At 37.1% G+C, this 63,508-nt stretch overlaps 1 protein-coding gene across 1 annotated transcript; it reads left to right on the top strand.

Moving 5' to 3' along the window:
- Positions 1-39,528: 39,528 nt before the first annotated feature.
- LOC105815008 (amine sulfotransferase-like) lies at positions 39,529-59,178 on the top strand. The gene is made up of 7 exons (XM_012650129.1): positions 39,529-39,541; positions 39,631-39,693; positions 44,303-44,511; positions 47,482-47,608; positions 48,495-48,589; positions 49,849-50,035; positions 59,051-59,178. The coding sequence occupies exons 1-7, from the start codon at positions 39,529-39,531 to the stop codon at positions 59,176-59,178; spliced, it is 822 nt and encodes a 273-aa protein (XP_012505583.1).
- Positions 59,179-63,508: the final 4,330 nt, after the last annotated feature.

Below are 63,508 nucleotides of genomic sequence, written 5' to 3'. Positions count from 1 at the left end.
CAAGTAGAGTTTGCTTTATGAATCTGGGTGCACCTAAGTTGGGTGCATACATATTTAGAATTGTTATGTCTTCTTGTTGAACTGTAACCTTCACCATTATACAGTGACCCTCTTTGTCTTTCATTACTTTTGTTGATTTAAAAACTTAGTTATGTGAGATCAAAACTGCCACACCAGCCTTCTTTTGGTTTCCATTTGCTTGAAATATTGATTTCCACCCCTTTACCTTGAGGCTAAATGCATCCTTGCAGGTTAGATATGTTTTCTGGAGACAGCAGAAGCTTCACTTGTTTTTTTTATCCATTCGGCATGTCTATGTTTCTTTAGAGGGGAGTTCAAACCATTCACATTTCTTGAGAGAATTGATAAGTGGGGTGAATTACTGTTCATTCTGTTGGGTTGCATTTTGTTTCTTTGTTTTCTCTCTTGAGCCATTGTAGAATCTAGCCTTTCATCTTTAACTTTTGAGTGGTTTTTACATTCATGGGTGTTTATTGTGCTGATCCTTGTGTAATTCTGTTTTGAGTACTTCTTAGAGAGCTGGTCTTGTCTTGGTAAATTCCCTCAGTCTTTGCTTATCTGAGAATGTCTTTATTTCTCCTTCATATATGAAACTTAGTTTTATAGGGTACAAGATTCTAGGCTGTTTCAGAAGAGTGAGAATGGGGCCCCAGTCTCTTCTTGCTTGTAGGGTTTCAATTGAAAAGTCTGGAGTTATTCTGATGTGCTTTCCTTCATATGTTACTTGTTTCTTTCACCTTACAGCTCATAGAAGGGTCTTTTTAGTGGATATTTTGGTCAATCTGATTACTGCATGATGTGGTTTCTTCCTGTTTGTATTTAATCTCCCTGGGGTCCATTGAGCTTCTTGTACCTGTATCTCTAGATTTTTAGCAATGCCTGGGAAATTCTCCTCTATTAATTCTTCAGATAGCTTATCCAGCCTTAGAGTGTTTTCTTCTTCACCTTCCAGAATTCCTATCACTCTCATGTTCAGTTTTCCACATAATCCCACATTTCTTGTAGGCTTATTTTTTTTCTCTTAATTTTCTGCTCAATCTCTGTGACTGACTTATTTAATTGGAAGGAGTTGTCTTCAATCTCTGAGATTCTTTCTTCTGTTTGATCTACACTATTCTTGAGGCTGTCCACTGTGTTTTGTAGTTCCCTGAATAAGTCCTTCATTTCCAGGAGATTGGTTTGATTTTTCTTTGCTATTGAAATTTCTTTAGTGAATTTTTCTTCCAAGTCCTGGATTTTTTTTGTGGTTTCTTTTGTTGGTAATAGGTTTTTTCTTGCACATCATTGAGTTTTCTTACAATACATGTTTGAAATTCTTCTTCTGTCATTTTAGTGTTCTGAGTTTGGTTAATGTCAATTGCTGGTGAGCTGTTGTTCCTCTCTGGGGGTGTGCTTTCCGTTTGATGTTTCATACTTCCAGAGTTCTTTCGCTGGTTCCTTCCCATCTGGATCAGTTGTACCTTCTGGTCTTTAGATTTCTGTTTGGATAATGACACGCCCTGTTTAGTCTATGAGCTAGTAGGTATTGTTTGTGGGTGAGATTCGACCACACCCTTCGTGATGAATCAATAGACGCAGTAAAAGGGTGTACAGAATGACCTTCCTGTCAGTAGGTTGCACTTGCTGGGAGGAGTGAGCTGAAGTGCTGTTTTTGGGTCCTGTAGCCAGCTCTTGTTCCTCTGGAGAGGCCCTCTTGTGCCTTGGGTGATGGGTGGGGCCTGGGGACTTCCAGGTGTGTCCTTATTCTGCACCTTGGTGGGGGCAGGTCCGGTAGTGTGTCTGGGTGGGGCTGGGTTGGGTAAGTCTGTCCTCAGGCTCCACAAATGCTGTTATCAGGGCTCCAAGGTCTGTTCTTTGCTTCTGTGCAAAGCTGCTGGGAGGACCTGAAATGACTCTACTGAGCTGAAAAGTCTGGGCTTGAGGGTGGGTTTGCCCGAGACCCACACTCTGAAGTAGGTGTCACTCCCCTCTACCCTCCCCCTCTCCATTGCCTCTCCCAGGCCTCTGCCAGCAAGCAGGACCTCAGGCCAATGGATCTCCCCTGGCTGTGACGTGGGCCGGGAGATTCCCTTCCCAGGATTGCAGCCTGAGCTGAGTGCACAGCCCTCTTTTGAGAAGAGGGATGCCATTCAGGCACGCTGATCTGCCCCTGAAGGCACACACTCCTCAGTAGGCTCTTTCAAAGATCTTCCTTCTGTTCCCCGGGACATTGCTATCGTGACCTGGGTGTACGGGGTCTGGTGTGCAGGCCTGTCCCCTGGGCCTTGGAGATCAATCCCTGACCCTGCCAGGGGGAGGGGTGCTGGTCTTGAATGACCTACAGGGTGCCCAAGCTGCATTGATTTCACTCCACCTCAGAAATTAATAGTAGAGCCCAAATCTAATCTCTAATACAGGACAATTAGGCTGTTTGCTTTAACACCTGGGGACAGCAAAAAGGATCTTTAAGTAACTCTGGTGACAGCACAAGTCTCTGTCTCTCTGCTGTCCTCCTTCACACCTCCCTCCCTGTTCCTTGCTTTGGCAAGAAACATGTTGATTGTGCCCACTAATCTTTAATTTTCATAAATCTCATTTTATAAGAGAAGCTATCAAAACTGAGATTTACAGTTATAGTGTTTCTTTCAAAAGATATTTTTAAAATTACTTATTTCCTTTTCTGTTGGAATGACTCTTGGCCCAAGCTACCTGGAATTGCATTCAAATTGTGCATTTCTTATGCTTTTTTTGATTTTAATCCTATGATTAGCAAATTGGAAAGAAAGAACTCCCACATTAAAAAAATCTCAGATATTTTAATATTAAAATAATAAAACAATGAAAGATAAAATATATACATAGATGATGACTCAGAAGATTTGGTTTAAAGTCTTCCCTCTACCACTTTTCATGTTGACCCACTATTTGAATGCTTTCTTTCATGTTCTTACTTCCTTCCAATGTTTATTTTCTCATCATGGTTCATTTACTTCATCTTCAATTTCCCAGGCTTCCTTGAATATATTCATATATGGTACTTCCTGGTTTTATTATCTCAATTGCTCTCAATAAGTTATAAGTTGAGAAATAAAATCACATTTTAGTAAAAATTGTCAGAAAATATAAGGAGATAACTCCAGAGAATATACAAAGAAAAGCTTTTATAAAATTGCTAAAACCTAAGCCCCATACTTCAGTTACAGACCAAAAAAAGAAAAAAGAAAAAAAAGAAGACCCAGCTGGCAAAGGATTCTTGGACTAGTCTAAAGACAAATGTATCTCACACCTGTTTAAATCCAATGCTTATATTTGTTTATAGAGGAGTATATACCACACATCTGAAAACATCATTTTTTGAAATTCTTTCAATAATTACTTTAACCTCTCTTCCCTGTAGCTACATGAGTGGAGCATATACACAGAAAACAATGACCCACACCTTGAACAGCAGGTTCCTGGGCATTGGAGAAAGTGACACACACACAGAATTGGTTTTTAGAGCTAGAATGTTATATGTGTTTTTGGGGAAAATAAAGAATTTTTTTTCTGAATATAATACCAGAAGACAATAATACTGATGGAAAGAAGGTACAAAATTCATCTAAATATCATTCAAAGAATGTTATCTTTTTCAGGTACTGAATTATGGAAGATTTAGAAACAAATTTATTGAAATTTAAAGGTTTTTATTTTCAGCATACAAAAAATGATACTGGCTTTTTAGAAAATTTAGATGATTTTGAAATTAGAGATGATGATGTCTTCATAGTCACATACCCCAAATCTGGTAATTTCAGTATTCCAATAGCTAATCTAAGATAGAAAATGATACTTCTCCAATATGAGAATTTAGTTTTTTCACTAGGATTACATATGGCTACATAGTGTTAATCCTTTGGACATATACAACTCACTGTTCGACATCCTGTGAAATATGGTTTTTTATAGTGCAGTTATAAGTTATTTCTGATTTGGCATTGGAATGGGCAAAATGTTAAAACCATTAAACTTAAAATAACATCAAACACTGAATGCTGAGGTGGGATGAGAAAGGAAGCAAGAATATTCAGCATTCAGTCAGGTATTGGGACATATATTTGAAGAGCATAAGAAGGAGAAAAGTTGACATACTAATTATCATATTACAGAATAATTCCTAAAGATTCTTAATTATCTCTAGGTCATAGATTGGCTTGTTTAATTAAAGCAATATGCGAAATAGGAATTCAGTTATGGAAAACCTAAAGGGTTCCCTCTCTCCTTGCCATTGCCTGCTGTATTTTTACTTCCTGCCTGAGGATCTGCCTCAGGGCCTGGTGCCTCCATTCTTTCCTTCAGCCTGATTTTCCTGCTGATGACCCAATATGACTACAGCCTGATTTCAATTCCATTTTCTAATCTCGTTAGCACCGCTCAGGTGGCCCAGTTTTACATCCTGTGTTGTACTCTGAAGACACATTATCTCTCAGTGACCCCTGCCGCTCAATGAGTCTGATAGCTCAGCACACTAGTCCATTTCCAATGCCATAGCTTCCTGGTCACTTTGAAAGAGGTGCTCAAATGGTGACTCTAACTTTTTAAAAATAAGGTATCTAAACCATAGAAACCTATCACCATATGCATTATCAGAGGTATTTCAAATAATCTTTGCATATGTAAGACATTAATTCTTATCAAAAAAGAGTTATGTGCTTTGAAAGCTTTTTAAGTGTCCAAATAAATGAACAGAACCTACTTCTATATTATAAGGTTTCACAGGAGCAGATACAAGGTATTAGTACTTAAAAATATTTTTGGTCCTTTAGATGACTTTGATCCAACACAGTTGCTCTAGGGGAGCTCTAAAAGCATGTTGCTGCCTCAGGCCCTTTCACTCCCTGTCTTCTCTTCCAGGAATGCTCTTCCCCTAGACATCTGCGTATACTATTTCCTCCTCTTCTTTGGTTCCTTATTTTAATATTACTGTATCAGTGAAGCCATTATAAATGGCCATAATTAAAATTGCAGCCTCATCAGAAAAAAATCCCTATCTCTTTTGCTGATTAATTTTCCCTTCAAAATATACTCTTTATGACCTTACAATATACGACATATTTTACACATTTAATTTGTACATTATTTACAAAGGCTGGAAAGCAGTATGGTATTTACAGACGAATATGTGCATCATATCATATATATTAATATATCATATATAGTAGGTATATATATCATGTATATTATATTCCATATATATTAAGGCTATATATATGGAAATTTGTTCACATGATTATGGAGACTGAGAAGTCCCACAGTATGCCCTTAGGAAGCTGGAGACCCAGGAAAATCGGTGTTGTAATTCAGCCCAAGTCTGATGGCCTGAGAACAAGGGAATCAATGGTGTAACTCCCAGTATGAAGACGAAGCCCTGGGAAATCAGGGAGTTTGCTGATGCAATTCCCAGGATTCAAAGGCCTAGGAACTAGGAGCTCCAATATCCAAGGGTCAGAGAAGTTAGATGTCCCAGCACAGGGAGAGTGAGAATTTGCCCTCCTTCCACCTTTCTGTTCTATTTGGATTCTCAATGGATTGGATGATTCCTGGCTGGATTGATGAGGGAGGGTATTCTTATTCTATTCATTCAAATCCTAAGCTCTTCCTCAAACACCTTCACTGACACACCCAGAAAGAATGTTTTACCAATAACCTAGGCTACCCTTAGCCCACTCAAGTTACACATAAAATTAACCATCGCATAGATTAAGAAGAATTAGTAAGGTGAATGGCAAAGGGAGACAAGAGGTGGATAGAGATCTACATGCATTAGCATGTTACCTATGGGAGAGGAGATTGAAGCATCCATTCTCTGAAGAGCAATCTGGCACTACCTGGACACATTAGGTACAGGCACACTCTCACAGAAACGTCTGAAGTTTCATAAACTGGGAGAGGAGAACTTCATTTGCTTATTTCTTATACAGAGTCATAAGCTCCAGGAAGGAGGCTCAGCCTCTGGCTGAAATCAGAAATCAAGCACTTCATGGAGAGAAAGATGGGACGGAAATTTATGCTCAACAGGTTGGCCAAGTATACCTGTTAAACATATTTTAGAGGCAGGTCTGGATATTCACCAGGGGCATGCACACTTGCACAATAAGCAAACATGCATGTCACATACATTCCTTGTTGAATTTGGGGGTGGGGACATTTAAATATATTAAAATTAGGCCCTGTATATCAAAAGGTGAAGTGACAACTCAAAGGCACTCAGTGATCAGCCTCTATAAATTGGCCAGAACTACTCCATGGGTGGTGGTCTCTTATAAGGAAAAAGTTACTGAAATCAGTCTCTAGTCCAATCTAAGGACTGCAGTTGCGACATGTGGAATAGGGGTTCAGTTATTCAGCAACTGGCAGCCAGTGAAATACAACTGTCTCAATATTGCTTATCGTGAGGCCGGCCCGTGTTTAGCTGCTAGAAAAAAGAAGCACCTTGTGGCACCTAGAAGTTCATACTTTAAATGTAGGGGTGCATGACTGAACCATTGCCTAGCATGGCCTTAGGTCCTGTTTATAATTTGATACTCTATCACCACAAATAGTACATTCCATCAGTCTTATTATCTCATTTCAAGACAAACAATTACTCTCCTAAAGAATTATCCTAAGGAAATTCTTATACAAGTCCATGCAAAGGAACAAAATGAGGATGCTCATTGCTATGCTACTTGGGCTGGGAAGTCCCTCAGTGAGAAAGTGGATAGGTAAAACCCATGGGTGCACACTATGAAGTAGTAGGTAGTAGCTCCTCAGAGCAACGGATCAGAGGTAGCACACAAATGAATCCAAAATCATAGCACTCAATTAAAAAAACATAAGACATAAGAAGATGCACTTAAATTGAAAATACAAGAACTAACAACAGTACACATTTCAAAGAATACACTCAAATAGATTCACTTTTTAAACTAATTGGTTGCAATGTTAGGGGTAGGAGTTGAGGCAGAAAATCAGTATAAAAGGAATATAAAAGTAGATAATGGAAGGACAGAAATGAATCAGTGATGTTCATATATCAGGAACTGCAGGGAAGTATGAAGATCACTTTACTCTAACATCTGACATCCCAAGAGGGAAAAAACAGAAAACACAGAGAAAGACGGAGGGAGAAGGGTAAGGCTAATAGAAACAGAAGAGGAAGGAGGAGCAGATGTGGGAGAAGAAATGCAGCCTCTTTTGCACAGGAAACACATTCTTCCAGTTTTCCTGTACTTGAATACCTCCAGACATTCGACCACCTCTGGTCACCATTGGCAACCCCTCTGCTAACAGAGCTGGTGGCCTTGAAGCTGTAATAATTCTTGCAAAAGCATTATCTGTTATTGGGAAAGAAGGAAGGATGTAAGAAATTCTGTAGTGTTGCATATCAATGAATTTGCAGTGGAGTATTTGGTCTAGCTATGACACCAAGTAGGCACATGTGGTCATTGTCTTCCCCTGGCAACACTGAAGACTACAGACCCCAATATTTAGGTAGTAAGAGGAACATATAAGGTGCATATCACCTGTTCCTGCCAAAAAGGGATGTATGCTCAACAATGAACTGACTCACCAGGCGCAGCTGCTCACCAGGGGTGATTGAATAGTCTTTGGAAACAAAGGCTAGGATGGGGATTGTTGAGGGGCAATAGGTTTTCTCCTAGCAGAAATCTGATAAATATCCCACTGGGACTTGTGACTTTTTGATGGGTTAAGTCATTTCAACAGATTTGGACTGAAAACAGCAGAAGCACTACCTTTACACAAGGTGTGTTTTTAATCTTAGCAGACCCAAATATTAAGCATACGTAAGAGATATAAGAAAACTATATGTCCACTCTAATTGGAATTAATCTAAATGCTTTTCTCAAATCCCACTTGAAAGCCAATGGTCAAAATCTGTTATTAACTTTTCATTTCTGTCTACACGTGGGCGTCAAAAGTCCTGTTGTAGGTACTTAAACAGCATTTCCTCTAGCAGCAATCTCGAGCAAAACATGTAGAAAGTGGAAAGGATTCAAAGTTACTGCTTCACAACAATTCCTTTTTTCTGTGATTATATTAGCTAATGCTCTAAGGATGAGGTTGAGGAAAAAATCTAGAGGTGAGCAAAGAAGATAATTTCAAAGGTAGCACATATGGAGTAGTAGAAAGCTCAAAGAAGGAATCAAAGAATAAACCTGTGTGAAAAAAGGGAAAATAAAAGCAATATACGTTCCGTTAGCCAGGTGTCAAATTCTATATATGAAATTATCATTACACTTATTGTAATAACAAACTTTATTTGACTAAAAATCTGGTATTTTTTTCTGAAATCCATGCATTAATAAAAGCAAAATTATTTCTTCCATAGGAACCATCTGGTATCAGCAGATATTAAGCTTGATTTATTTTGAAGAACATTGCAAAAGAACTGAAAATCTGGAAACAAGTTAACGTGTCCCTTCTTTGGAGTACTGCTTTGCACAAAAGGTTTTGGCGAAAGACCATCTCCTCGTCTCTTCGCTACCCAGCTCCCATACCACTTGGTTCCAAGAGGGCTGAAAGACAAAAAAGCCAAAGTAGGGCATAGAAATACTATTTCTGCTGACAAGAACTGCTGTCTTTCATTACCTCCTTGTACCTCCTTACACTGACACCACATTCATTCAGCTGGTAGCAAACAGCAAAGGATGAAATTGAACATATTTTACATGCTGTCATTTTCAGCACTCATCTGAGTTCTTTTGCTATAATATTTTTCATCTTGTCTCTTTCCTGATTGTATAAGTAATAGAGCTAATTTAAACATTAATAAACATGGATACATACACACATTAGCACACTGGTCCCTCCTACACCCCTAGTGCCTTCCCAGTTTCCTTTTGACATTCCCCAGCTAATTCCCAAGCTCCTTTCTCCCTAAAACCTAGTTGCTTTGAAGATCAAGAGAATTTCAGACCAAGTCATTCTTCTGTATAGTGATTCTTTCCCTTTCTCATGTTCCATCTGATATAATATATATTTAGGTATTCATTTATTTTCAATGTTTCTGGACAGAATGTAGCACCTTCACGGCAGAGGTATAGATGTGCTCACTGCTGTGTTTAGAGCGTGTAGAACAGTGCCTGGCAGGTGGTTTGGTTGAAAGAATGAATGAAGGAATCACCTGAACTTAAATTGTGACTTCAAGCCCCTGGTTATCTGGCTGATACCTGCTATTCTTTTTGTTGCTTTTAGGGTGCTCCGATTGTAACAAACTTCAGGCCAATGACACGGGAAAATGAGTTTACTAGGGGATCTTCTCAGGGAAGTCTCTTGACTCTTTAAAGAGGCCTTGGGGAAGGAAGAGCTTTGGGGGATCAGACATGGAGGAGAGTCAGCTTGTCAGAGACTGTAACTCCCTGATGACAACTCTGAGATGATGAGCTAACCAATTCTGTTACACTACAATCTTGGGCTTTCTTGTTTGTTAGAAAATACATACCTTTGCTATGCAGAAAACATTGCTTGGGCTTTTCTCTAACAGACAATAGCATACTGAGGCATTGCCCCTTTTTCCTCATTGGTTTCTGCTTTGTCCAACCTCCCAGTGCTGATGATTCCTAGATATTTGGCCTCTCCTTCTCCTATTTTCCCTGTGTAGTTAAGTGCTGGATAATATTATCCAATCTCATCAAGTTAAATACAATCTATAAGCAGTTGATTTCTTTCCTTAATTCTAGATGGATGCAAAGTATTTAATATCTTCTATTGTTTATCTGATAGACATCTCAAACTTAAAATATCCAAATAGAGCATTGTATTTTTTTCATCACATTCTCCTCCTCCCACTTTCCCTGTGTTAAGGACATGTGTCATTATATATTTAAGAGGGGCAGGACCAGGACATGTGGCACAAGTAACTCAGGGATACCACATTTACGTGTGCCATTTTTACCTAATCAAATGGATGAATGACAAGAATCCATTCTTAGACTCATAGAATCACAGTAAGAACTGAAAGGGAGTTCTTTTGTTCAGGCTGTGGAGGGCCATTTTTTCCTTTCTAGCAACATCAACCATCGTTGATATCCCATGGCTGAAGGACTCTCCTTCACTGCACTGGGAGATTTCTCATGGCCAAGGAGACCCTCAGATGCCCCCTGCATCCATCGCCTCATCTCACAGCATTAGGGCTGGCTCCTGGGAAGATGCAGGTGGATGAAAGCTTCTCTGTACCACCTTGGAAGTTTTCCCAGAGGGGTAACAAAAGTTACACATTTCATTTAAAAGAAGTCTGCATGGCCGGGCTTGGTGGCTCATATGTGTAATCCTAGCACTCTGAGATTGAGGCAGGAGGGTAGTTTGAGGTCAGGAGTTTGACACCAGCCTGAGCAACAGTGAGAATGCAACACTTCTAAAAATAGAAAAATTAGCCAGCTGCAATGGTGCATGCCTATAGTCCTACCTACTCGGGAGGTTGACACAGGGGAATCACTTGAGCTCAGAGTCTGAGGTTGCTGTGAGCTAGGCTGACACCATGGCAGTCTGGCCCTCCAGTATGGGAGACAGAGCGAGACTCTGTCTCAAAAAAGAAAAAAATTAAAGCAATAAAAATGAATAAAAAATAAAAACAAAGATGCAGGCCTACAATTTTATCTAGAGCCCTTGAATATTCTGTGCAGACATAGAATGAGTCAGTGAGTTGTGGTTTAGAGTAGCTATTGAGGTTTCCTGTATTCTGATACTATTGGATTGCTTAATTGTTATTCAGAATTAATTTATTCTGGTTGGTTCTGCTAGACAATTTTAAAAAACAAATCTTCTAGACTGGTCTGAGTGCAGTCGTGTTTACAAATAAATGATCATAAGTGGTAAAAGGTTCCTGTGTTCCTTGTCGACTCCCACTGTTTCACTTGACTAGTCTAAAAAACCCAAACAACAAAAAATAAACAAAAAACCCCACCAAATTCTCCATTTCTGGATAGTTTCAAAGCAAAAAATTCTTAGAAAGTAACTTCTATGTGTCAAGCACTTGTGCTTGACTCAATAAGGATATGCAAATAAAAATTAGGTAGACCTTACAATAAAAGAGGAGTGAAGCAAACAATAAATTTTACAATATGAGTTTAAACCATTTCAGTAAATTATTGCTATTCTCACATATTTTTATAGTTTATGAAGCATTTTCACATGCATTAGTGAGTCAGTTCATTAAGGGGCAAAAGAACAAAGTTGTTCTCTCTGCCTAGGCAAGAAAAGAAGAAGTAATTTCTGCGATGTGTCTTGAATACTGCTGCAGAGAAGGGGAAGAACTAAATATAAAGGAGAAGCTGTGAATGCTGAGGACACAGTCAGGGAATTATGAAAGCTAAAAATGGTGGGCTTAATCCAACTGAAATGTATTCTGAAGAAAATATGATAAATGAAAGCATCAGAAACAATAATTCCTTTCTTTCCTTGCAGATTATATACATATATAGAAACCCTAAGGATGTTATGTGCTCATATTTCCATTTTTTAAACATGTTTCCATTTTTTAAAGCTGCGGACAGCATTGAGGCATTTATGAAACAATTTATGAAAGGGAAAGGTAACTGATATTGTTACCCAAATAATACGTTTGCTGTGCTGTGGTGAGTTTTCAAGCTTTATGAATTTGGAGGGTGGAAAAGAGGATGGTCAAAATAGAGTATAATGATATAAGAATAACATCTATTGGATGTTGGGCAGGGGGAGGGGAGGGAGGAGGGGACGGGTATTTGTATACACAAAGACTGCGATGCGCACCACCCGAAGGATGGACATATTTGAAACTCGGACTTAGGCGGGGAGTGGGGGGCAAGGGCAACAGCAACATACGTAACCTAAACGTCTGTACCCCCATAATATGCTGAAATAAAAAAAAATAGAGTATAATGGAGGTCAGTGGTCAATTTATCAACCAGTTGGTAGGATTAACCAGGACGACAAAGTCCTGCCACTCATGCCAATTCCTCTAGTCTCACCCACTCTCCAGAGGTTGCCTAGATTAGAAAATTATTTACCATGAAAAGACTGAGGAGAGATTAGTGTTTCACTAACTCAAAGGTATCTGTTCTAGCTAAGCTGAGAAGGGAGCTCAGTTGAGATCACAACTGCTTTACTGCTTTGTCATTGCATCTTGCATGTGGCACCTCCCAGAAGTGTCTGACAGTTCCCTTCCCCTTTGGTTTTCCAAGGTTCCAAGGTAGCTAGGTGAGAAGGAGCAAGGCCTGCAGAGACACAGATGATAATATCACACAGGAGGCCTAAGCTTAGGTTCTGATCCACTGTGCAGAGCTGCAGTGACTCCTCCGGGACCCTATCGTGGCTCATGGAGAGGAGAAATGTCTCTGTGTGTGTCTTTGGGGACAAGAAGAGGAGCAGGAAGGAGAGGAATAGTTGATCCAGCTCCTCTCCATTTTTGGTCTTTCCTCATCCCACTTTAGGGTCTTTTTCTGTTCATACAAACTGCATTTTAAAAGACTAACTTTGATTTTGTGTAATTGTTCCCTTGTCAAAGCTAAATGCTTCCCCAATAACCACATGGCAAGCAAAATCTAGAAACTAGCAACAGACGTCTGTTTCCTTTTTGTTTACTAAAGATGCCCACACCTCATAACCTGTTCAACCCTCTCAACATATCAACCTATTATTTATCTCTTCTTCCCACAGTGGTAGGAAACCTTTGGTTTGACCACGTCAGAGGTTGGTATGAGCACAGAAACTACTTCAATATTCAGGTCATGATGTACGAGGAGATGAAGAAAGCGAGATTAGATCGCATTTGTTCTTTGATCTAAGCTCTCACCCAGTCTGGCGTAAGGAATTTATAGTTCATGCCCACAACACCCAAATAACAATACGGAATTTGAGATACAATATTTAAGTTTAACATGAGACTTTTTTTCCCAGTATCACTCATATTATCTGTGTTGTCTTCAGTTAAGCATTGCATAAAAAATTAAATGAAAACATCTTATGTAGGAGAGTGCAGCTGCCTCACTGGAATCCATGGAAAGTCATCCTTTATCAGAAGTGTCTGTTATTTAAAAAGAAAAGAAAAATTACATAAACAAGAAAATGTTTCCTTGGGGAGAATCTGGCTCTGAGGAATAGTCAAGTATAAGTATCTTAAGATAAAAGAACGTCTATTGTTTAGTAACTGAGATGCAGAGGTTGGGTATCCTGAGGCTGGATGTGGCAACTCAAGAATGTCATGAATGTCTCAAGCATTTTCAACCTTTCCATCTTACCATATTTGCTGTGTCAGTGATGTCTCTCCTCATAATTATAAGACAGTTTTCAGGGCTCCAAATTCATGTCCTCATCTGGAAGCACCCTATGAAGGAAGAGAGGGACTGTGTCCCTTGGTTTGTTCCCACCTTCTCTCCAGGATGATAATGAATCTCAGAAGCTTTTTACATTTGACTTCCTCTTTCTGTTTCAATGGCCAAAGTTGGGGCTGAGGTGAGGGTCCAACTGGATCCATGTGATTAATTTGCTGCCCTCCTTACTATATGGTCTTGCTCATCTCTCCAGGCATGTCTCCTCACTTTCTCATCCCAGGTGTGTTTCCACCAAGCTCTGAAGATACCAAGTTCCTAACTTTGCTGTGGCCTGATATCTCATACCTACCATACAACTATAGTACTGTGTATTTCTTTTCTTACGTTCACACTGCGTATCTCCAGTTCTTTGTCCCTAGAAAATTCCTGTTTTTCCTTCAAGACGCAGAAAAAATTACTCTTCTTTGTTGCAACTTTCTCTGACTTCTGTTCCACAATCACTCTGTTGCCATAGGTCCTTGGTCTCAACTCCCAGCACTGATTTCCTTCCTATCCCTGTGTTCACCTTCACATAACCCAGGACAGTGCCTGACACTAGAAACATTGTTGAGTGAATGTAGAGAAAGTGAAAAATGTGCAATTATCCTAATTGCACTCTCAAAGAGCAGACAAATGAAATATTTACCAATAGATAATAAGAAAGTCAACTTGCACTGTCCAACTCCAAATTTACAACCAGCCGAAGGATCTACATTTTTCACTTCCCCAATGACGTTGAGATCTGACACTTGCATATGTCTCTCTTCTTATAATGTGCATAACTTATCATACTGTGATTTATTTCAGGATCTCAGAAGTTCTGTATTAAAACTTCAAATTTCTTGGAAAAGACCTGAGTGAGGAGGCCGTGGATGCTGTGGTGAGACAGGCCTCATTTGAGAACATGAAGGATGACCCACTAGCAAATGGTGAAAATTCACTCTACAGGAACTTGGGGTCAAAACAAAGAGAATGCCATTTCCTTCACAAAGGTAAAGCTCAGTAGTGAAGTAGTGAACAGCTGTTTTCCACTGCAGTGCAGATGGAACAGAGTGTGGGCCAGGGTTTCCTGCCAGAGTTTGAAAGAGTGGAGCCCTCTTGGCCCTCTTCCCTTCTCTAGTCAGTTTCTATTACATGACATCTGCCTGGTGCTCTCCATGCAACTACATTATCTGGTTACTGAAGGGTATTTTATGGGGAACCCAAAATCACAAGGTCTTCTGTATGGCCTCTGAAAATCTACTAGCACATTGCCTACCTGCCATCAAATGGATATTCACTTGGAATTAGATGCTTTCCCCTCTTAAACAGGACCACAGCACCTGACAATGAAATATTGAGAAGCCTATTGCTCATCACTTGCTCTCTTGCATCTCCATGATTTATCCTGGAGCTCTGACTGTGGTGAATGAACAACATACATTGGCTCTTCTTTTGTTATTGGGATGGACTGTACCATGTCTTTTATTAAACTAGTATAACATTTTAAAAAACTTTATAGTTATATTTCATTTATCTGGCCTCTGGGGAATCAGTTTTTATAATACATGTATTCTTCATACATTTGCTAGAATGAAAAATATTTAAATATTTTAATTACTTTACTCTATCATCCCATGTTATATTTCATATTTGTTAACATGGTATTACACAGAATTATACACATAGGTTTAGCACTTGATAATTTCACAGTTATATACCGTACATGAGGAAGCAATAAATATTGGGTTTGTATTTCTCTAAGTTAGTGTTTCCTTCCCTTCCTGTCTTTGGTGTGTCCTTTCCCCTTGTATTGAAATACCTGAAGCACTGGTAGCACTGAGCTGACCTGAAGTGGGACACGCCCGTTGCCATTAGGCCAAACACACCTTACTGTCTTCCAGATGCTCAGGCAATTGCCCACCTTCCTTAGCACTGCACTTGCATTTTGTACTTGAAAGAGGACATTTTCTGCGTTTCTGTGTCCTTAGGAAACCCCGACAATGAGAGACTGATATGGCTATAAGAAATATAAGAGTGAGCAAAATATGTTTGTGGGAGTGAGCCATGTGTTTATTTTAAAGAGACTCAAACAGGTCTATCCTTGACTTTATCCATCTTATCATCGTTTGCTGTGGCCTTAGCAGTCCTGCACTAGGTGTTTGTGTTCTTAGTTCATTCAGTGCTTCAGTCGTCTTTATCAGTTTTCAGTGTCTTTTCAGCACAACCTGTTTTTCAAAGCAAAACAATGTTTGTCATTGTTTGTCTCTCTTTGTATCAGCTACTATTCCTCATGACACCTGTGTCTTTTGAAGTTTAGTTTAAGGCCAACACACAAGTAAATGGGGTAAAGATAGAATAATTTCATCTCAGCCATTATAGATTGTATGATCTTGGGCAGTTTTACAAAATCTCTCCGAGCATCCACATCTTTACCTGTAAGTATTATCTCAGTGATGATTTATCGTATAGAATTTTTAAGAGACTTCTGTAGAATATGGAAACCAATGTGATCTTAGAACAAAACTGTGATCGAGTTGCAGTAATTTTCAATTTCCCAGGTGCTGACACTGAGAATGTGGGTGATGATTGTATCTAATTATAGTAAAATTGCAACGATAAGTGTGTTTATCTGCTTGTGATAAAGTGAGAGAGTGAAGAGTCTTAGACATGTAGAGGAATGCTGGGAGCTTAATGGGCAGAAAATTAAAAGTGGGACAAATGTAACCCAGCACTGAGTTACAAGTTTGTTTCTCCCCTCACTACACCACAAAAATTCACTGAAGCAATTTCTCTGTTATTTTCTACCAGGTACCATTGGAGACTGGAAAAATCACATGACCGTCGAGCAGAATGAAAGATTTGACAAGATTTTCCAAAAGCAGAGGAAAGACTTTCCATTGCAGTTCATCTGGGATGTAAATAAAACACAGAATTAAGCTCAGCACACAGAATCCTAAGAAAGCATCTTCAGCAGGAAATACATTAAATAATACACTTCAATCTTTGACTCTCTGAACCATATTGTAAAATCTCACTGATTAACAAATATTAATAACTTTATATTTCTGCCATCAGGAGACCTTTCCATGTCCAGGGATTTATCCTTTTCTGATCCACTGAGGATTCCTCATATCGTTTTGGCATAGAATCATGGACAGCTGTACTCTTTACTTTTACAATTCCTTGCAAACTGCTTATAATCTGCCATATTCAAAATTTTCATTTTTATGTAATAACGTGTCAATCTTTCATTTCATGGCTTCTATTTTTTATATTTTACTTTGGGGGACTGTTATCTCAAATGTATTCACATATTCATGGATCATATCTTTCTTTTATTTGGTTATCATTTTTGTGCTAAAAGGATATTATTCAATTTTTTCTTCTTATAGTTAACAAGTTATTGCAGCATCAGTTATTGAATTGTCCACCATTACTTACTGCTTAAAATGGATGTTATGTTGCAAAAGAATTGTGTGTATATAAATTGACTCTGTATACATTGCTCTGCTTTTATTTCTTTTATCAAAACCGTGGCAAATAAATATCTGAAATAATGTTATGAACTCTCATGTAGAATCCTGTTGGATATTTACTCCCATTCTGTGTATTGTCTGTTTGCTCTCGGGATAGATTCCTTGGCTGTGCAGAAGCTTTTTATTTTGATCAGGTCCCATTCCTTTATTTTTGTTCTTTTGTTGTTGCTGTGATTGCCTTTGAATTCTTCCTCATAAATTCTTTGCCTAGGCCAATGTCTATAAGAGTTTTTCCAACATTTTCTTCTAGAAGTCTTACAGTTTCATGCCTTAGGTTTAAGGATGTTATCCGCTCTGAGTTGATGTTTCTGAGAGGTGAAAGGTTCAGATACTGTCTCTGTCTTCTTCATGTGACTATCCAGTTTTCCCAGCACCATTTATTGAATAAGGATTCTTTTCCTCAGTGTATGTTTTTGTCTGCTGTGTTAAAGATTAGATGGCTATATGAGCATGGTTTTATACCTGGGTTCTCACCAACATTGGGATTGTCAGGGTTTTTTTTTTTCCGTTTTAGACATTCTAGTAAGTGTTAAGTGTTTCCTTGTTATTTCCTTTACATTAAAAAAGATTGCAATTTTTGTACTCTCCTGAAATAAAATGCACAGATAATATGACCAATCTATACATGTGACTTGAAAAAAAATTGAACATAATGCTCTGAGTATAAAGGAGATATAAAAAGAAAGTAATAAAATTAAATAATATGCATTTATATATGAAATACTCAAGTATTACTAGACTACATGCCATAATAAAGTAGCCAAATTATTGCACTTTTAAGTGGAACCACGATAAATTTAAAAACTGTGACTGTATACAATAGATACATTGTCTTGGCAATTCTGTACAATATGAGGCATGTAATTGATAATGTTATTTTTTCAAATGTTGCAAAGTTCCTGATAAATTTCTAAACATAACAAAGTTTACTCTTCCTTCAACTTGCATGGCAATTTCATTCTTGGAGGATTCAGTGGTTATTCAGACTTTGAAAAACAAACTTTGCATTTTCATGCCAAAAGGAATCTGTTGCCACACTCAAGTAGCTAGATATAGGTTTTTCACAGCTCTGAATGTCCAGAGGATCATTTCAAATTTAGGGCAGTTTTAGTTCTGTAGGACTGTACTCACACCAGAAAATGTCTAGGACCTCTGGCTTCCACCCATCCCAATACATTGTGAGAACAAGAAATGCTCCTACACATTGCCAACACCCACACAGAAGCAATCTCCCTACCATGATTCAGTGTCTGTGGGCACTAGCCAAGGGTACTACTAGCTAAAGACCTGTCCTACCAAAGTCTTCCCTCAGCCAGTTCTGATCTACCATTGAGTCACTTGGTGTTTGAATTTAAAACATTTGATAAGATGCCTTAGGTTGGTTTCCCAAAGAAAACAGACTGGGATTTGCATGAAAGCAGGGAAATGCTCTCAGGAACAATCTCTGGGAGAATGAAAGCAGCATGACTGGGCAGAGGGAGAAGCTCAACTGCAATGCACTTGCAACAGAGGCCACATGACCAAAGAGGGAGCTAAGGAGCAGGGATGCTCTTTAGAGTTGTTCTAAATTGGGGTAGTTTTGCTGCTACACATGTCAGTGCAGGGCAACATTTGTGCAACTGCGGCTAAAGGAGGCAGAGCCTGTGCAGCTAAGTCACCTTTTTCCTATATTATGTTTTTTTTTAAATGAAATAATGGCAAAAAGAAGATAAGTGTTCATCTTCATTGTAATTTACTCGTGTAAGGCAGGTGGAGTACAGGGTGATGGGAAAGAGGAAAGATTTATAGGCAAAGCCCCGAGAAAAACTTCACTGGTAACTGACCAATTAGGAAGGTGTTGATCAATTTTTCATTTTTAAAAATAAGTTAAGCACATTAAGGAACTATTATTATCTCCAACTTACAGATAGAAAATTGAGGACCACAAGTTCAGTAGTTTTTGTTCAAGTTCCCACAGTTAGTGAAAGAGCCTATTATCCCAATTCTCACCCTATGTTCACAAGTTTGATCAACTGTATCATATATGTTCATACTAACAATGGGTCAAATTTCAGTAATGAACTAAAACATTAAGCATAAATTAAATATTACATCTTCACTATCTTTTTTCCCTGTGGTCAGACTCCCTGGAGCTGGCTCAATGTGTGCAGCTTATTGTTGATTATCAGTTGAGCCCCAAAGTTGTGAAGACGGAAACCCTAACTTTCCTATATAAGAAATACATGTGCACACAGACAGTTCCTACTTCACATAGATTTCATAAAATTGGTTGACAATAGCAAGGAAAGGAAGATAAGAGTAAATGCATACCTTTGAGGATTTGACTAAATCTTTAACTTTATTCTCATACAGGTCAATAATTACCTTTTCAAATGTCAATAATTACCTATAAAACACCTTTAGTAACAGATCCCAATCTCTTAAGGGACTTTACATAAATAGAGATTAATCCATCTGACATTTGATAAACAATGTTAAATATCAGAAAATATATCAGAATTACTGTGTTTAAAACTTGTGAGAGTAAAAGTTAAAGAAGTAAATGTTTAGAAAATATATCAAAATTAATATCAAGAATGATCCAGAAGGTTTTCAAAAAAAGTTATCCCAAAAGAATAGATGGAACATGTTCCAGATCCGTGTTTTCAAGAATGTCTGAGTTCCATGAGAATCAAACCATTAACACCACCGCCGTACTTGGAGTTAATGCACATAATTTTGTGGCTCTGTCACCTTTAAATATGTGTGGACCGGATATGATCACAGTCAAGAACATATTTTTTAATGTCTTGGGCATGAGGCAGTATCCTAACACCACTAATTTCTAGATCCTTAATTGCTTTAGTTAGCTGTCTGCTTGGGACTTCATTTTGATGTCCATAGAGCAACTCCATTTTGGCAAGGAAGCCTCCTTACCTGAAAGCCCCACGTGGTTCCATCTCCAGGCCTTTCTACATAATGATCTTTGAGATGGAGGCCAGGGAACCCTGAAAGCCTTCTTGGTCTGCCGAAGCCTAGGGTGAGGCTAGTGAAGCACTGTTGTTAGGTGTAATCTATAAGAAGGCACAAAAACTCAATATTCAAGAGAAATAATATTTTAAGGCAATATTTTTTAACATAAAAGTAAAAATGAAATCTGTATAGAACAAAACATTGAAATATTAACTAAATACTAATTTTTCCATTTTCCCCAGGCTCCAATATGGCTCTGCACTATGCTATTTAAAATTTTGATTAATAGCCCTTTCCCTCACCCCACTCCCCACCCTTTGTAATGTTCTTGACCTTCTCCAGCATTTTCCCATCTTTCACTACTGGAGGATATTAGGTGTTTTCCCAATCCAACTCACTTTCTTTCTTTCCCACTGCAGATGCAGTGCCTTAAATTCCACATTCTGACCCCACCCCTACGCTTGTACCCTGGAGAAGCCTATTGCTCCATAAATATAACTATATTGGAGACAGAAATGTCTCAGGAGTTTTGCAGAGGTTTGCCCTGAAGGAATATGTGAACATGTTAGTTTGCATATCGAAAGCTGTTTCATCTCAGGAGAGCGCCTCTGATAGATCTGTGGCGGCTGCATCCCAAGATGGCGATGCGATTCTCAGACCTGCAGTTTTAACTTGCTTTGAAAAGCAAAGCAGGTCTGCTAGGAGCCACAGGATGAGAGCTGATCAAAAAATGCCCGCCCGACAGACAGATACCTGTGGCTAAAAGCAATTAGCCCAAGGGACAGTTCCTACTTAAACTCCTGACTACCTGTCTCAATACACAATAATTGATAAAGAAAATATGGAGCCAATATATCTCTGTTTAACCCTTTTGTTAAGTGATAAATTTACCTTAGAACTTAGAAGTTAGTCTTTGAAAGATTTTGTAAGAATTTGTTCACGTAGATACACTTAGTTAAGGGATCTGAAGAAGCCTTTTGAAAAACTTTTAACCTAAGATGAACTACCTGTTATTATGTAAATCTGTTACCCCTGGCAAGATCACTGTACCTATAAATGCCCATGTAAAACTTCACTCTTGGCCTTTTGCGATTGACAGAGAGACCCAGGGACCCCTGAATATCCCACTTTGCCTATAATCTTTATAAATCTATAAAACTATACCTTCGCCTATGTGTATTATTTTATTTCCATTATTTTCCATTTTCTATTATTTTCTTATCCTTTGCAAAGACCCCTACCTAAGGGACCTGATTTTTTGCTGGGAGCGTAGCAAACTCCCCGCAGGGGCCTTAGGCCTACTGCCAAACCCTGTTTGTTTCAGTAAAGGAAGGTCATCTTCTCCTGAATAAAAGTGTGTTTAAAGTAAAAAAGACAGTTCTGTTCATGTTTAGGTGAATTAATTCAGGGTAATTTCACTCCAGGATAGTTAAGAAGTCTAGAAATTTTTATTCCTAAAGGCACATTTAGCACGAACATTCACAATGTGCCCAGTGCCCTCATGAGGCCTCCTGCACACACCATTCTTCTTTCCAATCTATGTGTAGGAAATCAATTTGTTTTAATTTTTGTACAGTTTTAAAAGCTAAGCCTAATGGCGTGAAAACCTAAGTGTTGTGGGTGCTTTTTGTTTTCTTTTTTTTCTTTCTTTCTTTTATTTTTAATATGTCACTTGGCAAGCACCTAATCAAAGTAAATGATTTCTAAGTCTTTGACTTCAGATTTCCATCTTTTAAATCTGGCACAAATCACAAGAATATAGTCGGGTGCACTGATGCGCACCTGTAGTCCCAATCATTCAGAAGGCTGAAGGTAAGAGGACCATTTGAGCCCAGGAGTTCGAGGTAAGCCTGAGCAACATAGTAGGACCCGCATTTAAAAAAAAAAAATCACAGGAATTTAAGATTAAGACTGTCTTTTTATTTTTTTTATTTTTTTTTTTTATTTCAGCAAATTATGGGTGTACGTACGTTTAGGTTACGTGTCTTTTTAAATTTTGAATTAATATCAACTAACATATCTAGGAGCTAATATGTCATTGGCATTTCGATTTCTAATATATAACCCATTCTCAATATTCTAACCTCATAACTTATGAATTTCATGAATGGTATTATTTTCACCCCATCTTAGCCATTTCCAACCTTAGAGAACACTCTGAAAATTGTCATTCTATAAAGGAGTTTCTCAGAAATCTTAAATTCTCTTCTTTTTCTCCCAACTTTCAACCTTCGTGATTCCAATTCGTTCTCTTTTCCTTATTTCCTAATAGGGATTTTCTCTGATATTTCAAGAAAGTCCTACTCCTCCATATTTCTCCCCATAAATCTTCTTTTAAAATTTTATTTTTTCCATGCAGATTAAATCCTAAAATACGTCATTTTAACGTGGTCCCCTGTATCTTCAACTTGATTTCATATATTCATCCAATAAAAGTTTTCAATATAGATTCTCTAGAAAGCTATAAATATAAAGCCAATTAAAACACAGGTCTTGCCCTCCAACTGGTCATCTCAGGCACTTCCTCTTTTGAGAAGGGGCCTTGGGCCATGGCAATCCAGGGTAAGTTAGGTATCCCACGTTTGTGGCTCAGGACCATCCTGTCAGTTTTCATCTAGTGGCATATTTATCTACCGCAAAACGTGGGAATTCCTCAAGAAGAGAGACTATATTTCCCATCTCTTACCATTCTACTGCCTAGCTTATGAGCATAAGGTTTGGCTGAAAACAATTTAGTTAATTCAATTTAACCAAATGCATAAGGCAAATTGGCTAACAGGTAAATTTTTGGTAGAGTATTTTTGAAGTAAATATTTTATATACTGGAATTATTATTATTTTAATCTGGTATGCTAGTGGTGTGGGGTGTGTGTGGCAATTTTCCAAAGCTTTGTGTATTGTCTATTTAATCTATTTCTCTAATGGGGGGGCACTACTTTGGTCACTTTATTTTTATTTATCTCAAGTTCTATCTGATTATTTATATATTTTAAAAATTACACTATGCTACAAAACAGAAGTAGAAAAAGATTCATTCCTTTACACACTCAGCAAGTATTTACAGAGAGCCTCCTCCCTGCTAGGCATTATTCTAGCACTAACGGTAAAGTGGGGGAGAAGAAAGAAAAGTTCCGTCATCAAGTGCACATTCCAGCGGATCCCACCTTTGGCAGAAATGACTAGAAAATAGTGTGAAACTTAAGCAATGAGCATAAATACGAATTTTTCTCATTTTGTGTTTTTGTATTCAGTTTTAAATTGTGAGTGCACCCATAAGTATTTATAATGCACTCTTTTGCCATTTCAGCAAGGTTTGTAAATTCATGCTTGTTATTTAACCCAGGGCATTATGAAAAATGTTTATATCACATATTCAGGTAGACTCCACTAGTAAGTAGCAAATCACCTTCTTACAGGTTAAGGAAATTGTAGATTGAAATAATTTATATAAAATATTTTAAATTCTAAATCTTGGGTTTAATCAAAAATTTTTCACATCAAATATTCATCATTTTTTGTGATTACACCTTAAAATTATATCTCATATTTCCTAAAGCCTAGTAATAGTCTAAAATAGTGGATACATTATGTACTCAGTATGCATTTAATTAATATATACTCATGAATAAGGAAGCACATCAGCAGATTGTGATGAGAATATGTAGTATAATATCAGAAGTTATAACACAATATATAATAGAAATAATGGTTTTCATTCAGAGTTTTTGGCTCATAACCTCCATACTCCTTGTTATTTCTCCCCAAGGCAAGCCTTAAACTAAAAATATACTGTAATCTTTCCCTGCATCTGCCTTTAACTGCATTTGGGATTAGCTGCTCACCCCTCAAAGAACAAACTTAAGAGACAAGAGTTGTTGAAAGGAAAAGAGCATAACATTTATTCAAGAGCCAGTAACTTGAGAATATGACAGGCTAATGTCCCAAAGGCCAAAGATCCTCAGACTGATGGAAAGATTTTTCAAGGGGAAGGAGGCTTGAGAGAAGCTAGCTACATGCAGGCCAGCCCATCGTGTTCTGATGGTTATCGTGAATAATGGGCCATCTGGCAACCTGGTTGGTGTCACCTAGGCCACAACAGAATTAAAGGTAAACTGCTCACCGTTTTGTTTTGGGGGGTATCTCATAATCGTGGTTCCATAGTTAATTGTTCAAGTCCAGTTACTGGCATTGTCAAGCAAGTACACAATTAAGCGTTGGACAAAATAGAGTCATTACTTAGCTTTATGATGAGGTGACTGTTACTGTCACATGGCCATAAAGAAATTCTCTGATGTACTTTGCCTGATTGTAGGTCAGAAGACCTTCAGCTCAGAAGGGGTCCTTCCCCACATCAGGTAGGAAGGAATGTTGCACAGAGACAACAAGAAGAATCTGAACAGACAGATCTTGCTGGGTTTCCCCAGTCAATTACCATCATATCATGCCCTTTTTGTCACTTTATATTTTGATGCAGTCTATACTTTGATAAACTTAAGCGTGAATGAATAATTTCCCCTATATTTTGGATCTTAATTCTAAATGCTCTCATGTGGGCACGTTCAATAGATTGTTATGCCTTTTCTCCAAATAATCTGCCTTTTGAGAGTTGATTTTCTTAGCAAAACTTTAGAGGGCCAAGGGGAACTTTCTCCATGGGTGATATGGGTAGATGATATGAACTCAAAATTGTGTATTTATGGAGTGAGGCTCATTGTCTGGAAGTAGCAATAAGAAGGAGGGAAGACAAAACCCCACTTATGAGAATGAAAATATCCATCACTTGAGAGTGACAAGTGAAGCATTAACTTCAGTGGGAAGAGACAAATTTCTTACAACAAATTGGTGAAAGACCAGTCTCCAGAAGGGGTTGAGGTTACAGAGTATTTGGTTGATATGTGACCATGGATTTCAAAGAGATTCAGGAGGTGGGGAAGAGTAGAATGTAAGATCAGTCAGCAAGAGGGTGAAGTTCAGATTAATAATTAATTTGTCATGATTTCAAAGGGCAAAGATATAGCATTTCAGGAATCTGGAGTGATAGAATATGTACTCAGCAAAAGTAATGTCCAGAGCATGGTGGGGGCAGATGGTGGGGGGATGAGTTGAAAGTCCAGGTCTCTTGTGATGAGCTACATTGCTGGGACCAAGAGTATAACAGGATTAGTCCTAAAGACTCCAAAGCAGAAGAGAGTGGGGCTGCTGTGAGAGTTGAGGAAAGGGAATGTGGGACACCTGCCAGGGTCACACAGGCTACGGAGCTCCTGCTAGGAGCTTGCCGGTGGGTGCATGTTTGCCTAAAGAGTGGTTATTCTAAGAGTGTGCAGAAATGCCCTCTTGACCTCAGCTGAGAGAACATTGGTTTTATCTAGTTGTGCTGGCTCTAATTTGAGGAGGACGTGCTGATGAATGGTCAATCAAAATGCACAAGGTTAAGTGCTTTCAGGTTAACATATAAGAGTGAAAACAATGAACTAAACATTTTACTCAAGAAGCTAGAAAATGGAAAAGGGATTAGCATTAAAAATGATACAATCTGAAACTAATATTTTGAAAACAGAGAATCAGTGGGATTGATAAATAAGTACAAATGTCCATCTCTGTTTTTTCTGAAAAGACGAATGGCCCAAGCTGGCAGGCGAACTAAAAGGAAAAACACAAACAAGAAATAGTAAGTTATAATTACAACTGCAATAAAAGAGGTGATTAAATGAAAACACTCTTTACAACACCTGGCTGATAAGCTGTAAAATACTGTGGCATTAAGGCTTTCTGAGAAAATAAAAGTGAGCCATGTTGAATTAAGGAGAGAAAAGAATAAGGAAGTTATAAAATACCAGTGAGGATGTAAAAATACACTATTATGTGTATTACTTTCCTAGGGCTGTGAAAACAAAGTGCCTCTAATGGATGCTTAAATATTTTCAATAATTCTGGAGGCTAGAAGATGGAAATCAGTCCTCTAGGGAAGAAACCTCCCTTCCTCTTCAAGTTTCTGATAGCCCAAGCAGTCCTTAGCTTGAGGCCCCTACAACTCCATTTTCTCCAATGTCCTTGCATCCCGTTCTCCCTCTGTGTCTGTCTTCACCTGGGTTCTCTTCTCTGCATGTGTCTGTGTCTGCACCTTCTTTCCTTTCATAAGGACACTACTTCATATTGGATTAAGGACCTAATTTACGCTGTGGAGACCGAACGCATGCACACACGGTCTATAAATACATTGTCCCTCTACTAATGGAAGACTTGCTCCTTACAGCATAGCTTGGATCAAACTCTCAGACCCTTAAATTTCTCCCTCTCTGGTTGACATTCATCCTACTTTGTGCTCAAGTATAGGACCAGAAGTTATTGGGTTTCCACCTGAGACTATTAGAGTCCAAGTCAGAATGGCTGCATCAGAAAGATAGGCAGAGCTCCACCAAATCACAAACCTAGAATTTTCATCTTTCTTGATCTCCTCCCTAGAATCCTGGCAAGATGTGTGCCTCATTTTTCTTAGAGAAATCTTGCCCAGCTGGGGTTGGTATGGAAATAGGAAGCAGCAAGTTGCAGAGCCAGTGTAGCCATTGACCTCATGTTAACTAATTACATCAGCAACAATCTTGTTTCTGAATAAAGTCAAACCCTGAGGAACGAGGAAGTACAAGACCTTTTTGGTCAATACTATTCAAGCAACTATCAACAGAGTTTAAAAGTGTCTTTTAAACTTTCAGAGTTGGATCATATCTTTTATTCAACCTTTCCAGGGTATAGCAAATGATTCAAAATTTCTAAAATAAAATACTATTAAAAAACATGTAACTGCTCCCCAAAACCTGACCAATCATAAAAAATTACAAATTACAAATAGAGAAGTAGAGAATTCTGAATAAAATATTGGAAAGAGATATGGAACAGAATTATTTAGAAGAATCTATCTTGGAGAGTTTAGGTTAATTCATGTATTTTTTACAATAAGGCAAATATCAATAATAATAAATCATCTTAAGAGATGAATTATCCTCAAAGAAAATAATTACATTACTATTCCTTAAGTACATTTTATTTCCCTAATTTTATTCTTCTGTATATTTAAACTTTCTACAATGAATATATGTTATTTGTGCAAATTGACATAAAGTTTAGAAAAAATGCACAGAAAAAGAACATAGATCTAACTAAGAAAATAGTAGCCATAAAAGACAAGTATAGAGAGCCCTCAAATGGATGAAATCTAAAAGTCAACATAGAAAAGAAGAAAGAGAATTCTCCTTTTCCTTGGAGTCCTTTTGTGGAAGAAAGAGAGTGAAGAGAACAGCTGACAACCCATGAATGCTAGAGCAGGCTTGCCTCAGTGAACTCTGGATCGACCAGACATTCTGGGGCTGAACAATATAAAGAATGCATAAAAAGATATAATGGAGAGCTTTAACAGCAGATTGACAAGCAAAAGATAGAATTGGTAAGCTTAAAGACTAGTCACTTAAAATTACACAGTCAGTGGAAGGAAAAAAAAGCATAAAATACAGGGTAAAAAGCCTTGGGACTTATGGTACACCATCAAGCAAATTGACATAATGATGATGAAAGTCCAAGAAGGAGGAAAGAAAAGACATAGATGCAGAAAGGCTGTTTAACGAATTAAGGGCTAAAAATTTCCCAAATATGAAGAGATAAATGGACATCAAAATCCATGAAGCCCCAAATATTCCAAGAGTTTGAACCTAGAGTTCCTCACCAAAACACATTATAATGAATTGTGAAAATTAGGACAAAGAATGAAAGGCAGCACGAGACACCAATTTTTTTCACACCAGGGAACTTCCATATGATTACAAGTGGTTTTCTCAATAAAATCCTTGCAGGACAAGAAAGAATAAAATGATATAGTTATAAACATGGAAAAAAAGATCCCTGCCCACCAATAATATCACAATAAATCCTCATGATATTTAATGAAAACAATTTTTCTGGTCACTGTTATACCAAATTGACTTTAAATGAAATGGTTTTGAGGACCTGCTGTACATCTATTTGCTTAAAATTACAGTTTCCAAGAACCTATCAACAAAATTAAGTGAGGACTTACTGTGTATCTGTGCATATTCTTCTTTAAGATGAAGAATAACTAGAAACTTTCCAAGTTAAACAAAATCTGAGGGAATTCAACACAAATAGAGCAACCTTAGAAGAAGTACTAACTGGAGTCATTCAAGGTGAAATAAAGGAAGCTAAAGGAACACCATAAAAGCATACAAAAGCATTAATGGAAATCCCACTGATAAAGGGAAATATATATTCAAATACAGAGTAATATAATACTGAAACAGTGGATCATATATATGTAACACTATTATAAAATTTAAAAGACAGAGGTATTAAAATAACTATAACAACAAAATTCAGGTAATGGTTACACATTATAAAAAGAAGTAAATTCCGCTATCACTAGCATAAAGTGTTGGAGGTGGAGAGGGAAGTGTTGAACTTTTGTACATGATTGAAGTTAAAGTTGTTACCAGCTCAAAATAGTTATAACAATAAGAAGTTTTACACAAAGCTCATTCTAATAAGAAAGAAAAAAAACATTAGCAGATAGGAAAAAAGTGAGAAATAAAGAAAAAGTATCAAAGTGTATCACAACAAAAATTATGAAATCATGAAGAGAACAAGAGAGGACGAGAAGTCCTAAAGAATTACTAAAAAGGCAGAAAACAGTGAAGAAAATAATGACACTAAATTCTTCCCTATATGATTAACTGTAAATGGATTAATTGTAGCAATCAAAAGATGTAGAGGGCAGAGACCCACATTAGATATAATGACACACATAAGCTAAAACACTGAGATGGAAAAAGCTATTTCATGAAAAGGTAACCAAAAGGAAGCAGGGAGTGGCTGTATTTATTTCAGTCAAAATAGACATTAGGTCAAAAGCTATCACAAGGAACACAGGCTTTTTAAAATTAATGATGTAAATGTCAATTCAACAAGAAGATGTTCAATGACTCTTGCATTCAACCTGAGAAAACCAAAATAAAATACCAAATAAAGCAAGAATACCAAAATAAAGCAAGAATTGAGAGAACTGAAAAGAGAATTAGAAAAGTATACAAAAAATAGCAGGAGACATTAATACATCACTTATATTAATAGATCATCCAGACAAAAAATCAACAAGAAAAAGCAGAGGTGAACAACAACGTAGACCAACTGAACATGGTAGAAATAAACAGAATATTCCAGGCAACAGTGGCAGAGTTCACACTCCTGTCAAGAACATGAAATATTCATGAAGATAGATCTCATGCTATGTAAATAAACAAGTCTCAATTTTTAAAAGATAGCCATCATTCCAAGTAACTTTTCTGACTCAAGTGGAATGAAACTAAAATAAATAAGAAGAGCAAAAGGGAAAAATTCACAAATATATGGAAATGAAACAACACACTCGTGAGCAACCAATGGTTCAAAGAAGAAACCAAAATGGAAATAAAATAATATCTCGAGACAAACAAAAATGAAAGCACAATACACCAAAACTTATGGTACCAAGAATAGGAGTATTAAGATTGATAAACTGGAGTAGTAAATTTATCAAAATAAAAGATCTGAAATAAACAACCTAACTTTACACCTCAAGAAACTATCAAAATAAGATAAAACTCAGCAAAAATTAGAAGAAAGAGGAAATTATGAAGAATAGAACAGAAATAAATAAAACGAAGACTGGAAAAATGATAGAAAAGAATCAGTAAAATTAATAATTGGTTCTTTGAAAAAATAAACTGAATGGAAAAACCTTTAGCTAGGCTCTTCAAAAAAGAGAGAAGACACAAACAAAATCAGAAATGGAAGAGTAGACTTTGCAAAATGCTATAGGGGAAAAATTTATCAGAGTTATTATGAACAATTATATGCCTGCCAATTGTAAAATCTGGAACAAATGGGTCAATTCCTAGAAACAGAAAAGCTCTGAAGACTGATCCATGAAGAAATAGAAAGCCTGAATAGAGTGATAACAAATAAAGAGACTGAATCAGTAACCAAAATTCTTCCAATAAACAAAAGCCCAGGACCAGATGGCTTCACAAGTGAGTGAACCATGTGTTTATAGAAGAATTTATGTCAATTATCCTTTAACATTTTAGAGGAAAGAGAATAGGGTACACTTCTAAATTCTTTTTGCAATGAAAACATCACCCTATTCCAAAGATAGTGAAAAGCTCTACAAAAGAATACTGCAAGCCAGTATGCTTAATGAATATGGAAAAAAAATCCTGAACAAAATACTAGCAAACTAAGTTCAACAGCACATTAAAAGGATCATACACCACAATTAAGTGAAATTTATCACTGAGATGCTAGGAAGATTCAACAAATGCAAAATAATCAATGTGATACATCACATTAATGAAATGAAGGATAAAAATTACATGATCATCTCAATTGATGCACAAAAAGCATTTGACAAAATTCAACACATTTTCATAATAAAAATTCTAAGAAATTAGGTATACAAGAAAACTACCTCAACACAGTAAGGGCCACATATGAGAAGCCCTCAGCTAATATCACACTCAAATGTGAAAAACTGAAATGTGTTCCTCTAAGATCTAGAGCAAGGCAGGTGTGTCTACTCTCATGACTTCTATTTAATGTAGTATTTGAAGTTATAGCCAGAGCAATTGGGTAAGTAAAGGAAACAAAAGTCACCAATATTTTAAAGGAAGAAGTAAAATTATCAGTTTGCAGATGACACAATCCTATATGGGGAAAACTCTAAAGTCTTTACAAACACACACACACACACACACACACACCTTTTAGAACAAATAAGGAAACTCATCAAAGATATAGCACACAAATGAACATCAAAAAAATCAGTTGTGTTTTTATACACTACCAAGAAATTTCTGAAAAGAAGATTAAGGAAGCAATTTTATCTACAATAGCATCAGAAAGAATAATATATTTCTAAATAAACTTAATGAAGGAAGTGAAAAGCTTGTCACCCAAAAACTACAAACACCGTTGAAGGAAATTATAACAGACACAAATAAGTGGAAATTTATTTAGTATTCATGGTTTGGAATAATTAATTTTGTTAACATATTCATATTCCCTAAATTCATCTACAAAGTCAAAACAATTCCTATCATAAAGCCAATGGTATTTTTAATAAAAAAGGCAATCTTTAAAAGATTCTGAATAGCCAAAGAAGTAATTTTGAGGAAGAAGATAAGCTGGAGGTAACACATTTCTCAGTTTAAACTCTCTTTTATAGCTCTAGTAGTCAAAACAGTATGGCACTGGCACAAACACTGACATATACACAAAGGGAAGAGAATATGGCTCCAACGTAAACCCACTTGTATATGAAAAAGTGCTCAATAAGTCTAATCATCAGGGAAAAATTAAAAGTAATACTAATATATCTTTCAGCTATCCTACCTCTGAATATATATCCAAAGAAATTAAAATCTATATCTCAAGGAGATGTTTTCACATTCATTGTAGCATTATTCACAATAGCTAAAAGTCAGAAGAAACCTATATGTTTATTAATGGATGAATAAAGAATTTATACTATACACTAACAATGTAATATCATTCCACCTTCTAAAATAAGAAAATCTTCCATATGATACAATATGGACTAATCTGGAGAACATTATGCTAAGTTAAATAAGCCGGATATGGAAACATAAATACTACATGATACGACTTCTATGATGAATCTAAAGTAGTCAAACTCGTAAATGCAAAGAATGAAAAGGTCATTTCCAGGGGTTGAGGGAAGCACAAAAGAGGAATATATAAATCGAAGAACACAGATTTTATTTATATTATATAAATTATTCCTAAATAGTTAGTGTAATCCATAGTGCTCATGTTATGGTATCTGTAATATACACTTAAAATTTGCTTAAGGTCTAGATCTTGTGTATTGTATACTATATTGTATACTTACAAATACAGTATTGTATACTTGAAATCATAGTGTTTTATATACTTAAAATACTGTATTGTATGCTTAAGAATTTGTATACAATACAGTATTATATACTAACTGATAGTGTAAGGTATATTTAAGCATTTACTAAGAAGCTAGGTCTTAGGTAAAATGTTTTTATCATGAAATAAAAGGAAAAATTACAAATAAGAGGATGGAAGAAACTTTTGGAAGTGATGGGTAGGTTTATGGTATAGATCATGATAATGGTTTCACAGGTGTATACTCATTACCAAACACATCAAGTTGTATAAATAAATTATGTACAGACACTCATATAAATTAAATGGATAGATTGATAAAAATTTCAATAAAAACTTATTTTAATGCTGAATGTTCTTTGTGCACATTGGTAAGTGTATTTTGATTTATTTGGACTGGAGTGTTCTGTGTGTCTTTTAGGTTCATTTGGTATATTTGTTGTTCAAGTCCTCTCCTTCCTTACTCTCTCTATTTTAAAAGGGTGGTGTTGAAGTTTCTAGCTCTAACTGTGAGCTACCTGTTATTACCTTTGATTCTCTCAGTTTTGCATCATATATTTTTGTGCTCTGATGTTTGGTGCATATACGTTTATAATGGATATATCTACTTGGTGGATTGACTCTTTTATAAGTATATAATGACCTAGTTTGCCATATGTAGCAGTTTTTTACTTAAAATATATGTTCTCTGGTAGTAATATACCCATGCTAGCTCTCTTTTGATTACTATTTGCATATAATATCATTTTTCCCATTCTTTTACTTTCAACCCTATTGATGCATTTAGATTTACAGTGAGTCACTTGTAGACAGAATATAGTGGGATCATGATTTTTATTCATTTTGCTATGCTTTTTCACTAGTAGGTTTACTTCATTTCCATGTAAAATAATAACTGAAAGGAATTAACCATGAGCTAAATAAACCTGTTTTATTTACAAATTATGCAGCCTCAGGTATTCCTCTATAGCAATGTTAAATGGACTAAGAAAATATGTGTCATACATTCTTTCTTGGAATGTTATATAGTTTTCATTGAAAACTGAACAATGTATATAATATGGTTACTCTGAATTCTGTTCTGCTCCTGGAGGTAACTGTGGTGTTTGCTCTTTTGCTTTGTTTTGTGTTCATGTGTTTAACTTAGTGAAACATCAGAACTAATTCTATAGAGTGTGTGTAATCAGCAGTATGTGGACATTTATGTGTCCGCTCAATTTTTTTGAAGGCCAAAAGAAGGTTTATTCAGTTTGAATTTTATTTTGTTTGAAATTAATTTTATTTTATTTACTTATTTTTAAATTTCACAATATTATAGGGGTACCAACTCTTTGATCACATGTGTTGTCTTTGCAATGCCTTGTCAAAGCAATAAGCATGCACATCCCCCAGACAATGTGCTTCACACCCATTAGATGCAAATTTATCTATTCCGTCCTCCTCCCAGCCACCCGCTCAATCACCAACGAATGTTACTTCCATATGTGCATGTGAGTGTTGATTGATTACTACCAATTTAATGGTGAGTACATGTGGTGTTTGTTTCTCCATTGCTGTGATCCATAACTTAGAAGAAGGGGCTCCAGCTCTATCTAGGGTACTACAATAGGTAGTTTGTCATTTTTTGTGGCTCAGTAGTACTCCATGGTATACGTATACCACTCATGTGTTGATGTGCACTAGGGTTGTTTCCATATCTATGCAACTGTGACAAATTGTGCTGCTATAAACACTCAAGTGCAGATGTCTTTCTTTATAGAATACTATTTTTTTTTTCCTTTTGGTAAATACCCAGTGGTGGGATTGTTGGATCAAATGGTAGTTTTACTTTTAGTTCACTAAGGTATCTCCATACAACTTTCCATAGAGATTGTACTAGTTGCAGTCCCATTGTTTTTTATATAAATCTGGGCCAGAGTAGCTTAGTGATCAGTTAGTTATAGGTCAGAGGTTGTGCTGAAACTCTGGGAACTGATAAACTTTTCATATTTTCACCTAATAAGTTTGATAAAAATTTAAAAGTTTAAAAACAATAAATTTTAATTGACTTTTTAAAATTACTCATTTTAGTTAGTGACTGACAATTATTCCTTTCTAACCGTTAACACACTTGGTCTTTTTTTTTTTTTTTAACACACTTGGTCTTAAAGAAATGAATATTTCTTATTTAAATTTAGAAATCACTACGAGAGAAAGGCAGTATAAATATTAGTCAAAAATTCAAATTTCTGTCAGAATAAAACCCAATATTTTAGCATCAAACATTTCTCCAACAAAAGAGATTGACACCCTTCTTCACATAAAATTTCTGTTTAGTGAATGGTGACAATGGGCAATATGAAACCATGAAATCCAAAGCTACTGAGGTCAGAAATACAAGCTAGCTTTGCTTAGTTTGGTGTCTACAGAATATAGGTGAGGGTGCATGTTTGGGGATGGATCTATGTAGTGTTTTAAGTCATATAATGTGTTTGGTGTTAAGTCAGCAGGTACAAAAGAGTCTTGTTATCTTAGTAGATGGCAAGAAATGCATGTTATTCAAGAAGCACTAATAATAGACAGGAAGCAGCAGTTAAGGTCAATAATGAAAGTGAACAGAGAGTAAGTAGTTTCCGGAATATTTACCTATTATAAGGGAATTCCATTTGCAGAAATTGCCTGGTTATGGTGGAACACAAAACAAAGATGTCACAAAAGAATACCTGAAGAACCAACCTCAGAATCCTCTGCCTGTGTGATCTGGTGATATGAAGACCATCTGAACATTTGCCCAATCGAGTGGCTGTGATAGCAGATAAATGGTGATTTGGCATAATAGTTAAAAGAGAACATTTGTGTCAAGCATATTGTAGCATTTGGGAAATGCCTAATCTTCCTAAGTAAATCTATTTCCTATGGGGAGATATGGCGTTCATTCAACATCTTCCCACTTCATTCTCAACTCTGTCTCACAAGAAACAACACAAAGATTGGAAGTCCCCACTAGATATACTACTGAAGAAGAAGCAACTAAATCCATTTTAACAGTGACCTATGAACATAAGGGAGTCCTAAGTGGGACAGCAAGCAGACACTTGTTTCAGAAAATTCATCCTGACTTTCTGAAGTTATTCAAAAGCAGCAATGTTATACTTGACCCAGCCGCTTTGAAAAGTTTGCATTTTTGAGCCAAGGTTATTTTTCCTACTAAATAAATGAGGGTTTTTTTAGTGGTCTGCTGTGAGAGCTGCATGTCACCACCAACAGTTTAAGCCCTTCCCTTGAGTGAATTATTGTTTTTAGCAGCTGTGCTAATTGGTCAGTCATTAATTCTCTTTGTGGAATATTTAGTCTCCATCTATATATTTCTCCATCCTCAACAACACAATTCTTCTTCTCACTTTCCTTTATATGGGACATTAACTCCTAATTCTCACATAACTCCTATGGTAAATAGCTTCTTTCTTGTGTCTGTAGTATACTAGTTATATAGGTTTATGATTTGTGTGGTTTCAAAACACTAGCCAAATATGTGTAACATATCTCCTCTACTCTATTAGAGGCAAAATTATTATGTGACTGTTTTGCTTTGACATTCAACAGATCTAGCAATGATGTAGCTCCAGAATATCTATTTAGAGATTTAAGAACACACTCTACTAAAGCAAAGATGTAGATTCTAGGCTAGGTGCGGTGGCTCAAGCCTGTAATCCTAACGCTCTGGGAGGCTGAGGCAGGAGGACCACTTGGGGTCTGGAATTCAAGACCAGCTTGAGCAAAAGTGAGATCCCCCTTCTACTAAAAATAGAAAAAGTTAGCTGGGCATATTGGTACTTGCCTATAGTCCCAGTGTCTTAGGAGGCTGAAACAGGACAGATTGTGATTCAGCATCATTCTATTTATAATTCTACACCTCAAAATACCATAATTTGTGATCATGCATATGTCACATCCTCTTAATCCTTCCAATTCATTTAGTATCAGGTAGGGCTCAGGTGTGCGGTATATGCATTCCCCAAAAGCCTGCTCTCTACATTTTTTCCTGCACACTCCCTGGAGCTCAGGAGTTTGAGGTTTCTGTGAGCTAGGCTGACACCATGGCACTCTAGCCTGGGCAACAGAGCAAGACTCTGTCTTAAAAAAAAAAAAGAAAAGATATAGATTATATATATAAGTAGATTATAAAGCAGTGGAACTTCCATGTGACAGTAGAACTAGATATCAAATCCAGCTTGTTTGTTTGCTATTCTACTCCTACTTGTGATCAGCTTAGCACAGTCAACTTTTTCCCAAGTTTTTCACATCTCTTTTGACATTTTCTTTCCTTAGAAAAAAGAGCTCATTTCTATTGTTCTTCCTGCTTTTTGTTTCATAATATCCTATTAATATAGAAAAATATTAGAAGGAAAATAAAGTTTTCTATTATTACAACATTCTGTATTATTCTATACAGGATTTCAGTAACCTCAATCACTTTTCATCAGAATTCCCTCTGAACTGGGCTCAACTGTTGAAGAAATACACAATATTTTCTGGCTACCATAAATATTGTGACCAATTTCTCTTTCCATTTTATTTTGCAATTAATAAGAAAAGTTTATTCATATTCTCCCTGCCACTCCCCACAGAGTCATTAATTGCTATACCACTTGCTTTACATTTAAATATTCTTTCTCTTTGGCTACTTCCAGCTATTGACAAGTTCCCTTGCTTTCATGAAATTTTTTGGTTCTCTGAAACATCAAGAAATAGATAACTAAAAACATTTAAAAATTTTTCGAATGGGCCATTTGGACAGATTGTGATTCAACATCATTCTATTTATAATTCTACAACTCAAAATACCATAATTTGTGATCATGCATATGTCACATCCCCTTAATCCTTCCAATTCATTTAGTATCAGGTAGGGCTCAGACATGGGGTATATGTATTCCCCAAAAGCCTGCTCTCTACATTTTTTCCTGCACAAAATAGTATATAATCCACTTGATCTATCAGAATCAAGTGGCATACCAGATCATGAGCTATCTGTCTCCCAGATGCATTTGTAACTGTATTTTAGCCCACGTGACCATCAGGTACTGTTGTTTCACTCCTATGAAAAGATAGCAAGAGACAAACATTCAATCCCTCACATTCCTGTATCTTTTACACATGCTTTTTATAACTTCTTCTTTCACTGCTAAAAGCCACTATGAACTTTCTACATTCTTCGTGTTAATAATTCTCATTCTCCCTCCATCTGCACTAATGAATTAAGCACATATATTTTATTTTATTTTATTCAGCATATTATAGGAGTACAAACATTTTGGTTACATGAAATGCATGTGCCTCGCTCAAGCCAGGGCCACTAGCGTGTCCTTCCCACATACTGTGTGCCTCGTCTCCATTAACTGTGGGTTTACCCACCCCACCAGCTCTAACCCCATGCCCCTACTCTCCCTACTCCCCGGACCTTACCAACACCAAGTGAGTATTACCACCATGTGAGCACCTTAGTGTCGATCAGTTAGTACCAGTTTGATAGTGAGTACATGTGGTGCATGTTTTTCCATCCTTGTGATACCTCACTTCCAAGGATGGGCTGAATCTCTATCCAGGATAATGTAAGAGGTGCTATCTCCCATTGTTTTTTTATAGTTGAGTAGTATTCCATGGTATACATATACCACATTTTATTAATCCACTCATGTGTTGATGGGCACTTGGATTGTTTCCACATCTTTGCAATTGTAAATTGTGCTGCTATAAACATTCGAGTGCAGATGTGTTTTTTATAGAATATCTTTTTTTCCTTTGGATACATGCCTAGTAGTGGGATTGCTGGATCAAATGGTATTTCTATTTTTAGTTCTTTGAGGTATCTCCATATTACTTTCCACAGGGGTTGTACTAACTTGCAGTCCCATAAGAAGTGTAAGAGTATTCCAATCTCTCCATATCCACACCAGCATTTGTTATTTGGAGACTTTTTGATAGAGGCCATTCAAAATATATGTGCTGTTCAGGGATCAGCCTCCCAAGTGTGGTGAAAGAACCCTGAACAGTACATATATTTTAAAATGCACTCTGAGCGTATCCTCTAACTTTAACCAATACTCTGTAGATGATACTCTGTAATCGATGACCTGCTTGTTGATTGGAATTCCATGTGGTAGTAATGGAACATCTGTTGGGGGGTTAGAAATTTATTGCATATCATATAAAATTTGTGTCCCTTCCTGTAAATACCATCATGAACTCATGCTCCTCAAATCATCTTTACTTTTCTAGATGATTTTAATCACTTTCTGCCCTCTCATGCTCAAATAGTAACTCCTAGGTCACTAGCCATCCTTGTTATGAACCTTTTGTCCCTTTAGCATTACTCCAAAAGCACTGAAATTATGTTTACTTTATGATAAGATAAAGGTCTCACAGCTTCATCCTCATTGTTCTGATCCCAAGGCATGGATTTGGCTACTCTTCATGGAATTCTACTTCTTTCTAGCAGAAATTATTAGTAGCTCCCGAATCTAATCTCTAATAGAGGTAAACTAGGCTGTTTTGATTTAACACCTGGGGACAGCAAAAAGGATCTTTAAGCAACTCTAGTGACAGAAAAAGTCTCTGTCTCTCTGCTGTCCTCCTTCCCACCTCCCTCCCTGTTCCTTGCTTTGGCAAGAAACACATGTTGATTGTGCCTACTAATCTTTAACTTTCATAAATCTCATTTTATAAGAGAAGCTATCAAAACTAAGATTTACAGTTAGAGTGTTTCCTTCAAAAGATATTTTTAAAATTACTTATTTTCTTTTTGGTTGGAGTGACTCTTGGCCCAAGCTACCTGGAATTGCTAGTTGCTTTCAAATTGTGCATTTCTTGTGCTTTTCTTGATTTTAATCCTATGATTAGCAAGTTGGAGAGAAGAAGAAAAGACATGAGCTTCCTCAAGAACTCCCACATTAAAAAAAATCTCAGAGTTTGCAATATTAAAATAATAAAATAATGAAAGATAAAATATATACATAGATGATGACTCATAAGATTTGGTTTAAAATTTTCTCTCTACCACTTTTCATGTTGATCCAGTCTTCGAATGTTTTCTTTCATGTTCTTACTTTCTTCCAATGTTTATATTGTCATTATGGACAATTTAATTGATCATCTTCAATTTACCAGCCTTCCTTGAATATATTCATATTTGTGACTTCCTGGTTTTATTATCCCAACTACTCTACATAAGTTATAAGTCAAGAAATAAAATCATATTTTAGTAAAAAATTGTCAGAAAATATAAGGAGATAACTCCAGAAAATATACAAAGAAAAGCTTCTATAAAATTCCTAAAGCCTAAGCACCATACTTCAGTTACAGTTCAAAAAAAAAAAGACCCAGCTGATAAAGGATTCTTTGACTAGTCTAAAATGCAAATGTTTCTCACACCTGTTTAAATCCAATTCTTATATTTGTTTATACCGGAATATATACCACACATCTGATAACATCATTTTTTGAAATTCTTTCAATAATTACTTTAAACTCTCCTCCCTGTAGGTACATGAGTGGAGCATATACACGCGGAAAACAATGACCCACCTCTTGAACAAGAGCAGGCTCCTGGGAATTGGAGCAAGTGACACCCACCCAGAATTGGTTTTTAGAGCTAGAAAGTTATGTGTTCATGGGGAAAATAAAGAATCAATTTCTTTTCTGAATATATGACCAGAAGGCAATAATACTCATGGAAAGAAGATATAAAATTCATTAAAATATCATTCAAAGAATGCTATATGTCTTTTGCAGGTACTAAATTATGGAAGATTTAGAAACAAATTTATTGAAATTTAAAGGATTTTATTTTCAGCATATAAAACATATTACTGGCTTTTTAGAAAATTTAGATGATTTTGAAATTAGAGATGATGATGTCTTCGTAGTCACATATCCCAAATCTGGTAAGTTCAGAATTCCAGTAGCTAATCTAAGACATAAAATGATACTTCTACAATATGAAAATTTAGTTTTTTCACTAGTATTACATATGGCCACATAGTGTTAATCAAATATTGAACACAACTCACTGTTCAATATCCTATGAAATATGGTTTTTTACAATGCAGTTATAAGTTATTTCTGATTTGGCATTGGAATGGGCAAAATATTAAAACCGTTAGACTTAAAATAACATCAAACACTGAATGCTGAGGTGGGATGAGAAAGGAAGCAAAAATATTCAGCATTTAGTCAGGTATTGGGACATATATTTGAAGAGCATAAGAAGGAGAAAAGTTGACATACTAATTATCATATTACAGAATAATTCCTAAAGATTCTTAAATATCTCTAGGTCATAGATTGGCTTGTTTGATTAAAGCAATACGCGAAATAGGAATTCAGTTATGGAAACCTAAAGGGTTCCCTCTCTCCTTGCCATTGCCTGCTGTATTTTTACTTCCTGCCTGAGGATCTGCCTCAGGGCCTGGTGCCTCCATTCTTTCCTTAAGCTTGATTTTCCTGCTGATGACCCAATATGACTACAGCCTGATTTCAATTCCATTTTCTACTCTGTTTAGCACCTCTCAGATGGCCCAGTTTTAAATCCTGTGTTATACTCTGAAGACACATTCTGTCTGCAGTGACCCATGCTGCTCAATGAGTCTGATAGCTCAGCACACTAGTCCATTTCCAATGCCATAGCTTCCTGGTCACTTTGAAAGAGGTGCTCAAATGGTGACTCTTTAACTTCTTAAAAATAAGATATCTAAACCACAGAAACCTATCACTATTTACATGATCACAGATATTTCAAATAGTCTTTGCATATGTAAAACAGTAATTCTTAGCAAAAAACAATCATGTGCTTTGAAAGGTTTTTAAGTGTCCAAATAAATGAACAGGACCTACTTCTATATTATAAGGTTTCACAGCAGCAGATACAAGGTGTGAGTACTTAAAAATATTTTTGGTCCTTTAGCTGACTTTGATCCAACACAGCTGCCTTAGGGGAGCTCTAAAGGTATGTTGCTGCCTCAGGCCCTTTGCACTCCCTGTCTCCTCTTCCAGGAATGCTCTTCCCCTGGACATCTGCATGGATTATTTCCTCCTCTCCTTTGGTTCCTTATTTTAATATTACTGTATCAGTGAAGCCATTCTGAATGGCCATAACTAAAAGTGCAGGCTCACCAGAAAAATATCCCAAATCTTTTTTGCTGATTAATTTTCCCTTCACGATCTAATATTTATGATCTTACGATGTATGACATATTTTTTACATTTAATTTTTATATTATGTACAGAGCCAGGAAAACCACAGGCATTTATAGAAAAATATATCCATCATATCACATACATATAACTATATTATTTATATCTTATAGGACTATATATCATACATGTAATATATATTAAGTATATATATGTATATATGGTAATTGGTTCACAGGATTATGAAGTCTAAGAGCATGCCCTTAGGTAGGAGGAGACCCATGAGAGACAGTGGTATAATACAGACCAAGTCTGAGAGCCTCAGAGCCAGGGAGACAATGGTGTAACTCCCAGTATGAGGATGAAGCCCTGGGAATCGGGGAGTTTGCTGCTGCAAGTCCAAGGGTTCAATGGCCCAAAAACCAGGAGCTCTCATGTCCAAGGGCCAGAGAAGCTGATGTCCCAGGTCAGGGAGAGAAAGAATTTGCTCTCCCTCCAACTTTCTGTTCTATTTGGGTTCTCAGTGGATTGAAAGATTTCTGGCTGCATTGGTGAGGGAGGATGTTCTTATCCTAATCATTCAAATCCTAATCTGTTCCTGAAACATGCTCACTGACACACCCAGAAATAAAGTTTTACCAGCAATCTAGGCATCCCTTAGCCCACTCAAATTACACATAAAATTAACCATCACATAGACTAACAAGAATTAGAAAGGTGAGTATGCCAAATGCTGATGAGGAGTGGACAGAGATCTACGTGCATTACTGTATTACCCATGGGAGAGGAGACCAGGGCAGCAATTCTCTGAAGAGCAATGTGGCACTACCTGGACACATTAGGTACAGACACACCAAGTGTCACAGAAAAACTCTGGAGATTCATAACTTTGGAGAGGAGAACTTTGTTTCTTTATTTCTCACAGAGAATCACAAGCTCCAGGGAGGAGGCTCAGCCTCTGGCTGAAATTGGAAATCAACCACTTTGAGGCAGGGAAGGATGAGAGAGGAATTTATGCTGAATAGGTTGGCCAAGTATACCTGTTCAATAGATTTTAGAGCCAGTTATGAATGTTCTTCAAGGGGGGATGCACACATGCACAATAAGCAAACATGCATGTCACATACATTCCATGTTCACTTAGGGAGTGGAGACTCCATATAAATGTATTACAGTTGGGCCCTATGCATCAAAAGGTGAAGTAAGAACACAAAGGCACTCAGTGATCAGCCTCTGTAAATTGGCCAGAACTGCTTCAAGGGTGGTGGTCTCTTGTCATGAGAAAGTTACTGAAATCAGTGTCTAGTCCAATCAAAGGTACAATTGTGGTGTGTGGAATAGGGGTTCAGTTAGTCAGCATACGGAAGCCAAGTGAGCTACAATTGTCTCAGTATTCCTTATCACCAGGCCAGTGGGTGTTTAACTGCTAGAAAAAAGAAACACCTTGTGGCACCTGGAACCTAGTTCATACTTTAAATGTAGGGGTGCATGACTGAACCCTTGCCTGGTGTGGCCTTAGGTCCTATTTATAATTTGGTATCTTTTTACCAGAAATAGTCCTTTCCATCAGCCTTATGATCTCAGTTTCAACGCAAGCAATTGCTCTCCTCAATAGTTATCCTAAAGAAATTCTTAAACAGGTCCATGCAAAGGAACAAAATGAGGATGTGCATTGCTATGCTGCTTGGGCGGGGTAGTCCCTCAGTGAGAAAGTGGAAAGGTAAAACCCATGGGTGCACACTATGAAGTAGGAGGCAGCAGCTGATGGGGCAATAGATCAGATATAGGGCATGATGGATCTTAAAATCATAGAGCTCAGGTAAGAAGCATAAAAAATAAGATGATCCACTTAAGTTGAAAATATAAGAACTCACAACGGTGCACATTTCAAAAGAATACACTCAAGCAAACAGATGCACTTTAAAACCAATTCACCGGTTGCAAGGTAGGGGTAGCATTTGAGGTAGGAAATGGGAATAAAAGCAACATACAAGTAGATAAATGAGGGACCGAAATGAATCAGTGATATTAATATGTCAGGAACTGCAGGGAAAGATGAAGATCCCTTTACTGTAACATCTGATATCTTAAGAGAGTAAAAACAAAGAATGTAGAAAAATAGGGAGGGAGAGGGGGAAGGGAAGTGGAAACAGAAGAGGAAGGAGAAGGAGAAGAGGGGGAAGAAATGGAGCCTCTTTTGCATGGGGAACACACTCTTCCAGTTCTCCTGTTCTCAATATCTACAGACCTGTGGCCACCTCTGGTCACCATTGGCAACCCCTCCCCTACCAAAGCTGGTGGCCTTGAAGCTGTGATATCTCTTCTAGAAGCAGCGTCTCTTACCTGGGAAACAGGGAAGGGTGTAAGAAACTCTGTAGAGTTTCATATCAATGAATTTTCAGTGGAATATTTGGTCCAGCTATGACACCAAGTAGGCACATGTGCTCATAGTCTTCCCCAGAAACACTGAAGACTACAGCCACCGATATTTTAAGTAGTCAGAGGTACATATAAGGTACATATCACCTGTACTGCCGTCAAGGGATGCATGCGCAACAATGAACTTACCAGGTGCAGCTGCTGACCAGAGGTTACTGAACTGTCTTTAAAAACAAGAGCTAGGACAGGAATTGTTGAGGAGCAATTCGTTTTCTTGTAGCAGAAATCCGATAAATATCCCTCTGGGACTTGTGACTTTTTGGTGGGGTAAGACATTTCAATACATTTTGACTGAAAATGGAGAAACACTACCTATATACAAGGAATGTTTGAAATCTTATCCCAAATATAAAGCGTACATACGAGGTATAAGAAAACTAAATGTCCACTCTAATCTAAATGCTTTTCTCAGATCCCACTTAAAAGCCAATGGTCAAACTTCAGTTATTAACTTTTCATGTCCGTCTACACGTTGGCCTCAAAAGTCCATTGTAGGTACTTAAAATTAAACACCATTTCCTTAAACAGCAATCATGACCAAAACATGGGAAAGTAGGAAAGATTCAAGGTTACTTCACTGCAATTCCTTTTTTCTGTGATTATATTAGCTAATGCTCTAAGAATGAGGTTTAGGACAAAAACCTAGAGGTGAGCACAGAAGATAATTTGAAAGGTATCATATATGTGAAGCAGAAGAAGCACAAAGAAGAAATCAAAGAACAAACGTGTGTACAAACCTGTACAGAACATCCTAAAGGAAAAATAAAAACAATATATGTTCCATGTAGCCTTATGTCACTTTGCATAAATGAAATTGTCATACAACCTTCTGTAATAACAAACTTTATTTGACTAAAAACTGGTTATATATATTTTTCTGAAATCCATGCATTAATAAAAATAAAATTATTTCTTTTATAGGAACCAGCTGGTGTCAGCAGATATTAAGCTTGATTTATTTTGAGGAACATCGCACAAGAACAGAAAATGTGGAAACAAATCATCGTGTCCCGTTTCTTGAATACTTCTTTAGAGATATAGATTTTGGCAAAACACCATCTCCTCGTCTCTTTGCTACCCACCTCCCACATTACTTGGTTCCAAGAGGGCTGAAGGACAAAAACGCCAAAGTAGGGCATAGAAATACTATTACTGCTGACAATAATTGTTCTCTTTCATTACTTCCTTGTACCTCCTTACACTGACACCACATTCATTCAGCTGGTAGCAAACAGCAAAGGATAAAATTGAACATATTTTACATACTTACATTTTCAGCACACATCTGAGTTCTTCTGTTACAATATTTGAATTATATTTTTCACCTTTTCTCTTTCCTGATTGTATAAGTAATAGAGCCAATTTAAACATTAATAAAGATGTGTACATGCACACATCACATTACCATTCCTGTCCCTCCTACATCCCCAGTGCCTTCCCAGGTTCCCTTTGACACTCCCAACCTAATTCCCAAGCCTCTGTCTCCTTAAAGACCTAGTTACTTTGAAAGTCAAGGGAACTTGAGACCAAGTCATTCTTCTGTATAATGATATTCTCTCTCTTTGTACCTTACTCCCTAGAATAGTGACCACCATCTACTGAAAATGTCAGCACTTCGCTGTCTACCTTCCTTTCTAGCTCTATGCCTGTCCCTCATGTGATTGAACAAGTTCATGGGAATGATCCTCTGGCAGCGCCAGACAAGGCAGAGACTAACAAGGCACCTGGGCTCAACATTTAAGGAGGCACATGGTCTTGGGGTTGTGACAAGTGCAAGATCAGCCCTGGCAAGAGCCTGAGAGTCAGGGCCTCCTTAAAGATTGTAGCTCAGGCTCTGCACTTGTCTCAGCCTGGTCCTAGCCCTGCATAGACTCCTCGTGTTGATTCTTAGACTCCTGTGATCTTTTCCTTCACCCACCTCAGCTGCTGTCTTCTGTAACACATCTCTGTCTATTGACAGCACTGATTGGCATCTGATACAATATATATTTATGTATTAATTTATTTTTAACCTTTCTGGCCAGACCATAGCACCTTCATGGCAGAGGAATAGGTGTGCTCACTGCCGCATTCACAGTGTGTAGAACAGTGCTTGGCAGGCGGTTTGGTTGAAAGAATGAATGAAGGAATCATCTGAACTTAAACTGTGACTTCAAGCCCCTGGTTATCTGGCTGATACCTCCTATTCTTTTTATTCCTTTTAGGGTGCTCCCATTATAAAAGACTTGTAGCCAATGACACAGGAAATGAGTTTACTGGGGATCTAATGAAAGTCTCTTGATTCCTTAAAGAGGCCTTGGGGAAGAAAGAGCAGTGGTGTCTCAGTCATGGAGGAGAGTCAGCTTGTCAGAGCAGAAAAGCAGGGAGACTGTAACTCCCTGATGACAACACTCAGATGATGAGTTAGCCAATTCTGTTCCAAACTAATCTTGGGCTTTCCTGTTTTGTGAGAAAATAGATACCCTTGCTATTCAGAAAACATTACTTGGGTTTTCTCTCTGAGACAATAGTATGCTGAAGTGTTGCCCCTTCCTCGTTACTCCTTTCTCCTCTGTCCAACCTCCTAGTGCTGATGATTCCAGATATTTTCCTCTCCTTGTCCTCGTTCCATATGCAGTTAATTGCTAGGTAATATTATCCAATCACACCATGTTAGATACAATGTATATGTGGTTGAACTCTTTTCTCAATGCTAGAATGACATGAATTATTTAATATTTTCTATTGTATGTGTAATAGACATCTCAAGCATAAAATATCCAAATAGAATATTTTATTTTTTCCTCACACTCTCCACTTCCCAATTTCCCTCTGTCAGGAATATGTGTCATTATCTATATAAGAGGGGTAGGACCAGGAATCGTGGCACAAGTAACTCAGGGATACTATTGATACCTTTACGTGTGTCATTTTTCATAAGCAAATGGATGAATGACAAGAAGGCATTCTTAGACCCAAAGAATCACAGCAAGGAGCTGAAAGAAAGTTCTTTTTTTCAAGACATGGAGGGCCATTTGTTCCTTTCCAGCAATGTCAACAATTGTTGATATCCCATGGCAGAAGGACTATCCTTCAAGGCACCGGGAGACCACTGAGGGTTCAGGAGACCTTCAGATACACCCGGCATTCATCACCTCATTTCACAGCATTAGAGACGAGCTCCAGGCTATGCCCAGGGAGGCTGCAGGGGGATGAAAGCTTCTTTGTACCGAACTTGGAAGTTTTCCCAGAGAAGTAACAAAAGTTATACATTTCATTTGAAAACAAAGATGCAGGCCTACAATTTTACCAGAGCCCCTGCATATTCTGTGCGAAGATAGACTGAGCCAGTGAGTTGTGGCTTAGGGTAGATATTGATGATTGTTTGTATTCCAATATGACTGGATTGTTTAATTGTTACTTGGAATTAGTTTATTCTGGTTGGTTCTGCTAGACAATTTAAAAAAAGAAATGTAGGCTCGTCCGAGTGCAGTGGTGTTTGCAAATAATTGATCACAGCCAAGATTCCTGTTGTAAATGGTTCCTGTGTTCTTTCTCCACTCTCACTGTTTCACTTGAGTAGCCTAAAACAACCCAGATGACAAAAAATAAACAAAAAAACCCACCAAACTCTCCATTTCTGGATAGTTTCAAAGCAAAAAATACTTAGAAAGTAACTTGTGTGTGCAGAGCACTTGTGCTTGTCTCAAGGATGTACAAATAAAAATTAGGTGCCCCTTACGTTGAAAGATGAGTAAAGCAAACCATAAATTTTACAATATGAGTTTAAACCATTTTAGTGAATTATTGCTATTCTCACATATTTTTATAGTTTACAAAGCATTTTCACATGCATTAGTGAGTCAGTTGATTTAGGGGTTAAAAGAATGAAGTTGCTCCCTCTGCCTGGGGGAGATAAGAAGAAGTAACTTCTGAGATGTGTCTTGAATGGTGTTGCAGAGAAAGGGAAGCACTAAATATAAAGGAGAAGGCATGAATGTTGAGGACACAGGGAATTATGAAAGCTAAAAATAATAGGTTTAACCCAACTGAGATGTATTCTGAAGAAAATATGATAAGTGAAAGCATCAGAAAGAGTAATTCCTTTTTTTTCTTTGCAGATTATATACATATACAGAAACCCTAAGGATGTTATGTGCTCATATTTCTATTTTTTAAACACGTATCCAGCATTTAAAGCTGCGGACACCATTGAGGCATTTATGAAACAATTTTTGGAAGGGAAAGGTAACTGCCATTATTAATCAAATAATACATGTGCTGTGCTGTGGCGAGTTTTCCAGCTTTATGAATATGGAGGGAGGAAATGAGGGTGGTGAAAAGAGAGTAGATTGGCAGTCAGTGGTCAATTTATCAACTTGTTTGAAGGATTCTCTAGGAGGACCAAGTCCTGCCACTCATGCCAATTCCTCTAGTCTCACCCACTCTCAAGAGGTTGCCTAGATTACAAAATCACTTACCATGAAAACCATGAGGACAGATTAGTGTTTCAGTAACTCAGAAGTGTCTGTTCTAGCTCAGCTGAGAAGAGAATTCAGTTGAGATCACAACTGCTTTAGTGCTTTGTCATTGCATATTGCATGTGGCACCTCCCAGGGGTGACTGTCTGAGAGTTCCCTTCCCCTTTGTTTTTCTAAGGATCCAACAAAGATGGGCGAGAAGGAGCAAGGCCTGCAGAGACAGACATGATAATATCACACAGGACCGTTAAGCTTAGGTTCTGATCCAATGTGCAGAGCTGCAGTGACTCCTCCAGGACCCTATCGTGGCTTACGGAGAGGAGAAATGTCTGTGTGTATGTGTTTGGTGACAAGAAGAGGAGCAGGAAGGAGAGGAATAGTTGATCCAGCTCCTCTCCATTTTGGTCCTTCCTCATCCCACTTTAGGGTCTTTTTCTGTTCATACAAACTGCATTTTAAAAGACTAACTTTGATTTTATGTAATTGTTCCCTTGTCAAAGCTAAATGCTTCCCCAGTAACCATATGGCAAGGAAAATCTAGAAACTAGCAACAGACGTCTGTTTCCTCTTTGGTTACTAAAGATTCCCACACCTCATAACCTGTTCAGCCCTCTCAACATATTTACCTAATTACTTACCTCTTCTTCCCACAGTGATAGGAAGCACTTGGTTTGACCATATCAGAGGTTGGTATGAGCACAGAAACAACTTCAATATTCAGTTCATGATGTACGAAGAGATGAAGAAGGTGAGATGTGATCACGTTTGTGCTTTGATCTAAGCTCTAACTCAGCCTGGCCTAATGAATTCATAGAGCCAAAGAACAATATGGAATTTGAGATCCAAGATTAAGCTTAACATGAGGCTTTTTTCTGGTATCATCCCCTTATCTGTGTTGTCTTCAGTTAAGCCTTGCATAACAAATTAAATGAAAACATCCTATACAGTAGACCAGCTCCCTCACTGGAATCCATTGAAAGTCATCGTTCAGCAGAAGGGTTTGTAATGAAAAAAGGAGAGAAAAATTACATAAACAAGAAAATTTTTGTGTTTCCTTGGTAAGATTCTGGCTCCCAGGAGCAGTCAACTATAAGTGGCTTAAAATACCAGAACATCTATTGTTTATTAACTGACATGCATAGGTTGGCTATCCTGAGGCTGGGCATGGCAACTCAAGGATGTCGTGAATGTCTCAAGCATTTTCTACCTTTCCATATTGTCATATTTTCTATATTAGTGACGTCTCTCCTCATAATTATAAGAGAGTAGTCAGGGCTTCAAACTCAGTTCCTCATCTAGAAGTCCCTGATGGAAGAACAGAGGGACTGGGTCCCTTGTTTTGTTGCTGGCTTTTCTCCAGGTTGAAAGTCAATCTCAGAACCTTCTTTCAATCGCCTTCCTCTTTCTGTTTCAATGGCCAGAGTTGGGTCTAATGTGTGTGTCCAATTGGGTCCATGTGACCAATTTGCAGCCTCCTTACAGTCTGGTCCTGTCCATCTCTCCAGGCCTGTCTCCTACTTTCTCATCCCAAGCCTGTTTCCATCAAAAGCTCTGAGGATACCAGGTTTCTAACATTTTTGTTGCCTGATGTTTCATGCGTATCTGATATTTCATACATACCAGAAAACTGTAGTATTGTGTGTAGTACTTCCTCTTAATTTTATTCCACAATCACTCTCTTGCCCTAGATCTTGGACTCAACTCCCAGCACCCATTTCCTTCCTGTCCCCACATCACCCAGGACATTGTCTGACAGTAGAAACTTTGCTAAGTGAACACAGGGACAATGAAAAATGTGCAATTAACCAAATTAAGCTCTCAAACAGCAGACAAATGAAATGTTTACCAGTAAGTTATTAGAAGGTCAGGTTGCACTGTCCAACTCCAAACTTACAACCAGCTGAAGGACCTGCATTTTTCACTCCTGCAATGATATTTAGCTGTGACACTTGCATATTTCTCCCTTCTTATAATTTCCATAATTTATCATACTGTGATTTATTTCAGGATCTCAGAAGTTCTGTGTTAAAACTCTGCAAATTTCTGGGTGAAGATCTGAGTGAGGAGGCCGTGGATGCCGTGGTGAGACAGGCCACATTCGAGAACATGAAGGATGACCCGCTAGCAAACAATGAAAATTCACTCTCCAGGAACTTTGGGTCAAAACTAAGAGAAGGCCATTTCCTTCGCAAAGGTGAAGCTCAGCAGTGAAGTAGTGAACAGTTGTTTTCCACTGTGGTGCAGATGGAACAGAGTATAGCCCTGGGGTTTCCTGGTAGATTTTCAAACAGTGGAGTCCTCTTGGCCCTCTTCCCTTCTCTAGTCAGTTTCTTTTACATGATGTCTGCCTGGAGCTCTCCATGAAACTACATTATTTGGTTTCTAAAGGGTATCTGATGGATAACCTAAAATCTCAAGATCTTCTATATAGCCTCTGAAAATCTACTAGCACAGTGCCTACCTGCCACCAAATAGATATTCCCCTAGGATTAGATGATTCCTCCTCCTAAACAGGGTCACAGCACCTGACAATGAAATTTTGACAAGCCTATTGGTCATCACTTGTTCTCCTGCATCTCCATGATTTATCCTGGAACTCTGACTGTAGTGAATAAACAACATACAAGGTTGTTCTTTTGTTATTGAGATGACTGTAGCATGTCTTTTATTAAACTAGTATAACATGTTAAAAAAAATTTATAGATATATTTCATTTTTCTGGCCTCTGAGGAATGAGGTTTTAGAACACATGGATTCTACATACAATTGCTAGAAATAAAAACATTAAAATATTTTAATTACTTTACTCTATCATTCCATATTATATTTCATATTTGTTAACGTAGTATTACACCGAATTATAGACATAGGTTTAGCAGTTGATAATTTCATAGAGTTATATACCTTATGTCAAGAAGCAATAAATATTGGGTTTGTATTTCTCTAAGTCAGTTTTTCCTTCCCTTCCTCTCTTTGGTGTGTCCTTTCCCCTTCCACTGAAATACCTGAAGCGCTGGTAGCACTCAGCTGACCTGAAGTGGGTCACGCCCATTGCCATTAGGCCAAACACACCCTACTGTCTTCCAGATGTTCAGACAATTGCCCACCTTCCTTAGCACTGCACTTGCATTTGTATTTGAAAGAGGACATTTTCTGTGATTGTGTGTCCTTAGGAAACACTGACAATGAGAGAATGATATGAGTATAAGAAAAATAAGAGTGAGCAAAATGTCTTTGTGGGAGTGAGCCATGTGTTTATTTTAAAGAGACTCAAACAGGTCTATCCTTGACTTTATCCATCTTATCATCGTTTGCTGTGGCCTTAGCAGTCCTGCACTAGGTGTTTGTGTTCTTAGTTCATTCAGTGCTTCAGTTGTCTTTATCAGTTTTCAGTGTCTTTTCAGCACAACCTGTTTTTCAAAGAAAAAGAATGTTTGTCATTGTTTGTCTCTCTTTCTATAAGCTACTATTCCTCATGACACCTGTGTGTCTTTTGAAGTTTAGTTTAATGCCAACACACAAGTAAATGGGGTAAAGGTAGAATAATTTCATCTCAGCCATCATAGACTGTATGATCTTGGGCTGTTTTACAAAATCTCTCCGAGCATCCAAATTTTTACCTGTAAGTATTATCTCAGTGATGATTTATTGTATAGAATTTTTAAGAGACTTCTGTAGAATATGGAAACCAGTGTGATCTTAGAACAAAAACTGTGATCAAGTTGCAGTAGTTTTCAATTTCCCAGGTGCTGACACTGAGAATTTGGGTGATGATTGTCTCTAATTATAGTAAAATTGCAATGATAAGTGTGTTTATCTGCTTGCCATAAAGTGAGAGAGTGAAGAGTCTTAGCCAGGTAGAGGAATACCTTGGAACATAATATGCAGAAAATAAAAGTGGGAAAAACTTTTCTCCCAGCACTGAGTTACAGATTTGTTTTGCCCCTCACTACATGACAAAACTTCACTGAAGCAATTTCTCTGTTATTTTCCACTAGGTGCCATTGGAGATTGGAAATATCACATGACCGTCGAGCAGAATGAAAGATTTGACAAGATTTTCCAAAAGCAGATGAAAGACTTTCCATTGCAGATCATCTGGGATGTGAATGAAACACAGCATTAAGCTCAACACAAAGAATCCTAAGAATACACCTTCACCAGAAAATACATTGAATCATACACTTCAATCTTTGACTCTCTGAACCATGTTGCAAAATCTCACTCATTAATGAATATTAATCCCTTTATGTTTCTGCCATCAGGAGAGTTTCCCATGTCCTGGGATTTCCCTTTTTCTGATACACTGAGTATTACCCATATCATTTTTCCATATGATCATGGACAACTGTACCCTTTACTTTTACGTTTACTTACAAACTGCTTGTGATCTTCCTGACATAGTCAAAATTTTAATTTTATGTAATGACATGAGTCAAACATTCATTTTATGATTCGTATAGTTTATGTTTTACTTTGGAGGACTGTTATCTCAAATTCATTTAGGTATTCATGGATCATATCCTTCTTTTATTTGGTTATTATTCTCATGCTGTAAGAAAATTATTCAATTTTTTCTTCTTACAGATAACAAGTTGATGCAGCATCACTTATTGTTCACCATTTTCTTAGTGCTTAAAATAGATGTTATTATGTTCCAACAGAATTGTTTGTACTTATTTTGACTCTGTATACATCGCTCTGCTTTGATTCCTTTTATCAAAACCATGGCAAATAAATATCTGAAATAATGTTAAGAACTCTCATATAGAATCCTGTTGGATTTTTTCTCCCCTTCTGTAGGTTGTCTGTTTGCACTCAGGATAGTTTCCTTGGCTTTGCAGAAGCTTTTTATTTTGATCAGGTTCCATTTATTTATTTTTGTTCTTTTGTTGTTGCTATGAGTTCCTCTGTGGTCTTCTTCATAAATTCTTTGCCTAGACCAATGTCTATAAGAGTTTTTCTCGCATTTTCTTCCAGAATTCTTATAGTTTCATGCCTTAGATTTGCATCTATTATCCACTGTGAGTTGATGTTTGTGAGAGGTGTGGATCTTGTTTCAGTCTTCTACATGCGACTATCCAATTTTCCCAGCACCATTTATGGAATAAGGATTCTTTTCCCCAGTGTATGTTTTTGTCTGCTTTGTCAAAGATTAGATGGCTATATGAGGATGGTTTTATATCTGGGTTCTCAGTTCTGTTTCATTGGTCTATGTCTCTGTTCTTGTGCTGTTCCGGTTACTATAACCTTGTAATGTAGCTGGAAGTCTGGTAAATTGATGCCTCTCAATTTGTTCTTTTTGCTTGAGATTGCTTTTGCTATACAGGGTCTTCTCTGGTTCCACATGAAGTGTAGAATTATTTTTTTCTAGGTCTGCACAAAATGATGTTGGTATTTTAATAGGGATTGCATTGAATGTATAGATCACATTCGGTATTATAGACATTTTAACAACGTTGATTCTGCCGACCCATGAGCATGGTATGATTTTCCACCTTTTTACGTCCTCTGCTATTTGTTTCCTCAGTGTTTTGTAGTTCTCCCTGTAGAGGTCTGCACATCAAGGAAACTATCACAAGTGCAAACAGACAACCTACAGAATGGGAGAAAATATTTGCATGTTACACATCTGATAAAGGGCTGATAACTACAATCTCTATAGAACTCAGGAAAATCAGCAAGAAAAAAACAAACAACCCTATCAAATAGTGGGCAAAGGACAAGAACAGAAACTTTTCAAAAGAAGATAGACTAATGGCCAACAAACATATGAAAAATCCTCAATATCTCTAATAATCAGGGAAATGCAAATCAAAACCACAATGAGATATCACTTATCTCCAGTGACAGTGACCTTTATTAAAAAATCCCCAAACAATGAATGCTGGTGTAGATGCAGAGAAATAGGAACACTCATACACTGCTTGTGGGACTGCAAACTAGTACAACCTCTGTGGAAATGAATATGTAAGTAAGTATGTATGTAAGTAACTACCAAGAGAATTTCAACACCCTGTTGGGCTGTTACTCCCCCTCAATATATCTTCCTTCCTATTCCTCTTTCCCCAATGGACTACACAGAACAAGCTTAGTGCCCACATGCCAATGGAGGGAGGCTTTGCCAGCCTGTCTATGTTGGGTCTTCTTGATCTTTGCTCACCTTTACCACGAGGAGTCTCATTAAAACTTATCTAGAGGAGACTCATTCCACAGGGGTCTTTTACATGAAACTGGGAAATACTGACGGTCGCCATGGACCTTACCTTGTCTAAGACCTCAAGTTTGTCACACTCAGTAGCCTCCTTATCCCTAGCCCTTATCTTGTGGCCAGTACATGCTCTTAGCCTTCTTTATTCTTTACAGGACCTTGATAGAACAGTATAGTCTACAAAACAGTTCTCAACACAATCATATCCCCAGTTGTTTTGGTTTTACGTTTTCCTTTTTTACTCCACAATTCTCTGTGTTTTATATTAGGCATAATTGACATACTATAATAGTCATGACACTACACCCTACAGTTGATGTGTTCTGTAAAATGTATATGTTTTACCAACCCAGAAGTTTCCCAAGTACTCTTCTACAGCCAATGTACTGTACCACAGAGGCAACCATTGTTTTGATTTTCTTAGTTAATATCGGTAGTTTTTCCTGTTCTACAACTCCATATAAATGGTATCAATCATCTTTTACTGAACATAAAATGGTTGAGATTCATCCATGTTCTGATGTACACCAGTACTTCCTATATTTTTGTACTGCTTAGTAGTATTCTATTACATAAAAGTTACAAAGATTTGTTTATTTCCTTTTTGATGGCCATTTAGGTTTTTCCAGTTTGGGACTACTATGAATAAAACCATTATGAATAGTCTTGAGCAAGATTTTTTTTTGACATATACTTTTATATATCTTGCATAAGCACGTAGCAATAAGATCATTAAGTCATAGACTAGAGGTATCGTTGACCATATAAGAAAATTCCAGTTTTCCAAAATGATCGTATCATTTTACACTCCCAGCAGCAGTGTCAGAGGGTTCCAGTTGCTCCACATTCTCACCAACATTGGGATTCTCAGTCTTTTTTTTTTCCAATTTTAGACATTCCGGTAAATGCGAAGTATTTTCTTGTTATTTTCTTCATATTAAAAAAGATTGCAATTTTTGTACTCTCCTGAAATAAAAAGCACAGAAAATATGACCTATCTATACATGTGACTTGAAAAACAATTAAAAATAATTCCCTGACTATAAAGGAGATATAAAAAGAAAGTAACAAAATGAAATAAGATGCATTTACGTATGAAATACTCAAGAATTACTAGACTACATGCCATAATAAAGTAGTCAAATTATTGCAGTTATAAGTAGAATCACGATACATTTAAAAACTGTGACTGTATATGATAGATACACTGTCTTGGCAATTCTGTGCAATATGGGGCATGTAATTGATAATGTTACATTTTCAAATGTTGGAAAGTTCCTGATAAATTTCTAAACATAACAAAGTTTACTCTTCCCTCAACTTGCATGGCAATTTCATTCTTACAGCATTCAGTGGTTATTAAAACTTTTCAAAACAATATTTGCATTTTTATGCCAAATGAAATTTGTTTCCACACTCAGGTAGCTACATGGGGCTTTTTCACAGGTATGAGTGTCCAGAGGATCATTTCAAATTTAGGACAGTTTTTGTTCTGTGGGACTGTTCTCACAACAGAAAATATTTAGGACCTCTGGCTTCCACCCATCCCAATATATTGTGAGGACCAGAAATGCTCCTACACATTCCCAACACCCACACAGAAACACTCTCCCTACCATGATTCAGTGTCTGTGGGCACTAGCCAAGGGCACTGCTAGCTGAAGATCTGTCCTACCAAACTCTGCCCTCGGCCAGTTCTGATGTACCATTCAGTCACCTTGGTATTTGAATTTAAATCATTTAGTAAGATGCTTTAGCTTGGTTTCCCCTAGGAAACAGACTGGGATTTTCATGAAGGCAGGGAAATGCTCTCAGGAACAATCTCTGGGAGAATGAAAGCAGCATGACTGGGCAGAGGGAGAAGCTCAACTGCAATGCACTTGCAACAGAGGCCACATGACCAAAGAGGGAGCTAAGGAGCAGGGATGCTCTTCAGAGTTGTTCTAAATTGGGGCAGTTTTGCTGCTACACATGTCAGTGCAGGGCAACATTTGTGCAACTGCAGCTAAAGGAGGCAGAGCCTGTGCAGCTAAGTCACCTTTTTTCTATATTATGTTTTTGTTTAAATGAAATAATGGCAAAAAGAAGATAAGTGTTCATCTTCATTGTAATTTACTCGTGTAAGGCAGGTGGAGTAGAGGGTGATGGGAAAGAGGAAAGATTCATAGGCAAAGCCCCGAGAAAAACTTCACTGGTAACTGACCAATTAGGAATGTGTTGATCAATTTTTCTTTTTTAAAAATATGTTGATCATGTGAAGGAACTATAATAGATTACAAAACCATTTACCATGAAAAGAGTGAGGACAGATTAGTGTTTCAGTAACTCAGAGGTGTCTGTCTCAGAATTTCTTTCCCCTTTGTTTTTCTAAGGATCCATCGTAGCTAGGTGAGAAGGAGCAAGGCCTGCAGAGACACAGATGATAATATCACACAGGAGGCCTAAGCTTAGGTTCTGATCCACTGTGCAGAGCTGCAGTGACTCCTCTTGCACAGTATGGTGGCTCATGGAGAGGAGAAATGGCTATGTGTTTGGGTTTGGGGACAGTAAGAGGAGCAGGAAGGAGAGGAATGGTTTGTCCAGCTGCTCTCTATTTTTGGTCTTTACTCACTCCACATTAGGCTGCTTTCTGTTCATACAAACCATATTTTAAAAGCCTAACTTGTGTTTGATTTTGTGTAATCATTCCCTGGTCAAAGCTAAATGCTTCCCCAATAACCACATGGCAAGGAAAATCTAGACACTGGCAACAGACGTCTGTTTCCTCTTTGGTTACTAAAGTTTCCCACACCTCATAACCTGTTCAACCCTCTCGACATATTTACCTAATTACTTACCTCTTCTTCCCACAGTGGTAGGAAACCTTTGGTTTGACCATATCAGAGGTTGGTTTGAGCACAGAAACTACTTCAATATTCAGTTCATGATGTATGAAGAGATGAAGAAGGCGAGATGGGACCTCATTTGTTCTTTGAGCTAAGCTCTCACCCAGCCTGGCTTAGTGAATTCATAGTTCATGCCACAACACCCAAAGAACAATGTGGAATTTGAGATCCAAGATTAAGCTTAACACGAGGCTTTTTTCTGGTATCACTCCCCTTATCTGTGTTGTCTTCAGTTAAGTATAGGAACAAAAAATTAAATGAAAACATCATATATAGCAGAGCAGCTGCCTCACTGGAATCCATTGAAAGTCATCCTTCGACAGATGGTTTTGTAATGAAAAAAGAGGAGAAAAATTACATAAACAAGAAAATGTCTGTGTTTCCCCCATGAGAATCTGGCTCCCAGGAACAGTCAGCTATAAGTGGCTTAAAATACAAGAACATCTATTGTTTAGTAACTCAGATGCAGAGGTTGGCTATCCTTAGGCTGGGCATGGCAACTCAAGGATGTCATGAATGTTTCAAGCATTTTCCACCTTTCCATATTGTCGTATTTGCTGTATCAGTGATGTCTCTCCTCATAATTACAAGACAGTTGTCAGCACTTCAAACTCAGGTCCTCATCTGGAAGCATTTGTTTCAGGGAGAGAGAGACTGGGTCCCTTGTTTTGTTGCCACCTTCTCTCCAGGACAAAAGCCAATTCCGAAGCTTCTTACAGTTGACATCCTCTTTCTGTTACAATGGGCAAAGTTGGGTCTGATGTGTGTGTCCAGTTGGGTCCACGTGACCAATTTGCAGCCTTCCTTACAGTCTGGTCTTGTCCATCTCTCCAGGCATGTCTCCTACTTTGTATCCGAGGCCTGTTTCCATCAATCTCTGAGGATACCAAGTTTCTAACTTTTTTGTTTCCTGATATCTCATACATACCATAAAACTATAGTACCGTGTATTTGTTTTCTTATGTTCACACTGCATATCTCTGGTTTTTTCTATCTAGAAAATTACTGTTCTTCCTTCAAGACCCAGAATAATATCTGTTCTTTTTTGTAACTTTCTCTTAATTCTATTCCACAATCACTCCCTTGCCCTAGATCTTGGATTCAACTCCCAGCACTGATTTCCTTCCTGTCGTCACGTCACCCAGTATAGTGTCTGACAGTAGCAACTTTTCTAAGTGAACACAGAGAAAATGAAAAATGTGCAATTAACCAAATTAAACTGTCAAATAGCAGACAAAAGAAATATTTACCTGTAAGTTATGAGAAAGTCAAGTTGCACTGTCCAACTCCAAAATTACAACGAGCTGAAGTACCCACATTTTTCACTCCCACAATGATATTTAGCTGTAACACTTGTCTATGCCTACCTTCTTATAATTTGTATAATTTATCATACTGTGATTTATTTCTCAGAAGTTCTGTGTTAAAACTCTGCAAATTTCTGGGTGAAAACCTGAGTGAGAAGACCGTGGATGCCGTGGTGAGACAGGCCACATTTGAGAACATGAAGGATGACCTGCTAGCAAACTATGAAAATACATTCTACAGGAATTTTGGGTCAAAACTGAGAGAAGGCCATTTCCTTCCCAAATGTGAAGCTCAGCAGTGAATTAGCGAACAGTTGTTTTCCACTGTGGTGCAAATGGAACAGAGTATAACCCCGGGGTTTCCTGGTAGATTTTCAAACAGTGGAGCCCTCTTGGCCCTCTTCCCTTCTCTAGTCAGTTTCTTTTACATGATATCTGCCAGATGCTCTCCATGGGACTACATTGTCTGGTTCCTAAAGGGTATCCCTAAAGGGAACCAATGTGATCTTGGAACAAAACAGTGATCAAGGTGCAGTAATTTTCAATTTCCCAGGTGCTGACACTGAGAATGTGGGTCATGATTGTATCTATTTAACGTAAAATTGCAATGATAAGTGTGTTTATCTGCTTGCCATAAAGTGAGAGAGTGAAAAGTCTTAGCCAGGTAGAGGAATGCCTGGGAGCTTAATGGGCAGAAAAATAAAAGTGTAAAAAAGGTTTCTCCCAGCACTGAGTTACAGGTTTGTTTTGCCCCTCACTACACAACAAAAGTTCACTGAAGCAATTTCTCTGTTATTTTCTAGCAGGTACCATTGGAGACTGGAAATATCACATGACCATAGAGCAGAATGAAAGATTTGACAACATTTTCCAAAAGCAGATGAAAGACTTTCCATTGCAGTTCATCTGGGATGTAAATGAAACACAGAATTAATCTCAGCACACAGAATCCTAAGAAAGCACGTTGAATTACATTGAATCATACACTTCAATCTTTGACTCTTTGAACCAACTGTAAATTCTCACTGATGAATGAATATCAATAACTTTATATTTCTGCCATTAGGAGATCTTTCCATGTCCAGGTATTTATCCTTTTCTGATTCACTGAGGATTCCTCATATCATTTTGGCATAGAATCATGGACAGCTAGACTCTTTACTTTTACATTTACTTACAAACTGCTTATGATCTTTCTGCCATATTCAGAATTTTCATTTTTATGTAGTAACATGAGTCAATGTTCCATTTCATGGTTTCTATTTTTTATGTCTTACTTTGGGGGACTGTTATCTCTAATATATTCACATATTCCTGGGTCATATCTTTCTTTATTGACCATTAGTCTATCTTCTTTTAAAAAGCTTCTGTTCATGTTTTCTTCCTTCTTTTTAATGGGGTTGTTTGATTTTTTTCTTGTTGATTTGCTTGATTGCTTTGTAGATTATGGTTATTGTCCCTTTCTCAGATATATAGCTTGCAAATATTTTCTCCCATTTTGTAGGTTGTCTGTTTGCTCTGTTGATTGTTTCCTTGGCTGTGCAGAAGCTTTTTAATTTGATCAAGTTCCTTTGTTCCTTTTTGTTGTTGCTCTGATTGCCCTTGGGGTCTTCTTCATAAATTCTTTGCCCAGGCCAATATATAGAAGAGTCTTTCCAACATTTTCTTCTAGAATTCTTATGGTTTCATGTTTTAAATTTAAGTCTGTTATCCATCCTGAGTTAATTTTTGTGAGTGGTGAGAGATATGGATCCTGTTTCAATCTTTTGCATGTGGCCATCCAATTTTCCCAGCACCGTTTATTGAATAGGGACTCTTTTCCCCAGTGTGTATTGCTGTCTACTTTGTCAAAAATCAGTTGGCAATATGAGGATGATTTTATTCCTGAGTTCTCTGTTCTCTTCCACTGTGCTATGTCTCTATTTTTGTGCCAGTACCATGCTGTTTTGATTACTATAGCCTTGTAGTATACTTTAAAGTCTGGTAAAGTGATGGTCCAGATTTGTTCCTTTTGCTTAAGTTCGCTTTGGCTATTTGGGCACTTTTCTGATTCCAAACGAAGAATAGAATTATTTTTTCTATATCTATGAAAAATAATGCTGGTATTTTGATGGGGATTACATTGAATCTGTAAATCATTTTGGGTAACATGGACATTATAAAATGTTGATTCTACCGATCCGTGAGCAAGATATGTTTTTCCATTTGTTTGTGTCCTCTGTTATTTCTTTCCTTATTGTGTTACAGTTCTCCTTCTAGTGATCTTTCACCTCCTTGATTAAGTATATTCCTAGTATTTTGTTTACTTTGTAGCTATCATTAATGGTATTGAGTCTTTGATTTGACTCTCAGCTTGATTTTTTTTAGTATATAGAATGCTACTGATTTATGTACATTGATTTGATAACCTGAGACTTTGCTGAATTTATTTATCAATTCCAGGAGTCTCTTGGTGGAGCCTTTGGGGTTTTCTAGATAAAATATCATGTCATCAGCGAATAGTGACAGTTTGATCTTCTCTTTCCCAATTTGGATACCCTTTATTTCTTTTTCTTGCCTGATTGCTCTGGCTAGGACTTCCAGCACTACATTGAAGAGAAGATGTTTTTACTTTACACGTTAAAATTAAGAAACTTCCTGCCATAAAAGCCAGTCCCCATTAGGACCATTTGACAAATTAAAAATAATAAAAATGCTGTTGACCCCCTTTCCTCTTCCAGGAAATCGATAGGCACAGGAAACCCTCCCCTAACACTGAACAATTCTTATTCTTTTAAAATGTTCCGAAACTGCTCACTTGTCACCTTGCAGCCAATGAAGGATGGCCATATGTTCCAGAAGAGACCTTACTTCAAAGAATAATACAATAATGGGATGCTTACCAAACCAAGTCTTTTTGATGACTGTCTAACTCAGTCAGCAGAGCATGAAACTGTTAATCCAAGATTGCCTGAATAAATTTTCTTTTTGCTCTACATAATGACTCTCCTTTCATAAACCTTTTAACTGTTGCTGAAATGAAATTCACAGAAGATGGGTTCCTTTGCTGCAAGATTAAAAATAAACAGAAGTTAAATCCATCTTGGACTTACTTTGGGTTTGAATTTGTTATGCTTTATCAATCTTTCCCTCCACCTTTATTTACTAAGAAAATTACTGTTTCCATGTGATACCCATATCAGAATCCAAAATCACTAAAATTTCGATCACCTAATACATTCCCTTTCCACTATCTTGCTTGCATCAGTGAGAAGTTTGCTTAGTGAGAAAATGCATTGAGTAGAAATTTTGAATGAAAATGTACTTGTCCTATCCTAACAAATTTTTAGCAAGGTTGAAATTATATAAAAATGAAATGAAAATACAAATATACACAAAAGCCAGGTACAGTTGCAGGTGATTGTAATCTCAGCTACTCAGGAGCCTGAGGTGGACGATTGCCTAAGTCCAGGAATTTGAGACCAGCTTCAGAAACATAATGAGACTGTGTCTCGAAACAAAATAAAATAAAACAAAACAAAAAACAGAAAAAGATTCAGTAAAAAATATATGCATAACAGATAAATCGACTGGTGACAGTCCTGTGATATGATAGGACATTTGTGATATGAAGAATAATGACAGGCAATGGAGCTGTTATGTGCTGTGCCTGGTGAAAAAATATTGTAACTTTGCTTTCAAAGTTTGGTGTTCAATTTGCACATTAGTAAACTCAAATTTATTAGTTAGCCAAACATTGAGCAAACCCTGAGTAAATGGGCAACACTGATCAAATTGATAAAATCAATAACTCAATTCATGATTTCTCACTATAGTGTGTAAAAAATCAAGTGTATAAGAATGCCTTAGTACATCACATTAGGTATGTACTTCTGTAGGGATAGCACATTAATTTCTTTCCATCTGTCTTCATGTACTGACACAGATAAGTTGGGTTGTCATTGATATATACTCTTCCTTCTTCTAGCAGACTTTTAAAGTAGTTTGTGGGAATATCTTCTTATTTAGCTCTGCCTTCTCTTACACTCTATTTTGTCATATCAGTTTATGGAAGGCTTAAACCTGTTGCTTAGGGAAAAAATTATTTCCTTAAGCAGTTGTGTTTTGCCAGAAGACAAGTCCTAAATCTGAGTTCGGTTAGACAATAATGAACCAATGATTGAAATGAGACTTCAGTATCCTTATTTGTGTTAAATAAAGAAGAATGCTCTTGAGTGGAAAATAACATTATTTGGAATTTCTATAGTTTTCTTATACATGTTTTATAGCATATAAGAACTTACTAGACATGTGAAGATTCAAAATCATATTGTAGATAACCATAGAATAAATAGACAATAGAAACAGATCTAGATGTGACCAGATATTTGAATTGGCAATGAAGACTCCTAAAGAATAGTGGTTAATTTATTTAAGAAAATGAAGTAGAAGACAAACAGATAAAAGAACTGATCATGTACTAGAAAATTAAAACCATTAAGAAGATATCAAATGGACATTCTAAAAGCATGTAATATTGGAATGAAGACATCAATAAAGGAATTTGATCATCCATTGTTATTGAGTACACTGGAAGATAATGCTTGTGATCCAGAAAACGAGTTATTAGGAAGACTCACGTTAAGATACAAAGAGAAAAAAAGGATAATACCAGTAACAGAGTAAGAGATAGGAGGACAACAGTAAAATTTCAACAAAACAACACACGTGATTAGAATCCTAGAATGAGATGAGAAAAAGAAGCAATCTTCAATGACATAATGCTACATTGTTCCAAAAAAGATAAAAGAGATCAACCCACAAATATATGTGACTTAACAAATCACCCTCGGGATAAACACAGAAATAAATACCCTAACACATTCATGGTAAAACTGCTAAATACTGAGATATAGCATTAAAGGCAGCAGAGGGGGAAAAAAAAGAAAAAAGTTATCTTCAAAGAAACCACACTAGTGCCGACATTAAACTTGTTTACAAAACTCTAGGGTGGTAGAAAACAATAGAATAATGTCTTTGAGTGATGAAAATTATGAATATAATTGCTAACTAGAATTTTATGCCCTGAGCATATGCTTTAACAGTAAAAGTGAAAATGCCTACAATTTCAGAAACAGAGAGAATATGTTCTCTCAATTAGAAGAAATACTAAAGAGCAGATATCAGTAAGAAATAAAAGAGTTTCCTAATAAAGATAGAAATCTAGGAGGAACAATGACAAAAAAAGAAAGAGAATATCTGTGGAAAATGTAAATAAATGTTAA

The sequence above is a fragment of the Propithecus coquereli genome, unplaced genomic scaffold, assembly GCF_000956105.1.
Source record: "Propithecus coquereli isolate 6110/MARCELLA unplaced genomic scaffold, Pcoq_1.0 Scaffold313, whole genome shotgun sequence".
Lineage (NCBI taxonomy): Eukaryota > Metazoa > Chordata > Mammalia > Primates > Indriidae > Propithecus > Propithecus coquereli.
Note: the sequence above shows the minus strand (reverse complement) of the source record. Positions and strands in the feature narration are given on the sequence as shown.

Bases quoted from the DNA above. Each gene is read 5' to 3' on its own strand.
- LOC105815008 (XM_012650129.1), top strand. The intron at 39,694-44,302 runs GTAAGTTCAGAA...TTTCTTTTATAG, and splicing joins AGTCACATATCCCAAATCTG to GAACCAGCTGGTGTCAGCAG. The intron at 50,036-59,050 runs GTGAAGCTCAGC...ATTTTCTAGCAG, and splicing joins AGGCCATTTCCTTCGCAAAG to GTACCATTGGAGACTGGAAA.